The following is a 72,089-nucleotide window of genomic DNA, read 5'->3' as shown; positions in this document are numbered from 1 at the left end:
TGTAGACCTCTTCAACTTCATTTCCAACTTCTCCCAAAATGTATTCTAAAATGCACTGATAAATATCATGTCCTCATCTAAAAAAAATGCTCCTTTGTATCTGAAAGTGCACCCAAACCTTTCTAAATAACAAGTATTTTTACAAGGAATTAAAATACACATCTTGTTGAACTTATCAACTACCATGAATATGCAATCATGTCTCTTCCTCGTTGTTGGTAAATGTCCCACAAAGTTTATGGAAATGCTTTCCTAGGGATGAATGAGTATAGGTAAGGTATGATATAGACCATGTTTGTTGTCACTAGGCTTACTGGTATAACAAAGCATGCATCCTCTTATGAACCTAGCTACTTGTTCTTACATCTTAGGTCAATACACATACCTTTGCAAGTTGGAAATTATATTCCCTACACCAAAGTTCCCTGCAACCATGGAGGTGTGAGCCTCTCTATTTGAGTACAATTTCTCAACTTTAGGAAAAAATAACTTATCCATCCTATAGAGTAAATCATCATGGATATGGTAGTCAACTCTGATGTCACCATTTTGCACATGATTCTGGATTTGCAACTATTGGTACACCTCCTTGAAGTCCTCATCCTCAAAATATGCCTCTTTGTATGCATCATGGGTGAATGGCTTCATGTGCATTAGAGTTCCCAAAGTTGCGATCTTTGATGTCAGTGGCCTTGAAAGCATGTTATCCAATTTTCTTTTACTTCCCTTTTTATAATTGATTACTAAACGAAACTACTATAAAAACCCTATCAACTTGTAATTCTTTGTATGGTGTAGCTTACTTTGGGCCTACAGTTACTGTAGTTGTTAGTTATCTATGTCAATTACTATCTCCTTTCCCATCCAATAGTGTTTCCACTTCTTCACATGTTGCACAAGGGCATAGATATCCTTGTCGTAGGTAGCGTTTTTAGGAACTTCCCCATGAAATACTTCGAAATGGTGGCATACAAAATTCCTCCCAGCATCAGGATCTCTCCCGTAGCATATCAATTGGCATATGCCTCCACTTAAAAGGGTTGTTGCAAGTTTGATAGTGTTAGTCTAACCAGTGCTTGACATATATTCTTCTTTAGCTCATCAAAGGCCCTATGTTGACACTTACCCCACTAGAAACTCTTTCCACTTGGTGTTATGGCATGGAGCGGTGCTACTACTACTAAAAATGATGCTATGAATTTTCTCAATTATTGTGTTTCCCCAAAAAAACTTCTAAACTCACAAACATTAGTAGGCATTGGTCATTTCATGATGGCTTCCATCTTCGAAATATCTATCTTTAGGTCCCCTCCACCTATCACATACCCCAAATACACCAAATACTATTGTGCAAACACACACTTCTTGATATTTTATAGTAGTTGGTGTTTCATTAATGTATTTAGCGCCTACATCAAATTTTAGATGTGCTCCTCCTAGGTAGAATTGTCAACCAATATATCATCTAAATAGACAACAAAAATGAATCCATAAAAGGGTGTACTATATCATTCATTAATCCCATAAATGTAGATGCCACATTTCATAAGCCAAATGGCATGGCTAACCACTCACAGAAACCTTGCCTAGATTTTGAAGCTGGTATTTGAGGTTTCTTCCTCTTTGACTCAAGCCTGGAGATATTCAAACTTTAAGTCCATCTTGGTGAAGTATTTCACTTGTTACAAATGATCCAATAGATCATCTATTATGGGCAAGGGATACCTATTATTAAGTGTAATCTTATTCAACACACTATAATTTATACATTCTCCAAGTTCCATCCTTGTTTGGCACAATGCTAATGTGTGACCCACATGGTGTTGTACTCAATGAAATGACACCCTATTCCAGTAGTTGTTTCAATTGTTTCTTCACCTCAATTACTTCTATTACAAGCTACCTGTAAAATCCAATGTTTGGTAATGGGGATTTTGTCAATAACTGGATCTTGTGCTCTAATTCTCTCTTGGGTTGTAAACCTTTATGCTCCTATAACACATCCCTATATGCCTGTAACAATTCTTCAAGTTGATGTTTATGTTTGTTAGTACACTCCTTTAGGGATGCATTTTCTCTTACTAAATCTTACATAAACTAATTCTCTCTCACAAAAAATATAACAAACTTTTTATCTGCACTAATAAGTGTCTTGGCTTGGTTGACACTTACGAGTGAAATTTTTTACTTTCCTTTGTGTGCATTCATGGTGAACAATTTTCCATCCTTGATGAGTGAGTACTAGTTTCTTCTCTACATGAATAGTGCATCACACATGTACATGTAGGGACTTCTAAATACCACTGCACATACATCAATGAGAACTACATCTAGTTCTACTTCATTAATAAAATCAACACTAATAGAAAATATAATTTTTCATTGTTTTATTACCTTTAACTCTTCATCCTTATTTACCCATCCAAATGGATATGGACTTAGATGATCACCAACTTCCAATCACAATTTGTTGGCCATCTCTACTACAATGATATTTTTATATGATCATGAGTCAAACAAAGCATCAATATGTGTCTTCTTGACCTATATCTTTATGTGGAACAATTTGGTCATTTATTGTTCTTCTTGTTATTGAATCTTACTCAGATTCACCTCCTTCTACACTATTTATAGACAATCTTCTCATCCATGTTTGAGCTACTTTCAACCTAGTTACTCGAATCAATGGCCATGAGATTATTCATCTTATTATCTTTCTTTTTTTTTAGGTTAAGCTTTGGATGCAACTTCTGACACTTCTTCATTGTATGTCCATCAATTTTAAGATCATTGCACTTATTGTTAGGATCCTTGCACTAGTGTGTTGTGGCTTTCAACATTTTATCTTTACCCCCTTTCCACTTCTTCTTCCCCTCCTCAGAAGCATCATGTTGCTCCTTCTACTTCGATCCACTTGTTTGCCATTTCTACTGCCCCATGTTTAATAGGTATTATTCTTGTACACAAGCCTTGTCCATCGATCTGGGCTTGAACAACGTCACTTAATTCCATAGATGGTTGTGTAGAACCCTTATATACTTCAGGATTACATTTGGATTCTTTGGGGAGATACCTAACATTATGGCCATCTTTATGAACTTTGTGATGTACTATACACTCTGCCCCTACTTCTTCCTAAATAAGTGCAATCAGATTCATTGGTCCTCTACATACCTAATAGGGTAAAATTGTGAATTTATGAGGGATTTAAAGTCTTCCGACTTAGTCACTAGAGGATCAACCTCCAACCTCAAGGTCTCCATGTTTCTTTCCCGCCAGGGCAGTGCATGGCCGTCTAATTTGAATCACACAAATGAAATCTTTTATTCTTCCTCAATATAATGAACACTAAAATAAACTTATAATTGCTTCAACTTGTGATTTAGCTTCAAAGTGTTGATTTCACCTTGGTAAGACTTAATATTGACATTTTCTACTGATTTGAGCATGAACTATGAATGGTTCATGAAACTCAAACTAGGTTAATATTTTTCGGGTCCTTGATCTCCCCTTTAATAAAACCTCTGAGTTAGAACCCCCATATTCTTTGAATGACTTGAGCTTATTAGTTAAGGACGCCATGAGGAGATTCATGTGATATCCCCACCTATGGTTCTCCCATAAAAATGCATTGTAAATATTTTTATTGTTATAAAATTTTTAAAAATGGGACTAAGCTAAGAGAAACAGATTCCAGAGTTAAGGACGATGATTTCTTTCTTGGTATGTTGAGGGGGGTTTTCTTGTGCATAAATATGAACTCTTGCGATAACCATTAAAGTCTAGTTTCTACATGATTTTAAGGTACTGGTTCTTAAATTAAATGGGTTGTGAAACAAAGGTACAGGGTTGTATTACTTAAAAATACTAACAAGAAAATATGACAATAGATGGAGTATAGACTGCACATTTTAAGCAACAAGGACAAGTTAGTAAACACAAGCCATGATGAAGAAACCCTACATAAAAAGGAAAGGAATGGGAGAGGCCATTCGAACTCATGTTGGGTGGCAGGAGAGGGGTAATGAAAAGAGCACCCAACTGAAACTATTTAGCAAAGGGAGCATATTGGAACTCAAGTGAAGAGAAGGGGATTGGTCCTTAGGTTCCTTGGAGGTTTTGGGTTGAGATAGGATCCTTGAAGCTCTATGACATCTTGTGTCCTTGGAGGCTATGGGTTGAGAAAAAGTCTCTAGATCACTGTAACATCTTGGGTCCCTGGAGGTTATGGTTCGTATGAAATATTTGGAGCCATCTAATAGCTTGGGTCCCATATAGGTTGTGGGTTGAGATAGCACAATATAGAGCCTTGAACAATTTTGGAAGAGGCTAATCCTAATGCAACATCAAAGGAATACTTGATTGAATACCTTTGGTTACTACATTAATGTTACAGTGGATTTTTGACTCCCTAAAAGGGGGTGAATCATTGTGTATTCACTTGGGGTGAGTCAAGAACATCTGCATTCCCTGTGTTGAAGAATATTGAAGCAGTAAGTTGGTGGGATTGAGGAAGGAGGTCCCATGGATTCCATATTTTTGTTGGAAGCTGGTGTTTTTAATCCCACAAGAAAGACCCTCAGTCTCTGAAATCTGGCTCAGGGGTGGTAGCTGCAAGGGAGCTTGGTTACAATTGCCAATGGTTGGATGGAGAGTCCTCGTCTCAAAATTTGTTTCCCTGCAAATTTAAAAGATAAGTAATCTGCTTAATTGTTTTATTTTTGATTAATTCTTAATGCATTCTTATTGAAATGGAAAATCATCTCTTGATGAAAATGGAAGTTAATAATGCATGAACTAGTGGTCACATCTCTGTGTGGAGATGGATTTTATGGTTATGACCAGTATATAGAGATATATGTATGTTTTGCATTTCTAAAAATATTGTTGTTATTAAATGAATTCCTCAAGTGTGCACCTATGGACTAGAAAGAAAGGTTCTATGAAGTGTTTTCTAGTGTCGTCATAAACTATAATATGTGATAGAATGTAAATTGATATACTTGACAAAAAATATTATGCCACACCTCTACACTGTAATTTTGTTCAATGTGAAATACATAACAATGATGCTAATAGTATATATGTGAATTACTTAAGGACATCATGACATGCTACAAGTAGTGATGGATCCACATGTATCTGGAATAAAAACTTGGAAACCTTGGGCATAGGGACCCCTTTTATTATTACCAAATGATTACATGAGATATTGCCTTCTTCGCAGGGTCTATGGTTGCATACATATAATTATTCATTTAGCTACAAGCCTATTATTTTACAAAGGAGGTCTTTGCTTAAACAGTAGAATATTTATTCTATATTTAGGTAAAAGGATGGTTAAATCCCTTGCATTAAGGCTTTGTCAGTCTTGTATCATTAGCATTCTGGATGTCTTTTGCTAGCTTCCTAGTGTCACTAGTTATGTACTAGACAGTTCTAAATAGTGCCATAGAGTCGACAGTAGGTTGACCTTAGAGTTTGGAACCCTTGGACTGTGGACATAGAAGTGAAGCCCTTCATAAGGTCATTATGGGCCCACAAAAGAGTGTGGATGCAAGAGTGCCTAAGCCAACACGTAGTGAAATCCCCTTCTTTGATACAAGGAATATCAGATGTCTAGAAATGCGTTGGAGAGGCCTTTACCCAAGCTCAAGAGGGGTAGCATCATGGGGTACGTTAGAAAACCACTTTGATCATCATCACTACTGAGTGACAATGTCGTCCACGATGCTTACCTAACCCTTGCGGTAGAGCCCTAATTGGAATAACCAATGAGAAGAGATCGATGATGAGTTGAAGTGAGTTATCGTTATCCCGTTCGAAATCTAGATTAGGATCATAGCTCAAAGGTTGATAAGGTTTCCCTAGTTAGGCCATGACAAAGTTCCAGTGCAAGCTTGTTGCAGGGCGAGAGGGAGTAAACCTTGAAATTACAAGTTCAACTCAAAAAAACTTAACTCTTAACTAAGAGGAACCCTGGTTGTGGAGACTCTTAATTGGCGCGGCCTGATTTTTCATTTAACGTGATTAGATGAATAAGTGATGATGTGGACGAAGGAAGAAACTTGGAAGTTATTCCCCAAAGGATTGTATTATGCATCGATGGTATCAACGAGGATGAAATTAGTGAGGGTGAACTCACATATATCTATACTTTTATGTGTGTAAGCATGTAGAGTGAAAGCTCTAGTTTTGAGGCTCCAATGATGAGACGAAAAGTCTAAGTAAAGCTCATTGGATATAAAAAAAAAGAATTTTTCACCATTCCTCTAATATTATTTTAGGAGTTGCGTATGTTATAGGTGGTACCAAAGCTTCTAGTTTCAACACTTGGACTGGATGGGCACTATCACGAACAAGTGATTATTGTTATAATTATCTAAACAGATTGTTTAGGTGTTAAAAGTCTATTTAAATGAACTAATGGCAGGCCCAAACTAGCATAATGATTCCATAATTACCCTAGCAATTGAAGAAAATGACATATTCTATTGTCATGCATCAATCACCACAGTGTTCAAAAGCTAAATGGTTGTGGACTTTGTATACCTATATTATGTGTTTAATAATTTTTTGCTTTGGTTGTAATCATGTGCTAAGGAAGGTGGCTTGTTGCAAATAACCCATCTCAACATTTATGCAAGAGGAGGAACGTGGGAATAATGGTTACCAATTTATTAATTATGAGTTAGTAATGGATGTTTTTTGACAATGATTGATGTATATGAAGTATTGGTTATCATGTGCACACTAACATGGTTGTTTTGTCATAGTAGAGATCTCCATGGAATTTCCATGAATGCAAGTTCATTGCCATAGTTTTGTGTTTAATTATTTATTATGAAATGTATAACAATGGGTGTGATTGACAACACATCGAAAGCAACCGAAGATAGAGATAAGATAGTAATGAGGACCAAAATGGTTGAGTACAACGTGATCAATCACAACATGGAAGTGAATGGGTTAGAGCTAATGAATAAGAAAGGTCAATGGACCAAGGGGGAGGGAATCACTCTCTAAATTGGATGGATACCTCGAGAAGCCTAAGCGCTGAAGTCAGAAGTTTCATAGCAGATAATGAGAGGTTGGTAATAGTTGAGGAAAACCAATATGAAATCAATGTAGTGATTCTGCAAAGCCTCTCGAATTTGTAGAGACAAAGTAGTATGAGATGAGGGCTAGTTAGATAGACCAAAAGGGACTTTGTGAATCTAAGGAGAAGATGAATGGAGGAAATGGTAGTGAGTCTGTGAAGATGCATAGACCTAAAAGTGAGTATATTATGAAGGGTGATGCATCGACGGTCACAATAAGAGGAGCAAATAATACCCATGCACATGAAACTGGGATACTGTCAAGCTCTACCACCTGAAGGCCTCACCATCACTCTCATCATCACCACCACCACCATTATGGAAGTAAGGGAAAAGAATACATGCTTGAATAATTTAAGAAAGTTAAGCCACCCACATTTTATGGGGAAGTGAAGAATTTTAGAAATGCAAAAGCTTGGTTGTTGTTTACGAAGAAGCTTTTCAGAATCCACGATTATTCTGAAAATATGAAATCCAGGATTTCCACCTACAAATTAAAAGGAAACATTGATATATGGTGGGAGGATTTGAAAAGTGTCAAGAACATTGTTGAACATAGATTGACTTGGGATGAGTTCAAGAAGCTCTTGAGGGATCAATACCTATCCAAACATTATTATGATAGTAAAGAAAAATATTTCTATGAATTCAAGATGGGGAAGCTATCAGGATGAGTATGTCACCAAGTTCTTAGAACCACTAAGGTATGTGCCATATCTGAAGGATGAAAAATTCAAAATTCAAATATTCAATAGCAGATTGTTAAATGGAATTCTAAGATAAAATTGAATTGTTGGAGCCTCAAACTCTGAAATATTCCATCAAGATGCTAAAGCACTGCAATGAGAAAGAAAAAATTAGGCTAAATATCAAGAGTAATTGGAAAGACAAGAATAGTGTTGAACAATAAGAAAAGTTGGCCCAAGAAAATCTCAAAAAGGAGAGAAGGTAAACAACTAACTCATGTAATAGAGCCTGAGCAAAATCCCAATGTGGTTTTTAAGAGAGATATCCAATATACAGTAGCATGGCAACACAAGTATGAAGGCTAAGAGCTAATTGAATGTTGGACTTGTGGTGAAAACCACAAAAGAAGGGGTTTCCCACATCAACAAAATGTTGGACCAAATATTTATAATTATCAAGAGGCATGCACCATGATTGAGGTGGCTCAAAGTACACCAAGAATCTATGGAGTAGTGGAAAACTATCAAGAAGATCATCACGAATCCATCATTGAGACGGAAGGTAAGTTATATGACCAAACAATTTATATTTTAATTGATCTAGGTTCAAACTATAGCTATATGTCAATCTAGAGATGGTTGAGAAATGAAAATTATCCCAGAAATTGCATGAAGAACCTTGGTTGGTTCAGTTGGAAACTTATACAAAAAATAAAATAAGCCAGTGGATAAGGTCTTGCTTATTTGAGCTTAGCAGCATACCCATGAAATCCCACCTGAACATATTTCCATTGGATGTGTACGCCTTACTACTAATCATGGATTAGTTTTATTTACATAGAACCAATGTAGATTGTTATGAAAAGCAATTGAATGCTTAGATGAGAAAGGAGTAAGAAGGGTGTTGTGGGGTAGGAAAAATTCCATTCTAGTAAGGTTGATCACTATTATGCAAGCCAAAAAAAATTGTAGAAAATGATGCACGTTGTTTGCATTGTAAGTTTGTAAGGATCAGAAAGTCAATAGTGGAAGGGAAGACAAGGAAGTTGAGCTACTAAAGAAGTACCTTTTTTTGCAACAATTCACAAATGCCTTCAGAGTGGAGGTTCTTATATTACCTCCTCACAGAGATATATATTTCTCTATATAGATGGTACCTGGAGCAGCACCGACATCCAAGGAACCATATAGGATGAGCACCCTGAAGTTGGTCAAGATGAAATTGTAACATAATAAATGCTTGCAAAGGCTACATAAGGCCAAGTGTGTCCCCATGGGGAGCACCTATATTGTTTGTGAAGAAAAAATATGGAACCCTTAGATTGTGCATTGATTACATAAAATTGAATAAGGTGACCATCAAGAATAGGTTCCCCTTGCCAAGGATTGATAACCTCTTTGATCACCGAAAGGGAGGAGCAATTTTCTCTAATATTGACTTGAGGTCAGGATATCATCAAGTAAGAATCAAGGACGAGGAAATTCATAAAGTTTCTGTCGAGACAAGATACAAGCGATATGATTACGTAGTGGTATATTTCGGGATTACTACTTCCCTAGTTGTATTCATGTGCCAAATGAACAGTGTGTTTCATCCTTATTTGGATAAATTTTTAATTTTGTTTGTTGATGACATATTGGTGTACTCCAAGAGATCTAGTAAGAGCATGTGAAGCTTTTTACTGCAATGCTACAACTGTTGAAGGAGCACAAGCTCTATGAAAAGATTAGCAAGTGTGATTTATTCCAAGCACAAATACATTATTTGGGGCATATTGTTTCCAACGAAGGGATATCACTAGATCCTGGAAAGATAAAATCCATAATGAAGTGACCAACTCCAAAGAATTTGGATGAGTTCAGATATTTCATGGGATTAGCAGGATATTATAGAAGATATATAATGAATTTCTCCAAGATAGGCCATCCCATCACAAATTTTTAGAGAAAAGGAAAGAGATTTGAGTGAAGACCTCAATGTGTAGAAATATTTGAGTCATTAAAATAGTTTCTCACCAATGCACGAGTGTTGAGAACCGTAGATCCTGATAAGGATTTTGTGGTGTGCATAGATGCCTGTAAGGAAAGGCTCAGTGGAGTCTTGTTGTAGCGGCTACAATACCCTCCAAAATTTTGGCCTGCATCCAAATTTTGGAGCCTTCCTCGGCCTTTCCGCTTGATGGTTGCAAACATTCACGGTCATCCCATGAGCTCTTGTCGAATCTTCACACCCTTTTTATTAATTGACCACTAGTCGTCTCTTGGCATGTTGATTTCTTTGTCTTCCTTATGAGGTTGTTATCGTGATTTTGAAGGTTTGTCTCTATGTGCATGAATTTTTTCACTTTGTCAACATCGATCGAACTCACACACAAAGGTGTAAACATTTTCGTGCAAATGTCGTCATGGTCGTTCAAAGACATATCTTAATTGTTGCACTTATCACTCTTAATCTTTAATTCAATCTCACCGAGCACATGTTTGTATTATTTTTTTGAGGTGTCTTGTCATCGATTCATGATAAGTGTGTGATCACATTGTCATGTATGCACAAGTACACTTGCTATCGCATTTAGTCATTTTCTTGAAAATCCGTCAATTGGAAAACCCTCCTTCAACCAAACCCTGATCTCAGCTACCTTGCACTGTTGCCGAGAACTGTGTAGAGCTTGAGGTTGTCCTCCGGGGAGCCTTCATTATGAAATTTTGGAAATGAGCCATCTAACTGTCTCCAAGAAATACGCAGAAGTTTTCCGTGAACCCGATCCAGTCTATGCTTCTCACAAGGTCTCCCATTAATCCTCCCACTAATCAATTAGAAAAAATGACTTGAGCTGTAACCCAAGTCTGCATTAATCTCCAAAACTATGCAGAACTTGTCCAGCCTGGATTCCCTGCACTGCTTGTAGAAACTGCACATACATGTGGGACAAGCCTTTGTTGCCTATCACTGCATTATCATGGGAAATTATGCAGATCTAACACGCACGCTTCACTACTGGCCTGCTTTGTTCTCCCTCAAAAAATTATGTAGATTTGTTCACCTGCCCTTCTACCATGCTCCCTAGTTAGCCCATAAATTATGCAGTTATGTCTCGGCTCGAACTGTCTCCAAAAATTGCACAGTGTTGATTAGTAGCTCCTACAGCCCGATCCTTTCCTCCTATGGAAAACTACGCAAACTTTTCAGCTAGTGCCTCATGCTGCCCGCTTTGTCTTCCCTAGAGAAACTACACAAATCCTAGCTAGATGACCAGCCAAGTCCTCCCCTTGAAAATTATGTAGATTGGCCTAGTAGTTCCCTCACACCCTGCCTGGTCTTCCTCCGAGAAACTCTGTAATTCTACCTCCTAGCTAGGATTTTCCCTGTAGTTGTCAATGTTGTCCTAGATTGGGAAAATCTTCCTCCCAGTGACATCTGTGCAGTTTTCCCTAATAGTGCTCCAGAGCCTCGCATCCTAGCCTGAGATGTGCTTTACGCAGTTCTAGTGCCTTGTCCCTCTCCTAGTCACATGCACTGAAACGAAAAATAATGCATCATGTTAGACTAAGAGATCTTTAGATTTCATGTCATCTCGTCATGAGTGATTGTAGGAACAAGTACATCAATGAAACACGATGTGACAACAAATGAGATGGGGAAGAGGCACATGCTAGAAGAATTTCTCACAATCAAACAAACACACGAAGCACAGCAATGAGAGAAAGGGACACATACACATTCACCATCAAGCAAAGACCAAGACCATTGAAGACCCTATCCACTTTTCCACGTGGTCGTAAAGACATAATAAATCGAGAGAATACCCTCACTCAACAACACAAAAGCTTGACATAGACACCACAGTCATCGAGTACATGTCAATACTGTCTTGTCGAGTTATGTCATGAGTTGTCTCAGCCACATCACTAATATGGGCCATACTTGTTGTAATTAATGTAATGTAAATTGAAAGTCCAAGAGACCCACATATGAAGTTGAAGAGTCGTGTAAAGTCAAAAATTCATAGGAAGTCAAATAGTCATGAGGGAAGTTGAAGAGTCACAAGGGTCATTTATCCCCCCTTGGCTATATATACCCCCTCGTTGTATGATCAAAGGAATTTTCACCTTGGTTCCTCCCACATAGCCTTGAGAGTTTGTAGTATGTTCTTTGATGAGTGAGCAGTGGCTCCAACGTTCGACTACTAGGACTAGTGATGTATGGTTTATGGATGTGTCTTGGATCTTTTTCTTAATTCAGAAGCATTTCTCAGGCCAACACGTTTTCATGCATGTTTTGTATCCATTTGTAAGACTATTCTTTAAACATTTGTAATACATGTTTTCTTAACCTGTACTAAGATAGTTGAACTCCTTCAGTTATTTTAGTACTCATATTGTTGAAGATGTTTTTTATTGCTTATCATTGTTGTCACATTTGTGTGGACTACTTCGTTAGACATTAGATAGTCCATCTTTGCATTTTCTTGGTTTCAACAACTGTCAACCCCATATAGACTATTCTATTGGATGGTGTATATGTTTTCACTTGAACTTTGGTTTTCACAACTACCACACCCATTGTGGACTATTCCGCTGGATGTTGGACAAAACCTTGTTGTTGTTTCCATTTGTTTCTTCCTAGGTTGGGACTATTCCCTCTCAACAAGAGGCTCACTTCACCTTCACCATTTTGATAGTAAGACAACCGAGACAAAGAGTTACATTAAGCACTCACCTTTCTTTCTTGAAGTTACAAGCATAACACTCGCATGTGTTGAAGAATAAGAGCTAAAGAAAATCTCTAAGATAATGAAACCGGGCCATCCTACTGGATGGGACTCCTACACCAAACTATGTGAGCTCTAGTTGGGACTCATACTCGGGAGATCCCTTTAATGTTGGTGGGTCTAGCATTGTCAACATTTCTAGCGCTAGAAGGAGGGTCATGAGTAGCTTATGGTTAAATGTCCTCTCAATCCCATGTATCCGTCATTTGGTCAAGGTAGTAACACAAACTCCCTCTATCCCACGTGCAACTCTGAATTTAGTTACTCCTCACCTCCCACACCCAAACAAGAAATTTCATATCATCACCTTTGCATTGTCCATTTGATCACCCATCAGTTTTCAAAAGTTATTGGAATGATTCCAGAGTACACATCTTGCCTCTTCGCAGAGGAAGCAAAAGACCACACCCACAAGATTGGTAGTCTCATCTATTAGAAATTAATCCTCCCCACTCTTGAAGAGCTGGAAGAAGATGTTGAGAACGAATAGGAACCTCATGTTTTCCTATAAGGAGAAGAAGTTAACAACACACTCTTGGGCTTAGGTTTCAGTAGTAGAGGCAGCAGAGGGGAAGACAGGAGGAGGCGAAAGCAGAGACGAACCAACAAATTTAGAGGTTGAACCGTTGATTGAGAAGAAGAGGAGTACAGAGAACAAGACAATATGGCTGATCAAAATCTGGAATGGCTTGTCAGAGAAGTTGTTAAAGAAGTATGACCCTGACGAACCAATGAAGGTAGAAGATCATCTAGATGTGTTCTAGATACATCTGCACACACTCGAGGTACGTTATGACGATGTTGCATGTAGACTATTTCCATGTACCTTGAATGGCATAGCCACTGTATGGTACAATAGCCTTCCTCTCAACTCCATTGAGAACTGGGAGATGTTCAAGAGAATTTTCCTCGAGAAATTTGCTAATGATAAAACCCCCACCATGTTGTTGAAATAACTGGGTATTCTTAAGATGAAGAAGAAAGAGAAAGTGAAAGATTTTAACCAAAGATTTAACCGTATCCTTAACAAGTTCACTGCAGACACTAAACCTCATGACTCCATCACACTCAACTACTACATGTCTACACTGCTCACCAGCATTGCATAGTTTGTCAAGCAAGCTGCTAAACCAACACTTTCCAAAAATTGCCAAGAATCAATTGATGTGGAGAAAGACCTGTGCACCATTGGAGTCATTGTAGATGATGAACCAATGAACCACTCCAAATACATGACAAGGACATCTCAGATTGTTGAGAGTAAGGTAAAGGAAAAGGAAACAAGTGAAATTGAGACCCTTACTGGATAATTAAATAAATATAAAATTTCTTGAAAATTTGAATGAAAATATATGTTAGGTGGTAATTAAACTAATCAGAAAACTATAATGCTAATACAGCTATATAAATTAAATGACTAATAAATATTCATAATCATCAAAATAACTATGTGCAATTTGTAAAACCTAAATTTTTTATACTGAAACAAAAAAATCAAATTACTAAAAATATAGAAATTTTTAATACTAAGAACAAAAGAGAATTCAAGTAACTAAAAGAATATATGGAACTAATGCAAGAGTGGAGATCAGAAACCAAAAAAAACATTTTAGAAACGCTGAATTATATATATTACCAAAAAATTCTTACATTATTAAACCTATACCATCCATATTCTTATTATTTTTTTTTAATATTGAAAATTCTGTAACTTCTATTCGAAAATTTCCTTTACGTGGTTTGGTTTGATGATACAGGAGCAGGTGATAGAGCCGGCTGTGAATGGAACCAGGAATGTTATGGAGGTATGTGCAGAAATGGGAGTGAAGCGTGTTGTGTTACATCTTCTATTGGCGCGGTTTACATGGACCCTCACAGAGATCCACTCGCCATAGTCGATGATGACTGCTGGAGCGATTTGGATTACTGCATGCAAACTAAGGTATTAGGTCATTTTCTAAGAAAACAGCGGCAGGAGTACTGTGAATTTTAGGTATAATATTGTCGAAATCGTATGAATACTTTCATGTACTAATTTTATCGTTGGTCTGGTTCATGCATTACAGAATTGGTATTGTTATGCAAAAACCTTGGCAGAAAAATTAGCATGGGAGATTGCCGAGAAAAGGAATTTAGAGATGGCAGTGATGAATCCGAGTCTGGTTTTGGGTCCACTGTTGCAGCCCGCCATGAACGCAAGCACTGCCCATATTATGAAATACTTGACAAGTGGGGAATATCTAGTAGTTAGTTGGTCTATAGAGTTAGTTGCTTTTTGCTGTATGTAGTTAGTGGAATAGTGATTTAACCGCTACATGAATGGACGTTGTGATGATGAAAATCAGGATCAGCGAAGACGTATGCAAACTTAACTCAGGCATATGTGGATGTGAGGGACATGGCAGAGGCTCACATTTTAGTGTATGAAACGCCTTCTGCCTGTGGGCATAGATACTCTGTGCAGAATCCAATCTCCACAGAGGAGACCTTGTCCAAATGTTGGCTGAACTGTGCCCGCACAATCCACTGCCTATGAAGTATGGAATCACCATATATACACACGTTAGTTTAAGTAGCAGAAAAACATACCTTGCTTCTAGTATTTTTTTTTCTCATTAATATTATTAATTTTGTTTTCAATGAAAAAATTCTAAAAAGTATAAGTTTTTAGCTTATAAATTTAAGTTATTTAATTGGCTAAAACCTTATATATCTGCTAAATCTATTTAGTATATAGATATTAAACTATAAGAAATCCAAAAAAATATTTCATCTATTAATCAGATTAAACCCCTATATATTATTGAATAATGAATTAAGTAGTGGGCAATGACATTGAATGATGAATTAAGTAGTGGACAATGACGTTGGCCATGTATGAATGTTGCAGGTGTTCAGATGAGAAAAACTGTCTGATACAGTGGCCAGCTTACGTGACAAGGGCTTTCTCCACTAGATTTTAGGAGATTGAAGACTTCAGGAGAATAAAACTTCGGTGGTGGAATAGTAATTGAACGTATATTACTGGTCATTATGGTGTCACACTTTGTCAGACTTATTAGACTTTGTATAAACTTCACTTTTGTAATAATTGTGACACCCAAATAATTTATAAAACATTATAAGTTAAACCGCTTTTGTCAAGGCTTTGAATGATAGTTTTGTGATGTGGATGGACGCTCCTTGACTTCTGCTGATCGTTGGCCTCCATGAATTAAGTGATCTCTCACGTGATGGCCTTCTTTGCTTCTGGTTGGTGGAATCTTTAAAAAGTGATCTTTGACTGGATGCCTTCTTTGACAACAATGGGCGTTTTCATAGATGAGAAAATCTGCATGACATTTACATTAATGTTTACTTTTACTCCAAGTTTGGACATTAAATGCTTTAATCAAGCATTTTCATATTAATTGAGTTTCAAGGAAAATGAAGAGAATCCCATGATGGTAAAAGGAATATGGCCATGGTTCTTCTTCATTTCTAAGTGAACATAAAATATGCAATAGATTGGATTGTGGGTTTCAGAAAGGACAGAGCCATTGCAACATTTAAATTTTTGTAAAATAGAGGTTATTATATTAAATTTTAGTAATATTAATAAAAAATGGTTAAAAAAGTTTGAGTTTAATTTTTTTATTTTTAGTTTTTCTAAGTATATTTGTTTAGTTAATTTTAAGTATATTTGTTTAGATAATTTCAAAGATTTTTTAGAATTATAAATTATGTAGTTTATATAATCTATTGCGTCATAAAATTTTCAATGATTTGAATCTATTTTTGAAATCAAAAACATATTTTAAATAACAAAACAAACAAAAATACAAATATAATCTTGTCCAAAATTATCATCAGATTTTTACAAAAAAAAATTAAAAATTAAAAAACACTATTAAAAAAGTAATCAAACTTGTAGAAAATATTAAACTAACTATTCATTTTTATTAAGAATTTGCTGACATAATCTTATTTTTTAAAATTTAAAATTAAGATTATTAACCAAAATGTAAACAACTAAGTTAAAACAATTTAATGGAATATTTACATTAATTTTGGTATTGCCCAGACTTCATGTCGAAAAGAAGCTAAACCTCTTATATTTATTTTAAATGTATTATATATTTAAGGGTAAGGTTTCAATATAGTAATGAATTGAAGGGTAAAGGTACATTACAGTAGTAAAATTAATTATTATATGATATTAGAATTAAGAGGAGGAATGATATTTAAAATGATTTTAAAATAATCTTTAAATTGTAAATAGAATTTTTCATGGTTAATAATTTTTTTTAATTTTTTTCATTATTAATTTATGTGAACATTTGGATAAAGAGTATATTTTCTTAATTAATTTGGGTGAACTTTTTAATAAAGAGTTTATTACTCATGTTTTCATAATTAATTTATGTGGGAGCAATATCAATAAGAATTGAATTTAGTTGAAAATTAGGATAAAGAATTTTTTAGTAATATCTTCATAATTATTTTATATGAACAATGTGATAAAGATTTTATTAGCCACATTTTCAATATTAATTTGTATGGAAGCAATGAAAATTGGATGAGTTCCTTGGAAAATATAGATTTTTCTCACAAAAATATGGGAAGTTTTCTTGAATCCTTTATATGTGACTCATCTTTTATGCTACCAACGAAACTCCATGTCAATATGAAGAGAAGAATGTTATGAACTAAATGCCTTGAAAATAATAAAAAATCAATGAATAGAATGCACTTTCAAGGAGAAGCCTCCCTTTATAGTGAATCAATGAACAAGGCAAGATGAGGTGATTCTAGAACTAGGTCTCCTATATATATATATATATATATATATATATATATATATATATATATATATAGAAAGAGAGAGAGAGAGAGAGAGAGAGAGAGTACACTTATGATTAAAGGGTCTCGCGTATCACACTAATATAACAATCAAAATACAACTCATTATCTAAGGCTTTGCATGGGACTTTATCTTTAATATGGAGCTTTGTCTATGACTTAACAAAGAAGGAAAAAATGGACTATTCAAACATTACTTTAAGTAAACACATTTTATTGAAATTTCTCTCATATTAATATACACAAAATTTTCTGAGAACATGCAAACTAATTGCAAATAGCCACTAAAACCTTTTACACAAGTTTTATCTAGTAAATAGAAACTTTTATAGAGGTTTGGCTCACAATGCACCTCTTAAAAAAGGTGCACAAATTCTGATCCATAAACTATTGTGAATATTCCACTTTGACAGCTTGTCACAACATATATGATAAAATTATACTTGAAAATATGAAATCTACACTACAAGGGTTTATTTTTGTTTACATTTCTGGATATATATATTATTGTTTATTACATATGTATGGAAATAAAATTTATGAAGAAAATAGAGAACAACAAGGTATAAACTCATAAACCACATTTGGCACAAGATATATCGAAGCAAACCCTTTCCAGAGAAAACCTAGTGGAAGGTGAGGCTACTCACTTTCTCAAGATAGAAAATGGTTTATGAGTACAAAGAAGTAAGGCTTATGGTGGTGGGATACTACAATGCACAAATCCTCTTTGTGTGCTCCCTCTCTATCCTTATGGACTACTCTACATATCTATGGAACAAGTGCATTTGAAAACAATGGAACCATTTTCCTCCTAGTGGTCTAGTTATAACACAACTGAATAACCTACTAGTGGTTATGTTTAACTCCCTCAACTCTTAACTAAAATTACAATACAAAATCTTCTAGAGTCCCCTTCATCGTGATCACAAGGTTAGCCCCTTTTCCATAAATAATTGGGGTTGACGTGGCATTCTCTCGGATTATGGTGGCCAAAATAGGAAGGTCAACTTTCAGGTGCCATAACTCTTGCATACTTCCTCTGAGGTGATTATTGTGTAGTTGGAAAGGTTTCTATGTGTAGAATAGGAAAATAAGTTGCAACAATAACATGACAAAGTTTTAGCCCTGAAAATTTCATTTAATGCCTCTAAATTATTATGAAAGCTTTCAAACCCTAATTTTCCAAATTGGATCTCATTAGTAAAAATGGTCGTGTGAGTTGTTTCCTCCACTTTTTCTAGTCCAAAATCATCAAAATGGATGGAAAACAATATAATGATCCAATATGGATCACACCTCCACATTTTGGGAGGATTTTAGTCCCCAAAATATTTTATTGAATGACGTGAGGAAATTCTTCCTCCACCTTCTCTTGGGTGTACCATTTAGATTTTCCTAGAATTTGTCCTTTCAACCCAATTTACTAAAGTTCATGTCATCCTTGTCTTGTTTTTTTGGACCTCTTCTATAAAATTGTATCTACTATCAACATTTCCTGAACATCTCGTGCCAAATCCTCTACATGAGGTAGGACTTACTCCTTTTCGTGATCGCATGGAAGGCTCATAAAGCTTCATATTTTCCACATCACAATTAAGTAAATGCAAATGTAAAGGGGTAGACTAAGTCTATAGGTGTTACCTTTCACCTTTTCTAGTATCTGAAAGGAACCATATAACAAAGCCTTAATTTTCTTACCAAGACTCTGTAGCCTTTTCTTGTTCAACTATGACCATCCTTTGTCTCCAACCTTAAAACAATTCTTTGTTCTATGTTGATCTTGCTTGGCCTTGTATTTTTCTTATGAATTTGAAAATCTCTCATGTACTTATATATGGATTTTCCTTATCTTTCCTACAATTTTTTCAACCCTTAACGTGTCTCATGTAATACCCTCCATCTCTCCTGCTTCTTGCAAATATCCAAACAAGTTTCAAATGGGGATGTACTAGTAGAAGTGTCGACTACTATGTTGTAGGAGTGTTGTATATATAAATTTTCATCCTAAATTTGTTGGATATTGGCTAAACCAATGCTCCCCAATTGTTTAGTGGTATGGACTAACAACATCTCATGGATCCTTATCTATGGTAATGTGATTGTTGAATAACGCCTGCGAGGTTTAGTCTAACGCAATCATGATTCCCAACAAATGGTATTAGAGCATAAGTCATGAGTTTAATACACACCCAACTCATGTTGCGGGGGGAGATTGTTGGACATTGGGTAAACCAACACTCCCCTTTCGTTTCGTGACATGGACTAATCGCCTCTTGTGGATCCTTATCTCTTGCGATGTGGTCGTTGATTAGCACATATGGGTTTTGGTCTAACGATAATCGTGATTCCTAACAAAACCTTTGGATGCTTTTGGTTGTAACCCCTAAAAAGCTGCACCAAAGTCCTCTTGGATACTTCTTTTTTCTCATCTATCTAAGGATAGAATTTTGTAGACCTCTTCAGCTTCTCCCAAAATGTAGTCCAAAATGCAATAATAAATCTCATGTCCTTGTCTAAAACAATGCTCCTTCGTATCTGAAATTGCACCCAAACCTTTCCAAAGATCGAGTTTGCTACTTCTTGATTGTTGATGGTGTTTTTACAAGGAATTAGAATACACATCTTGTTGAACTTATCAACTACCATGAATATGAAGTCATGTCTCTTCCTCGTAGTTGGTAAATGTCCCACAAAGTTTATGGAAATACTTTCCTAGCGATGAATGAGTATAGGTAAGGGATGATATACACCATGTTTATTGTCACTAGGCTTACTAGTATAACAAAGTATGCATCCTCTTATGAACCTAGTGTGGAGTAGGTAAATCTCCTCTACGGATAGAGGTGATCCCTCCAGCCCAAGAGTGGGTCTAGTTGCAAACAAAACAATCTAATGTAAACTTCCTTAGACTAGAATAAAAAAAGTGGGCCTGCCTCTTAGAACGCTAATATGCTTTATGGTGATCTCGCTTCTTTGCTCCAGATTCCTTTTGTTCTTTCCGTTCAAATACCTGAAACAAGCACACAAGAGACAACAACAAACGTGATAGCATACAATCAAATTCAATCTACTTTAAAGCTAAGGAATATTAAGCCATCAAATGTAATATGCCACTCAATGTAGGAAATAAACCATTAGTTGTATTAATAAAACTCAAAGAGAAATACAACATGAGCCTTGACATTGCAGGTTCTCTTTGGCATGTCTGGGTCCCAACACCACTAAAAGCATCTCATGATTCACTCTCAACACAATGGAAGTTCAAGGCCTCTTTCCTTATGCTCAAAACCAAACACAAGAAGCTTATTCTCCCTTCACACACAAACTAGAAAGCTAAGGATCTCAATATGGCTCTTAATATTTGTAGATTATTTCAGCCCTTTCACTAGCTAGCTGAGGGTGTGAAATGGGGAGTTTATATAGCTTTGATGGAGGGGAAACAGATACTCTTATGGTGGGAGAGGCCTTATCCCTTATGGTTTGTTCCATCTTAATAGGGGAAAGGAGACCAAACAGACTCTCTCGACTCTATCTTGCTCAACCATTTACCATACTTCCATTCACGAAGCTTCTAGAGCTGGAAACTTCGACTCCATTTTTTAAAACTTGCCAAAATAGGGTCAGCGCGAGTGATGAAAGGATCACATGCACCATTCAGTTCTTTTCCTAGTTTTAAACTTCGCAAATCGGCACAGGGGAAGAACTGAATACTAGCACTAGTCTTGAAAACTGAGCTTGAAGGAAGATTCTTAGGAAATTATGAAGGAGGGAAATGTTATGTAGATGAAAGAGGAATGTAGGGAATTGTTCCTCATGGCAGTGAAACATATGAGGGTCGCTATAGAGGTCCTCCAGGATCAAGGAATGGGGAGTATAGGGACAGTGACAAAATGTTGTGTAACATATGCCCCCTAAAGAGTGAGGGGTGAAATGTTTTATGAGTAGATGCATGGAACGAGAGGCCACAATCATAAAACCTGCAAGTAAGCATAGATACATATAAATGACTGAAATCTATGATACATGAATCGTGGTATGGATGTAGCCATCCAGAAGAAGATCATGTAAATGGATCCGGGGTATGGGTGCAACCATCCAATAAGAAGGATCATATCAAACCCAAGGTATGGTCATAGCCATCCAATAATGAGAATGATCACATATAATAAACTCATGGAATGGTTGCAACCATCCATCTAAAAGAGACATGTATGTAAGCATGATCATGTCACATCACCCTACAACTTGGACTTGTGTAATCTAAGGCCAGGGCCAGGGTCTTGTGCTCCAACACGACCCAATCAAAGTACAATTTCTAGCACATGAATAGATGTGTTGATGTCAAACATGCTAGAAAATCGCTTGATTACCAGTCAATGATGTGAACTTTTAACAAGCCTGAGAGAAACCACTAATAATGACAATGGCCCTCAAGGTACCAGTAGTAGAATTCATGGAATGTGAATAAGGAATTGAAGTTGAAAACTCATGAAGTCACCCGATCAAAGGCCAATTATGTAAACCTATCGTCGTATGTGAAGAAATTGCCATTAGGGCATTCAAGCTCTAAGGTAGTAGAAGGGAGTCTCTCGGCCAACTTCTCGGATAATGAGCTGAAGTCGACGGGAAGTGACCCTGTCAAAGGAGGGCCATGATGTATCCCACATCATCAACATGAGACAAGGGATGCAATGATTACGAATAATACAAAGAACCGCGAATGAATTTAGACTAGAGAAGGATTAACACTTTAACATATCAGTGACATGACTCTGAAGTTTGGAAACTTTGGGATCCATAGGATCAAAGGTCATGATGATGAGGTAGAGATTAAATGGAAAGGAAAAAATGGCAACCTAAATCTAGGAAGGTCAATGATGAAGTGGGGATATCCCAACCCAACAGGAAGCAGAAGAATGTCATGTTCAAGAGTGACTAGTTGCCGCCTCAACTAGTAAAATTTCCCATTTTCCCCCACCATTTATGGTAGGTACCCCAATTATTTTTTATCGCAATCTTGAAGGGGATAGCATGTGATTGCACTATAATTCTATCCTTCAGATGGATCTGACCTAGTAACATTAATGAGCCCTGGGAAGGAGAAGCTCATGTGTTTCATTGCAATGAATCTCATGTCGTTTAATCTTTTAACGAGTCCAACAAAGATGTAACTTGGTGTATTTTTTATATTTAGAGAGTTCGAAAAAGACACGAAAAAGAAAACTCCAAAAGGTCCCTTTTCGTAAAGTTGTATCTCTCGAGCCCGAAAAGGTAGAAAATAATACTTGAGAGAACCGTTTGACCATGTCGGCCAAGGAGTACCTTTTTCGTAAATAGTTTATCCAAACCCGGAAAAGGGGTAAACATATACTGGGTAAACAACGTTTTACAGACTTTAATGAGTTCAAAATGACAAGATATCGGCAATATTTTTGTGTTTTAAGGGTCGAAAAAGAGCTGGAAGCAAACCCCCCATTTTTATTCTCTTTAACGAGTCAAAAAGGGAAAAATACTTTGCGATCTTTTCTTTTGAGTTTTTTTATGAGTCGATAAAAGAGCTTAAACATGACTTCTAAGGTAAAATTAGGTGAAAAATGCTTGTAAAGCCCTAAAACACCATGAAAAAGTTATAAGAAGGGAAAAAGTAAATTATCTTTTACCATTTACCTCTTTTGGAACAATTTTTACCCATTTGTACCCTAGATCTTTAGGAGCAGATTGCGGCAGTTCTAGGAGGCCAATCAACAATATGTGAGCTACAGGTAAGAGATGAGACCCTAAGATTTATTTTCATACCTATTTTGCTTGCGTTCAACCATTTTTTCAAATTTTTGAGGGTATTTTTGTAAAACAAAATTGCCCTGGGTTGGCGCGAGATCCAGGCTTAGAATCACGTCGATCGAGGGTTATTAAAACAGGCACTTGTGCTGTTGGCACCACTATTTTTAAAATAGTTGCTCCCGCGGAGAGAGATATAAAATTTTCATTTTTTTCCCAATTTAAATGCTTTAAATCTGTAATTTCTTGGTCAAATATTGATGATGACTTGAATCTATGGTGTTTGCTTGCAAATTACAGTCAAAAGATGGTTGATTAGAAAGAACACAAGCATGAGGCAATTGATTCATTGTCATTGGCAAATAAAAACTATCTGGATGCTCTGAGGAACTGTAGGATCCTCAAATTCTTCCTTACACTGGGCCTTCTAGCTCAACCTCAATTGTTACAATACTTGATTAGTCTATGGCACATTGGATGGGAAGTCTTTGTGATCCGAGACCAAGAGCTAGCGATAGAAACTTCATACATCTACTTTATCACTGGACTGTCCCGAAGAGGGGAACCAATAAATTTGTATGGGTCCAGGCCCATTGGCGCAAGTGTGAACATTCTCCTCACAGAAAATTCCCCAGAAGCACTGAAATAAAAAAGTGGCAAGGTTGATATCATGAGTGTTAACGACCTTCTATTGAAAGTGTTTCTCTTAACCATAAACAGAGTTGCTGGTGCTCAAGCATTGAATGATTCCAAGAAGTCCAAATTCTAGTACACCATATACAGCACAACACCTACTATCTTCAACTGGGTGGAAGCCATGCAAGTGAATATGAAACACCAATTATCCAAATGCAAGGCGGGGAACTTGAAACAATTTGGATATGGTTCTACCCTAGTGATTATCTTTTTGGAACGGATCCCACTATTTCATTATTAGCTGGCAGAGGTAAAGCCCCCATTGCCATGAGATCCAGGGATGGTCCAATGGAGTGAACTGATGCCCAGAAATGGGGGACGCTAGCACATGTCATACAAGCGGGCTTCCTTTATGTGGCTGAGACATCAGTTGACTGTGGTAGAGGATTGGCAATATAGCGGTATTGACTTCCACAACGATCCTGACATGTCGCTCCTAGAAGGGGCGGATTTTGATGATGGAGGTAAGAAAACAATTTTGATTTATGATTTTTTATTGTTTTTGAAATATATGCATTCGTGACACTTTGATTTTGTAATTGCAGATGTGGGACCAAAGCGACCAACTAGGATGTCCTCGATCGTTAGATGCGTTGCTTGAAAATTTGAGATCTCTCCATATCAAGAAGGAGTTGATAATGAGGAAGAGATTGCACGAATCTTGATAACCTAACTAGAGGCATCCCATAGTATGCCCAAATTGTGGACATTCCACGCTAATATCAGCGGCATACAGTGGGAGTGTCAGATCGGATCTGTCGTTTACTGACTCGAGTAGTATGAGTAGTGACACACTATCATAAGCACCATGCCGAGTAGTCCATATTTTTAACATTTATAGTTTTGAGGCCTACGAGCCATCGATGTACTGAACAAATATATTATTTTTTGGGGTTTTGATATATGACACTCAAACATTATCAAGAGATATATATATGCTATATTTCCTATTTATTATGATACAATGTTTTGTTTTTCACATGTTGGGTAAATGTCTGTCTATCACATAATTAGCTAATGCATATGTTAATGTATTCATATGTCTAGGAATGTGATGATACGTAATATAATCAAAATTTATTTTTAATAGATGAATACGCAAATAAGTTCTCAAAATGTGAGGTTTTTGACAAAATATTACCGATTGAGCTAAAGAACAACAAGCTCTGAATCAAGGTTAACAACCATTTCCCAAATATCAAGAGCAATGGCTTCTGACAAGATCTCGATAACCGCGCTATATTCAACAATGTTATTAGTTTTTTGACCTAAACAAATACCCTGAAGATTAATCAACTCACCATTAGGGGCATAAATAGCCCATGTCGTGGAGGATAGATTCCAGGTACTTTGGCAAGAACCATCAGCAAAACTGACGTAAGGAGTCATAGACATATGCAAAGAAGGTGAAGACATAATAAGAAGGAAAGCTCCTTGAAAAAAACACCAAACCAAACTACACAAAAATGAATAACACACTTATGTACAAAAGTAACCATGCGAGATGACCTAGACATAGTACTTTTTTACGGAGTCCATTGCCGGATTCGGGTAATCAATCAACAACGGGGAAAACTCGAGTTTTAGTGTTGACATGGTGTAAGCATCAGCTCGACCAAATAATAGAGTAAAAATCATAAAAGGCTATGCCCCCATGACCCTAGCGCGAGTGAGGGTTACAGGCCATAAGAAGAAAGCCCCATCCCGATAATGGGTGAACGGTAGAAACTCGAGGAGATGAGGCAAACCTGAAATCATGATGGAAAAAAGGTGCCCTTAGTTGAAAGATCTTGACAATGTCAAGATAAACTGAAATTTCAATAGGCAGCGTGTGGGTAATATTACCCATGTTCCCTTCCAACCAAACTTCATGGGTCATGATAGGTGTCTCAAGTGGTTGGGTTGGGAAGCAAGAAGAGAACTTCGCAAGACAAGTAGAAATGACCATCGGACAATGCACGAAAGAGGAACGATGATGAGTATCATTCCATGGTGCTTCCTCTAGAGACATGATTTCCATGATATTTTTGTTAGAAGGAAAAGTCTCGGTAAGGGATTGAGAGAATCTAAAGAACCAAGCCACGGGGATTGAGAATACGCATCAAGATACATACTCAAAATAGTATGATTGGTAGTTACCGAAGCTGAAGCTAAAACAATATCCACATAATTGATCTCAGCGGAGCTTAATGGCATGACATCACCCCACCTATCAACAAGATCAAGAGACGGAATGACCCAAGGATTAGACTTAACCAACATCATGTTGACTGAGGCAACATGCAGAGGTGAGAGAGGAAAAATACCATCAAGGAAGGATCTTTAAAAATTCCACCCCCCACACTCTCAGAAGGAGCACTGGTATGCTTCACGTAAGGAACATTTCCATCCATGAAAGAAGAGGCAAAGAAATACAATTGGTTGATTGTGACAATTTTCCCTTGTTGGGGAAAATGCAGCATGTGGAATAGAAAGGAGGATACAGCATGCATAGCATGGGTCTAACTCCATCCGAGTAGAAGATTATAGTTAAGATTTGCATCCACAATTTCTACTTTGACATTGACTATCTTGCCTTCTAAGGTAATGGCAAGATTAGGAAGGACACCGAATGGTCAAGACTCACGCCCATCAAAACCTTCCAAAATCTTAAGTGATTGGTTCAGGGTAGGAGAACCAATTGCCTTCCAACAAGAGACAAACATGATACAGGTGGAAGCATCTTCATCAATGATGGTGCTGTGAATTGTCTTCTCATTAATGATCACCTGAATGAGAAAGGAAATTTGGTGAGGTAAGTGTGAAACATGGTTGTCCAGATCAAAGAAAATGAGATTGGAATCAGATGCATCAATACCTCCAATATCTGACAGCAAGGCTTTCTGCTAAGAAGGACAACTTTGAAGGACCTCGAGAGAAGACATAGCTAATGGCGCTTGAGCCAAATCCTCAATAATGTTATAATGTTAAGCGGCTCGAGCGTTTGGATTATACGAGGGCTTTCATAGCACACCCCGAGAGGGTGGTCAAATAGCGAAATTAGGATTAGGTTGCTCTATATGGAGAGGACTAGAGGTAGATGGGATAGAAGAAGAAGGGGTACCTTCTTTCTCTTTCCCTGCCGTCAAATTAGGTGTTTGATAATATTTTGATCTAGTAGCCACATTTATCAGCGTATGCATCATAAACACTTGGGAACTTGTGGAAGTGGAAGACTAAGGTTGTTCTACCATCTGGGTCTTCTACTACGGAAAGGGCTCTTTCAGTACAGCCAGTGTCATGTCCCTACCTTGGTGGTAGTCTTTCAACCACTCCTAGGAGGTGTGGCACGACCACCCGATTTATTTTCAACAATACTTTCAAGTGTGGACTACGCCTAATATTTCATACTTAGTTTATTTTTCTCTTTCTAAGTATTAACATTCATAACACAACGGAAACATTAAATTAATATTTCCTCATCATCATTATCCTTTTACACATATGCACAATGGATACAATTTAACGGGAGGGGAAACTCCCTAAATATGAGTCTGCCCACAATGATAACAATAACCTTTCATAAAATACAATTACAGTCTTTAAAGAGGAACCCCAACTTCCTTCTCACAACAACTACCAAAACAGGCAACTTGGTCTGCACCATGCAGCCTTGCCTGAACCTCCATTTAGGAACTCATTCACCTGGTTGTTCCAGAACTCATTCGGCCTATGCACTCAGTCGTTCAGTAATTTTTTCACCCAACCGTTCAGGAATTGGTTCACCCAGTCATTTAGGAACTCGTTTGGCCCGATCACCCAGTCGTTTAGGAATTCATTCACCCATTTGTTTACGAACTCATTTGGCCCATTCACTCGATCATTCAAGAATTTATTCACCCGATTGTGTAGAACGGTCATTCAACTTGTTCACCCAGTCATTCAGGAATTCGTTCACTTGGTCGTTCAGGACTATCGTTCGGCTCATTCACCTGATCATTCAGGAACTCGTTCACCCAGTTGTTCAGGACTGTCGTTTGGCCCATTCACCCGGTCGTTTAGGAATTCGTTCACCCTGTCGTGCAGAACAATCATTTGGCCCATTCACTAAGTTGTTCAGCAACACCCTGGGTGGTTCGCCTGGGCAGGGTCACCCACCGAACCCAAATTTTTGTGTTTCGTTTCTTCGGCTTGGTGCTTCATATTAGAGCCGCTTACACCTCACCTTTACCTTATTCATCCACCTTCTTTTATCTCGTCCTTCTCCTTGAACTCACACTCACTTGTGAACTTGAAAACTTAATGCCTTTCACCATCAAAATGTTTACCTATATATATGCTTTGTCATGGATAGTTCATGGGTCATCATCCCTAGGTTGACCTACCAATTCAATTAATTCGCCCACACTTCATGTTGGCTCGCTCATGCCACTGCCCTTCTGGGTCCACATGCAAAACTTCACACAGTATAAGCTTTTGATCACAAAGTTTCCATAATTAGCCATATTTCCAACCTTTCAGTTTTTCGACTCTTCGTTAGCTCATCACACTCATGCCTCAGGCGTGTTTAACCCACTGTCCTAGCTCGTCGCTCCTCCAACTTGTCCCATCATCACAACCAACTCGCCCTCTCATTGACTCGTCACACTCACTGACTCATCACTCGCCCAACTCATCACGTTTAACCGGGAGTGTGCCCACCCAAATCGTCACATGCCAACCGCCGACTTATGGACTAGACATACTGCCCCACTCTAAATGGTTTTCATCCTCGACAAATCCATCATAGGCTATCGCAAAGTGTCGCTAGCTCCAAGATCCAAAATGTCCATGCTTCCTACCTCTGCTCTACCATCGCAAAAATCGTAAAGGTTCATGTCTCCATGAATTGGAAAGTCTCCTCAATCCATGATCATCAACCACCTCCATCGCAATCTCCACATGCTACCCCACCATGGAAGGCTGGTCCCCCCCAACTGAACTACATGTTCAATACAACATATCTTGTCAACCCCATCATGTATCACCATCGTGTGAACTGCTGCCATGATACTTCAACTCAACTCTAACACATCTTGGTGCACTATCAACCCCCATGATTTGAACTAGTCGAGTGATCAGTCAAATTGTCACGCTCAAACCATAAGAAAGCACCTCCTTATGCCATAATCGGTTGTTTCTCCTAGCATCATGTCACAACATCAACTCAGTCAAGAATCCATCTCCATCTCTATAAAAATGTAAGTAATCCATGCCGAGTTCCATGAAGTAATCTCCATCTCATCCGCAACATGTTCTCCATGATGTTGGTGTCATTGTGCTACAATTCAGCTGCATATATCCCAACATCATCATCCATATATGTAAAATCCATCTCCTCAAAATGAAGAGATCCTCCCATCAACCGACTCTCGATGTCACGTCTAGGCCCATGAAACAACCTCCATCATATCTGTAATGTGCTATCCCTCAAGTTTGCCAAAGAAACAAGTATACACATGTCTCATCATCCATGTGCTACCCATGATCATAGACCAATCAGCTCCCATGTATCAAAAGTGGTCAAGTATTGGCTCAACCCATGCCCAAGCATTACCACCAAGGCATCATCATCGCTGCAACTCCAAAGTGTCTCATATCAATCCTCCACATCAAGTCACTCTCCCAAGCACACCCATAAATTTACCCAAAAGTATGCACCCCATACTGCATCAAAGTCACTGACCTCAGCTCCTTAATGTATCAGACCCTCCAATTCCACTATAATATGAAGTCCCCAATGGTTGCAACAATCTCATGTCATCATGAGCTCCATGAATCATCTCCAACCAACATCCTAGCCAGCATACATGTTTCGGCCCCAAAGGTCCCTGCAAGATGCCTCAACTCTCCATGTAGTGGAAATACTCCATCGTCTACTCACAAATCCAGCCAAGTCCATGGCCTTGTTGTACCCAAGTGCACAATATCCCCATCGGCTCATAAGTAAAAGACTCCATGTCACATCAGCAAATCCATCTGCACAACATCAATGCTTTAGCACTCCTGATTGGATGTCCATAAGTGACATCTCTACAAGAGCACCTGCATAATGTCTTGGCATAATATTTCCATGCTCCATCTATCCAACTCGATGTCCATGACTCAAGTTGCCCATGTTTCCCAACTATGTAGACCCATCACAACAACGGTCATCTTCATCGAAGTCTGCAATCTGGTCTAGTTCCCATAGTCACCCAAGCCACATATATCATCAATTCATATAGGTTCCTTCCACCATATCTCCCCCACTAAAGGTTCCACCAAGACTTCCTCTTGGTCTTGGCCATGAGAATTCCACCCAAGTATCATCAAACTCAAGTGTGTGCCCTTCTCCAATCAGTCCATGAGTCATGTCGGGCACTTAGCCAATTTCTCCATATGGCTAAAGCATGACCCATTCCTCCACAATGATCATCATGTTCCTCCCTTGTCACGGGAATTTTCACCTTCTGCCATAAGGTCACAAATAGCCCTAACAAGCTCTGCAATAGTCAATGGTCATTTCTTCTCTATACGAGGTCTCATCGTAGACATCCATGGTAATATCTTCCACCACATCGGAAAACTAACTTTGCCCTTCCCTACATATGGTCCATCCTCCAAAAGCTCTGAAACACAAGTAATAATAGGAATACTTACTTCATCATGAGGCTCCTCCATGTGAGTATCCTCATACATCAATGTCTATGAAATGCACGATCATGGCCCAACTTGGACAATTTCAAGTTTCTCCTCCATTGTTGTCACATCTGTAATGTCCTCATACATCATGACTTCCTCTTCTTCATCATCGCAATCTGCAACTACATACTGCTCCATTGCCCAACCAAGTCAAATAAGTTCGTCTTCAACATTCCTTTCCAAGACTTCAAGTTTATCTCGAATCTGTGGGTTCTCTTCTTTCATCTGCTTCAACCTGTATAAGGTGAGAAAGAGCCTCCCTTGGCACTCTTCCAAACCTGCCATGTCTTGTTGTCCAACTTGGCCCAAGCATAATGCTTCACCCCTGCTAAACCTATGACCAAGTGTAGCACTTCAATCTACAAATCTGAATCACCAAAGCCCAAAAAATCTGAACCTATGATAGCAACTATCACGCCCCTACCTTGGCAGTAGTCTTTCAAATGCTCATAGGAGGTTTGACACCACCACCCAATTTCTTTTCAACAATACTTTCAAGTGTGAACTATGCCTAACATTCCATACTTAGTTTATTTTTCACTTTCTAAGTATTAACATTCATAACATAGCAGAAACATTCAATTAATATTTCTTCATAATCATTATCATTTTACAAATATGCACATTGGATACAATTTAACGAGAGGGGCAACTCCCTGAATATGAGTCTACCCATAATGATAACAATAATATTTCATAAAATACAATTACAGTCTTTGAAGCGAACCCCAACTTCCTTCTCACAATATCTATCAAAATAGGCAACTAGATCTACACCGTGCAGCCTTTCCCGAACCTCCATTTAGGAACTTGTTCACCCAGTCATTCAGGAACTCATTTGGCCTGTTCACCCAGTCGTTTAGGAACTCCTTCAGCACATTCACCCAGTTGTTAAGGAACTCGTTCGACCCATTCACCCGGTCGTTCAGGAATTCGTTCACCCAGTCATTCAAGAACTCATTTGGCCTATTCACCCTATCGTTCAAGAATTCGTTCACCTGATCACGCAAAACTGTCGTTTGACCTGTTCACCCAGTCGTTCAGGAATTCGTTCACCTCGTTGTTTAGGACTGTCATTCAACCCGTTCACCCAATCATTCAGGAATTTTTTCACCCAGCCGTTCACGACTATCATTTGGCTCGTTCACCCGGTCGTTTAGGAATTCGTTCACCCGGTCATGCAAAACTGTCGTTCAGCCCATTCGCTCAGTTTTTCAATGACGCCATTGGTGGTTCACCCACCATAGCTCACTTGGGCAGGGTCGCTAGTCGAACCCAAATTTATGCATTCTATTTCTTCGGCTTGGTGCTTCAGTCTAGAGTTGCCTGCACCTTGCCTTTACGTTATTCGTCCACCTTCTTTTAGCTTGCCCTTCTCCTTGAGCTTGCACTCACTTGTGAACTTGAAAACTCGATGCCTTTCTCCATCCAAATTCCCTCCTATATATCTGCTTCGTCATGGATAGTTCATGGGTCATCCTGCTCAGGCCCACCTACGAATTCAGCCAATTCGCCCACACTTCACATCGGCTCACTAATGCTGCCACCCCACTGGGTCCACATGCCGAACTACGCACGTTGTAAACTTTCCATCGCAAAGTTGCCATACTTAGAAAAATTTCCAACCTTTAAGTTTTTCAACTCTTCATTGGCTCGTCGCACTCATGCCCTAGGTGCATTTAACCGATCACCCCATCTTGTCACTCCTCCAACTCGTCCCATCGTCACAATCTTTCATTGCAACCAACTCACCCTCTCACTGATTCATTGCACCCACTGACGCGTCACTCACCCGGCTCATAGCGTTTAACTGCCAATGTGTGGGCTTGACATCAATGTCCATTTGAGCAAGCAACTAGCTTAAGATTGTTAGGGACAATATTTAGTATAGTGATCCTCCTCACAGATGAGGCATGGATACTTGGGCTTTCTTTGTGAAGCATCGCCAGCAGACGACTTAGGAGGGTCCTGTTTTGGGGCATCCACTTTGGCCTTGCCTTTGCCCTTATATTTACCTTTAGAGGATTTGTTCGTTGTGATACACTTGACAGTGTGAACTTAAGAGGTTTTACGAGGACCAGGTGAATTTCAAGAGGGATCATTGGAACAAGCATTTGAGACAGCCTTCTGGTTCAAAGAATATTTCATGGGGGTGTGTGACACAGAACCAATCACTCCATCAACAGGTGGGGTAACCGGAGACTTCAATCCTATTAGATCTAATGATGGTCTTGGAGCATTGGGTAACATATCATATAACATGCCAGACTACAAGTAGATGAGGTCTAAATACTGGGCATGAGTGATGGCTTGCTCCTTAGTGACACACCCACCCATAGCTATGTCATAAACAATTTTACTGATGAACAATTTGGTGAACCATTATGTCAACAACTGATCAACAATTTCAAACTTGATCAAGTGACACCGACGCCTCCATTCATGGATGTGATCGGAGATATGGGTCGTAGTTTCTTGCTTAAGTGACATAAGCAGATGGGTGCCAGTTTCATAGTGAACTAGCAGCTGGAAATGTGTGAGGAAATCCATAGCAAGAGTGTTGAAGTCATTATAGGTACCTTGAGGTAATTTGATGTACCACTTGGCTATGGCATCTATGAGAGTTCGTTGAAAAAATCAAAGACGAATGGAATCATCAACGTATGAATTGGAGGAGCACCAGAGGTGATATGCCATCATGTGGGCTTGTGGATCCTCCTTCGTTTTTCCCTCAAACTTTGGACAATCGCTTGAAATCTTGGATGAAACTGGAGGCCAGTATGGTGAATGAAGGATGGGATCATTAGTAAATCTAGAAGCCTCTGGAAACTCTAATGTGGCCAAGAATAGCAATTTCATATTAAAAGGCATTTGAGGCCTCTAAGCAGGTCTGGACTATAGAACTCATCGTTGTTGATAAGGATTTTTCCCCCACGGTGGAGAATTTTGTCCATATGGCATCTGATTTTTCCCCCACTATAGGTTACCTTTTCCGTAGGGAGGATTCTGGCCTGGGTATCCTTGATATTTTCTAGCGACAGCCTGTTGATAAGAAACATATAGGTTAAAAGGTTGTTGAGCCTATTGATGTTGGACATAAGGATTTGTCACCTATTGCCCCTGGACATAAGGGTTTTGAACTTGCCGCCCTTGGACATAAGGATTTTTCGCGTGCTTCCCCTGGACATATGTATTCTAAGCCTGTTTCCCTTGAACTTAAGGATTTTGAGCCTGTCGCTATAGGATTTGACCTTGACTTGGCAAAGGTTGACCTTATTGATATGAATACAAGGGTTGTTACTACCCGAGGTGAGCTTGTTGTTGCAGGTGCTGGACTTGCTGCTATAAAGGTTGTCCCTGTAGTTGCAGAGGTTGACCTTGTGAGGACATAGATTTGGAGGACTGGTGAACAAACTGCATCTGTTTCTGCAAAGTTTTATGTGACTGTTGCAAGGGTTGCCCCTACAGTTGTTGTAGTTGTCTTTGCTGCTACACTACCTACCCTTGAAGTTGCAAGGATGGCCCTTGCCTCTACGAAGGTTTCCCCTACTGCGGCAAAGGTTTCCCTTACTACTGCAAGGGTACTTGGATAGTTCCTTGGGTGACACCCTGAGGGTACTAAATGTTCCTGAATTAGATCTAGCCATATCCACCAGGCATAGTGGATGGACCAAGCTGAACATAAGGCCCAGCTTGAGGGATGTAAGGCAGATTTACCATTTCTTGTGACCCATATGGAACACAAGGAGGTTGGAATGGAACCTGAGCCACATATGGATGTTGGTACTAGACATTACTTGACCTAGATGGACCAGCAGGGTTCAACTGTTGGTATTGGACATCACTCAATCTAGAAGGACCAGTAGGGTTTGTAATATCACCGTAAGAGGGTTGATTCATTCCAACCATGTGAGTTTGTGAGCGACTCACATTGGTTGTGCCAAACATCATAGGTATATTTGTATCTTGCCCCACAGGCGATGGTATAGCTTGTCCACTTACTGGAGGGGTCGAAGAACTTACAGAGACTTGACTTGAGTTGTTTCTTGAACCAAAATATTCAGTTGAAATGACGAAACAAGTGGGGTCAGAATGGTGGGTTGCACCAGAAATGAAGTGACTATAGTATGCACAATTGGTTTAGAGGTGGGAAAAATACCATCAAGGAAGGATCTTTAAAATTTCCACCCCCCACACTCTCAGAAGGAGCACTGGTATGCTTCACGTAAGGAACATTTCCATCCAAGAAAGAAGAGGCAAAGAAATACAATTGGTTGATTGTGACAATTTTCCCTTGTTGGGGAAAATGGAGCATGTGGAATAGAAAGGAGGATAAAGAATGCATAGCATGGGTCTAACTCCGTCCGAGTAGAATATTATAGTTAATATTTGCATCCACAATTTCTACTTTGACATTGACTATCTTGCCTTCTAAGGTAATGGCAAGATTAGAAAGGACACCGAATGGTCAAGACTCACGCCCATCAAAACCTTCCAAAATCTTAAGTGATTGGTTCAGGGTAGGAGAACCAATTGCCTTCCAACAAGAGACAAACATGATACAGGTGGAAGCATCTTCATCAATGATGGTGCTGTGAATTGTCTTCTCATTAATGATGACCTGAATGAGAAAGGAAATTTGGTGAGGTAAGCGTGAAACATGGTTGTCCAGATCAAAGCAAATGAGATTGGAATCAAAAGCATCAATACCTCCAATATCTGAAAACAAGGCTTTCTGCTAGGAAGGATAGCTTTGAAGGACCTCGAGAGAAGACATAGCTAATGGCGCTTGAGCCAAATCCTCAATAATGTTATAATGTTAAGCGGCTCGAGCGTTTGGATTATATGAGGGCTTTCGTAGCACACCCCGAGAGGGTGGTCAAATAGAGAAATTAGGATTAGGTTGCTCTATATGGAGAGGACTAGAGGTAGACGGGATAGAAGAAGAAGGGGTACCTTCTTTCTCTTTCCCTGCCGTCAAATTAAGTGTTTGATAATATTTTGATCTAGTAGCCACATTTATCAGCGTATGCATCATAAACACTTGGGAACTTGTGGAAGTGGAAGACTAAGGTTGTTCTACCATCTGGGACTTCTACTATGAAAAGGGCTCTTTCAGGACAGCCAGTGTCATGTCCCTACCTTGGCGGTAGTCTTTCAACCACTCATAGGAGGTGTGGCACAAGCACCCGATTTATTTTCAACAATACTTTCAAGTGTGGACTACGCCTAATATTTCATACTTAGTTTATTTTTCTCTTTCTAAGTATTAACATTCATAACACAGCGGAAACATTCAATTAATCTTTCCTCGTCATCATTATCATTTTACACATATGCACAATGGATACAATTTAACGGGAGGGGAAACTCCCTAAATATGAGTCTTCCCACAATGATAACAATAACCTTTCATAAAATACAATTACAGTCTTTGAAAAGGAACCCCAACTTCCTTCTCACAACAACTACCAAAACAAGCAACTTGGTCTGCACCATGCAGCCTTGCCTGAACCTCCATTTAGGAACTCATTCACCTGGTTGTTCCAGAACTCATTCGGCCTGTGCACTCAGTCGTTCAATAATGTTTTCACCCAGCCGTTCAGGAATTGGTTCACCCAGTCATTTAGGAACTCGTTTGGCCCGGTCACCCAGTCGTTTAGGAATTCATTCACCCATTCGTTTACGAACTCATTTGGCCCATTCACTCGATCATTCAAGAATTTATTCACCCGATCGTGTAGAATGGTCATTCAACCCATTCACCCAGTCATTCAGGAATTCGTTCACTTGGTCGTTCAGGACTATCGTTCGGCTCATTCACCTGATCATTCAGGAACTCGTTCACCCAATTGTTCAAGACTGTCGTTTGGCCCATTCACTCGGTCGTTTAGGAATTCGTTCACCCTGTCGTGCAGAACTATCATTTGGCCCATTCACTCAGTTATTCAGCAACACCCTGGGTGGTTCGCCTGGGCAGGGTCACCCACCGAACCCGAATTTTTTCGTTTTGTTTCTTGGGCTTGGTGCTTCATATTAGAGCTGCTTACACCTCACCTTTACCTTATTCATCCACCTTCTTTTATCTCGTCCTTCTCCTTGAACTCACACTCACTTGTGAACTTGAAAACTTAATGCCTTTCACCATCAAAATGTTTACCTATATATATGCTTTGTCATGTATAGTTCATGGGTCATCATCCCTAGGTTGACCTACCAATTCAATTAATTCGCCCACACTTCACGTTGACTCGCTCATGCCACTGCCCCTCTAGGTCCACATGCAAAACTTCACACAGTATAAGCTTTTGATCACAAAGTTTCCATAATTAGCCATATTTCCAACCTTTCAGTTTTTCGACACTTCGTTAGCTCATCACACTCATGCCTCAGGCGTGTTTAACCCACTGTCCTAGCTCGTCGCTCCTCCAACTTGTCCCATCTTCACAACCAACTCGCCCTCTCATTGACTCATCACACCCATTGACTCATCACTCGCCCAACTCATCACGTTTAACCAGGAGTGTGCCCACCCAACTCGTCACATGCTAATCGCCAACTCATGGGCTAGACATACTCCCCCACTCTAAATGGTTTTCATCCTCGACAACACCATCATACGCTATCGCAAAGTGTCGCTAGCTCCAACATCCAAAATGTCCATGCTTCCTACCTCTGCTCTACCATCGCACAAATCGTAAAGGTTCATGTCTCCATGAATTGGAAAGTCTCCTCAATCCATGATCATCAACCACCTCCGTCGCAATATCCACATGCTGCCCCACCGTTGAAGGCTAGGCCCCACCAACTCGAACTACATGTTCACTACAACATATCTTGTCAACCCCATCATGTATCGTCATCGTGTGAACTGCTGCCATGATACTTCAACTCAACTCTAACACATCTTGGTGCACTATCAACCCCCATGATTTGAACTAGTCGAGTGATCAGTCCAACTGTCACACTCAAACCATAAGAATGCACCTCCTTATGCCATGATCGGTTGTTTCTCCTAGCATCATGTCACAACATCAACTCAGTCAAGAATCCATCTCCATCTCCATAAAACTGTAAGTAATCCATGCCGAGTTCCATGAAGTAATCTCCATCTCATCCGCAACATGTTGTCCATGATGTTGGTGTCATTGTGCTACAATTCAGCTGCATATATCCCAACATCATCATCCATATATGTAAAATCCATCTCCTCAAAATGAAGAGATCCTCTCATCAACCGACTCTCGATGTGCCACATCTAGGCCCATGAAACAACCTCCATCATATCTCTAATGTGCTATCCCTCAAGGTTGCCAAAGAAACAAGTATATACATGTCTCATCATCCATGTGCTACCCATGATCATAGACCAATCAACTCCCATGTATCAAAAGTGGTCAAGTATCGGCTCAACCCATGCCCAAGCATTGCTACCAAGGCATCATCATCACTACAACTCCAAAGCGTCTCATATCAATCCTCCACATCAAGTCACTCTCCCAAGCACACCCATAAATTTACCCAAAAGTATGCACCCCATACTGCATCAAAGTCACTGACCTCAGCTCCTTAATGTATGAGACCCTCCAAGTCCACTATAATATGAAGTCCCCAATGGTTGCAACAATCTCATGTCATCATGAGCTCCATGAATCATCTCCAACCAACATCCTAGCAAGCATACACGTCTCGACCCCAAAGGTCCCTGCAAGATGCCTCAACTCTCCATGTAGTGGAAATACTCCATCATCTACTCACAAATCCAGCCAAGTCCATGGCCTTGTTGTACCCAAGTGCACAATATCCCCATCGGCTCATAAGTAAAAGACTCCATGTCACATCAGCAAATCCATCAGCACAACATCAATGCTTTAGCACTCCTAATTGGATGTGCATAAGTGACATCTCGACAAGAGCACCTGCATAATGTCTTGGCATAATATTTCCATGCTCCATCTATCCAACTCGATGTCCATGACTCAAGTTGCCCATGTTGCCCAACTATGTAGACCCATCACAACAACGGTCATCTTCATCGAAGTCTGCAATCTGGTCTAGTTCCCATAGTCACCCAAGCCACATATATCATCAATTCATAGAGGTTCCTTCCACCATATCTCCACCACTAAAGGTTCCACCAAGACTTCCTCTTGGTCTTGGCCATGAGAATTCCACCCAAGTATCATCAAACTCAAGTGTGTGCCCTTCTCCAATCAGTCCATGAGTCATGTCGGGCACTTAGCCAATTTCTCCATATGGCTAAAGCATGACCCATTCCTCCACAATGATCATCATGTTCATCCCTTGTCACGGGAATTTTCACCTTCTGCCATAAGGTCACAAATAGCCCTAACAAGCTCTACAATACTCAATGATCATTTCTTCTCTATACGAGGTCTCATCGTAGACATCCATGGTAAGATCTTCCACCACATCGGAAAACTAACTTTGCCCTTACCTGCATATCGCCCATCCTCCAAAAGCTCTGGAACACAAGTAATAATAGGAATACTTACTTCATCATGAGGCTCCTCCATGTGAGTATCCTCATACATCAATGTCTATGAAATGCACGATCCTGGCCCAACTTGGACAATTTCAAGTTTCTCCTCCATTGTTGTCACATCTGCAATGTCCTCATACATCATGACTTCCTCTTCTTCATCATCGCAATCTGCAACTACATACTACTCCATTGCCCAACCAAGTCAAAGAAGTTCGTCTTCAACATTCCTTTCCAAGACTTCAAGTTCATCTCGAATCTGTGGGTTCTCTTCTTTCATCTGCTTCAACCTGTATAACGTGAGCAAGAGCCTCCCTTGGCACTCTTCCAAACCTGCCATTTCTTGTTGACCAACTTGGCCCAAGCATAATGCTTCATCCCTGCTAAACCTATCACCAAGTGTAGCACTTCAATCTACAAATCTGAATCACCAAAGCCCAAAAAATCTGAACCTATGATACCAACTGTCACGCCCCTACTTTGGCAGTAGTCTTTCAAATGCTCACAGGAGGTCTGACACCACCACCTAATTTCTTTTCAACAATACTTTCAAGTGTGAACTACGCCTAACATTCCATACTTAGTTTATTTTTCACTTTCTAAGTATTAACATTCATAACATAGCATAAACATTCAATTAATATTTCTTCATAATCATTATCATTTTACAAATATGCACATCGGATACAATTTAACGGGAGGGGCAACTCCCTGAATATGAGTCTACCCATAATGATAACAATAATATTTCATAAAATACAATTACAGTCTTTGAAGCGGAACCCCAACTTCCTTCTCACAATATCTATCAAAATAGGCAACTAGATCTGCACCGTGCAACCTTTCCCAAACCTCCAATTAGGAACTTGTTCACCCAGTCATTCAGGAACTCATTTGGCCTGTTCACCCAGTCATTTAGGAACTCCTTCAGCACATTCACCCAGTTGTTAAGGAACTCGTTCGACTCGTTCACCCGGTCGTTCAGGAATTCGTTCACCCAGTCATTCAAGAACTCGTTTGGCCCGTTCACCCTATCGTTCAGAAATTCGTTCACCCGATCATGCAGAACTGTCGTTTGGCCTGTTCACCCAGTCATTCAGGAATTCGTTCACCTAGTTGTTCAAGACTGTCGTTCAACCTGTTCACCCAGTCATTCAGGAATTTTTTCACCCAGTCGTTCACGACTATCATTTGGCTCGTTCACCCGGTCATTTAGGAATTCATTCACCCGGTCATGCAAAACTGTCGTTCAACCCATTCGCTCAGTTGTTCAATGACGCCGTTGGTGGTTCACCCACCATAGCTCACTTGGGCAGGGTCGCTAGTCGAACCCAAATTTATGCATTCTATTTCTTCGGCTTGGTGCTTCAGTCTTGAGTTGCCTGCACCTTGCCTTTACCTTATTCGTCCACCTTCTTTTAGCTTGCCCTTCTCCTTGAGCTTGCACTCACTTGTGAAGTTGAAAACTCGATGCCTTTCTCCATCCAAATTCCCTCCTATATATATGCTTCGTCATGGATAGTTCATTGGTCGTCCTGCTCAGGCCCAGCTACGAATTCAGCCAATTCGCCCACACTTCACATCGGCTCACTAATGCTGCCACCCCACTGGGTCCACATGCTGAACTATGCACGTTGTAAACTTTCCATCGCAAAGTTTCCATACTTAGAAAAATTTCCAACCTTTAAGTTTTTCAACTCTTCATTGGCTCGTCGCACTCATGCCCTAGGTGCATTTAACCGATCACCCCAGCTTTTCACTCCTCCAACTCGTCCCATCGTCACAACCTTTCATTGCAACCAACTCACCCTCTCACCGATTCATTGCACCCACTGACTCGTCACTCACCCGACTCATAGCGTTTAACAGGGAGCACACCCACCCAGCTTGTCGCATGCAAATTGCCAATGTGTGGGCTTGACATCAATGTCCATTTGAGCAAGCAGCTAGCTTAAGACCGTTAGGGACAATATTTAGTATAGTGATCCTTCTCACAGATGAGGCATGGATACTTGGGCTTTCTTTGAGAAGCATCGCTAGCAGACGACTTAGGAGGGTCCTGTTTTGGGGCATCCGCTTTGGCCTTGCCTTTGCCATTATATTTACATTTAGAGGATGTGTTCGTTGCGATACACTTGACAGTGTGAACTTAAGAGGATTTACCAGGACCAGGTGAATTTCAAGAGGAATCATTGGAACAAGCATTTGAGACAGCCTTCTGGTTCGAAGAATATTTCATGGGGGTGTGTGACATAGAACCAATCACTCCATCAATGGGTGGGGTAGCCGGAGACTTCAATCCTATTAGATCTAATGATGGTCTTGGAGCATTGGGTAACATATCATATACCATGCCAGACTACATGTAGATGAGGTCTAAATACTGGGCATGAGTGATGGCTTGCTCCTTAGTGACACACCCACCCATAGCTATGTCCTAAACAATTTTACTGATGAACGATTTGGTGAACCATTATGTCAACAACTGATCAACAATTTCAAACTTGATCAGGTGACACCAATGCCTCCATTCATGAATGTGATCGGAGATATGGGTCCTAGTTTCTTGCTTAAGTGACTTAAGCGGATGGGTGCCAGTTTCATAGTGAACTAGCAGCTGGAAATGTGTGAGGAAATCCATAGCAAGAGTGTTGAAGTCATTATAGGTACCTTGAGGTAATTTGATGTACCACTTAGCTATGGCATCTATGAGAGTTCGTTGAAAAAATCAAAGTCGAATGGAATCATCAATGTATGAATTGGAGGAGCACCAGAGGTGATATGCCATCATGTGGGCTTGTGGATCCTCCTTCATTTTTCCCTCAAACTTTGGACAATCGATCGAAATCTTGGATGAAACTAGAGGCCAGTATGGTGAATGAAGGATGGGATCATTAGTAAGTCTAGAAACCTCTGGAAACTCTAATGTGGCCAAGAATGGAAATTTCATATTAAAAGGCATTTGAGGCCTCTAAGCAGGCCTGGACTGTAGAACGCATCCTTGTTGATAAGGATTTTTCCCCCACGGTGGAGAACTTTGTCCATATGGCATTTTATTTTTCCCCCACTATAGGTTACCTTGTCCGTAGGGAGGATTCTGGCCTGGGTAGCCTTGATATTGTCTAGCCACAGCCTGTTGATAAGAAACATACAGATTAAAAGGTTGTTGAGCCTGTTGAGGTTGGACATAAGGATTTGACACCTGTTGCCCCTGGACATAAGGGTTTTGAACTTACCGCCCTTGGACATAAGGATTTTTCACGTGCTTCCCCTAGACATATGTATTCTAAGCTTGTTTCCCTTGAACATAAGGATTTTGAGCTTGTCGATGTAGGATTTGACCTTGACTTGGCAAAGGTTGACCTTATTGAGATGAATACAAGGGTTGTTACTACCCGGGGTGACCTTGTTGTTGCAGGGGCTGGCCTTGCTGCTATAAAGGTTGTCCCTGTAGATGCAGAGGTTGACCTTGTGAGGACATAGATTTGGAGGACTGGTGAACAAACTGCATCTGTTTCTGCAAAGTTTTATGTGACTGTTGCAAGGGTTGCCCCTACAATTGTTGTAGTTGTCCTTGCTACTGCACTACCTACCCTTGCTGCTACAAGGATGGCCCTTGCCTCTACGAAGGTTTCCCCTACTGCGGCAAAGGTTTCCCTTACTACTGCAAGGGTACTTGGACATTTCTTTTGGTGACACCCTGAGGGTACTAAATGTTCATGAATTAGATCTAGCCATATCCACCAGGCATAGTGGATGGACCAAGCTGAACATAAGGCCTAGCTTGAGGGATGTAAGGCAGATTTACCATTGCTTGTGACCCATATGGAACACAAGGAGGTTGGAATGGAACCTGAGCCACATATGGATGTTGGTACTAGACATTACTTGACCCAGATGGACCAGCAAGGTTCAACTGTTGGTATTGGACATCACTCAATCTAGAAGGACCAGTAGGGTTCAGAATAGCACCATAAGAGGGTTGATTCATTCCAACCATGTGAGCTTGTGAGCGACTCACATTGGTTGTGCCAAACATCATATAGATATTTGGATATTGCCCCCCAGGCGATGGTATAGCTTGTCCACTTACTGGGGGGGTCGCAGAACTTACAGAGACTTGACTCGAGTTGTTTCTTGAACCAAAAGAGTGAGTTGAAATGATGAAACAAGTGGGGTCAGAATGGTGGGTTGCACCAGAATTGAAGTGACTATAATATGCACAATTGGTTGAGAGGTAGGGTTCTGAATGAATAGACCTGAGGTAGGCATAGCGCCAGATGACCAGATAGGGTTGTGATATAATGAAGAGGCACTAGGGGTGCCTGAAATCAACTGAGATAGAGACGTATAACCATGCGATAGTGAAGGCCTGTTATACTCGAGGTAAACGTTGGTTGAAATGCTTCCCGTGTAAGGGAAACCTTAAAGAGGGAATGGATATCCCTGTTCATCAACTACTTGAGGAGTGTGTGTAGAAGAAAACTCTGAGTGATTCAGAGAGGAGACTGGGATCTCACCTTCTGATTCCATGGGTGGAAACAATTGATAATGGAAAACTGAAGATGTTCGAGGGCATAATTACAAAGGAAAACCCAGTTGATCATATTGAAGTACAGATGCTACAATGATATCACAATAGGATGAAACAAAGATTTAGAGGGTAAACAACCAATCCTTGCTGACCTTTAGGAATCGATAGACTCTTAGGAGTCTAGATAGGATTATCCAGAGATTCTGAGCCAGATTTGTACGGTGACCCAGTATCTGATGGAGGAGGACGAGATGACAAAGGTTGAATACTTAGAACAATTCCAAGTTCAACATCTTGATCCTCGAGTGACTGCGGGGGTTTAGGGAGATGCTCCTCAGATGATCTTTCAGATGGAGTGGTGGAAGAGGAACTAGGAAAACCTGATGGTTCTACCATGATGAATTTGTCTCAAACAACAGGAGAAGAGAGATTAATTTTAGGGATTCTTCAAAATATATTAAAGGTATACTCACAATGTGGTCCAGAACAAGACTATCAAGAATGTGAAGTGATCATGGGCAAAAAAAGAATAATACATTGAAAGGAATTGATGCCTTTTCATGTTTTAAGAGTCGAGAAAAAGGAAAAGATGACTCTAGTCACTTTCGGTTTGAACAATATTGGAAGGAAAACTGCTCAATGATCTTTTAAATTTAAAGAGTCAAAAATACCAAAAATATTTCTCAAGATAATCTAGGCAAAAGTATTACCAGGTAGCCATGAACTGTAGTATAACTCCTGGAAAACCAAGAAATATGGGAAAGAAATCTCCCCGAATGTTGTGTTTGGTGTATCACGTTTACAAGGAGGTATACTCGGATTCCTATGGATAAAGGATTGCAAACCTAGTGGGGTATCCTTTTATATATGCGATGGTACGAGGATCACAAGTCCATACTAGCATTGTTTAGTGCCAAAGGAATGATAGCTGCTAGGTTTAAAGATGCCATAACACATATCTAGCCTAGACCTCTAAATGTGAGCATTAAGTTTCAAATGTGCCTTAGATTAATTGAATACATTTTAAAGTTTATCTTAAAATTATGTCTCAGTTTTCAGGCCCTATCGATGTGACTTGAAAAACTCCTATATGCAGCTATATGAGACAAAACCCTTTCAATTTGATGAATGTTTACACTAATTGAGAGTAGGGAAAAAAATCAATGCAACAAACAAGAAACTGAAAGCAAGATGACTCTTGACTACTTAACTTTTCAAAACAAAATAATGAAAATGCTTTCCACTTCCTATTCTTCCTATCAAATGTGCTTCAACTAGTTCTTTCAACAATAAAAGAATTTCCTTTCCTTTCAAATTGCTTATGATGATGCAATTCTAGTTTTGAATGATGCTACTTAATGCAACATATCAATTCAGGAAACTATAATGATGTATTTTTCAATGGAATGATAAAATGAATCTTTCAAATAAACACTTCAATGAAAAATTTTCAAACAACCAACGTCAATCATATACCAAGAAAGATAAGAAGAACTCCTCTCAAACCAAGCATGCAAAGACTCAATCGAAAAAAAGGCAATGTGATCTATGCTCGAAAAGCGACGTTCAATCAAAAGAAGAGAAAACGAAACTTTTACTTGTCTAATTGAAAAAAAGCAATCCAAGGACTAAACCACGAAATGCATAGGGAAGCTAACCAACAACTTGACTTGATGAGAAAACAAACAACTAAATGGACAATGACCTAGATTCCCTAGGGACACAAACCATCCAAAACTCAAAAAATCAAGTAAGGCAAACTCAAACCAATCAAGCAAACAAATCAAGCTAACAAAGCTTTCTAGCCAGTGATAATATAGGCAAACAAGCCAAGAGACAGAGCTTATGAGGGCAGGACACACTGGTAATGATTCAAGAGAAACCCTGATCTTAATCTACAAGAATCAAAGTGAGTGCTTAACTGACAATGAGCGCCACAAGGGGGTAAAACGTGATTGTTTTAAAGCAAATCGTGTTTATTAGTGCAACTGTCAAAAAATAAACAACGCTAATCGAGGATTTCAAGGAAAAAATAAAATTTTCAAAAAGAAAAAGCAGACCTGTCACTCTAAATTCAAGACTCTAGGCAGCAAATAGTGTAAAGCACAAAAAACAAAAAATAAACAGTGCTACGACAAAAGTCAACACAAATCATGAAATGAAAATAATCCAAAGAGAGGGATTGCTCCCCAGTGGAGTCGCCAATTTGTGGAGTAGGTACATCTCCTCTACGGACATAAGTGATCCCTCTAGCCCAAGAGTGGGTCTAGCCACAAACAGAACAATCTAATGTAAACTTGATTTGACTAGAATCGAATAAGAGGGCCTACCTCTTAGAATTCTAATCTGCTTGATGGTGATCTTGCTTCTTTGCTCCAGCTTCCTTTCTTTCTTTCCATTCAAATTCTTGAAACAAGCACACAAGAGACAAAAGAAAACATGATAGCATACAATCACATTCAATATACTTAAAATGTCAAGGAATCTTAAGCCATCAAATGTAATATGACACTCAATGTAGGAAATAAACCATTAGTTGTATTAATAAAACTCAAAGAGAAATACAACTTGTGCCTTGACATTGTAGGTTCCCTTTGGCATGTCTAGGTCCTAGCACCACTAGAAGCATCTCATGATTCACCCTCAACACAATGGAAGTTCAAGTCCTCTTTCCTTATGCTCCAAACTAAACACAACAAGCTTATTCTCCCTTCACACACAAACTAGAAGGCTAAGGATCTCAATATGGCTCTTAAGATTTGCAGATTATTTCAGCCCTTTCATTAGCTAGCTGAGAGTGTGAAATGGGGATTTTATATAGCTTTGATGGAGGGGATATGGATCCTCATATGGTTGGAGAGGCCTTATCCCTTATGGTTTGTTCCATCTTAATAGGGGAAAGGAGCCCAAACAAACTCTCTCAACTCTATCTTGCTCAACCATTTACCAAACTTCCATTCACAAAGCTTCTAGAGCTGGAAGCTTCAACTCCATTTTTAAAAACTTGCCAAAACAGGGTCGGCACGAGTGATGAAAGGCTGCACCGTTCAGTGCTAGTCCTAGTTTTAAACTCTGCAAATCGGCACAAGGGAAGAACTGAGCACTACTGTTGGCCTTGAAAACTAAGCTTGAAGGAAGATTCTTGGGAAATGATGAAGGATGGAAATGTTCTACAGATGAAGAGGAATGTAGGGACATTTTCTTCATGGAAGGGAAACATATGAGCGTCACTGTGGAGGTCCTCTAGGATTGTGGAATGGGGAGTACAGGGACAGTGACAAAATGTTGTGTAACACCTAGCTACTTGTTCTTACATCTTAGGTCAATACACATACCTCTGTATGTTGGCCCTTATATTCCCTACACCAAAGTTCCTTCCAACCATGGAGCTGTAAGCCTCTCTAATCAATTACAATTGCTCAACTTGAGGAACAAATAGCTTATCCATCATATATAGCAACATGTCCTAGAGATGGTGGTCAACTATGATGTCACCATTGTTGTTATCGGGAAAACTAGTGTATATGCAGAGCTGCTAGTCCCAATAAGGCTGGTAGCTACCTTAGAAACAAACAAACTAAAACTACTTTCATTTTCCTTTATGAGAAATAGATAAGAGGGGAATAAATGAGACCAACCTCTATCTTGCGCTTGGTTCCTTGATTGATTCCTCTCCCTTCTGATAGATCTTTGCCACTCGCTTCCTTGGATACCCAGCTTCATAGAGCACCTGTAGAATCAAAGTAGCATAAAACTATCCAAGAACATAGATCTATTATCATAAACAACATAGGACCAGAAATATATTGACCACACAAATGCATATATCATCAATCATACAAGAATGTGGAGGAAAACTTGAATAGCTTTATTAATAATCAAGAAAAGCAAAGAGGATCACAACCAATTGTTCTTACCCAGCGTCATCCTCCTAGCAAGAGAGCCCTTCTTCACCTCGTGAAAAGCTTAGATCACCCAACGCTATGATATTGCACCAAGAAACTAACAGCACTTCCTTACAAGATCCAAAATTCCAGCCTCTGGATCTCTGGGATGAGGGATCCATATATAGATGTTTGGAAGGGGGGTGAGTCAACTTTTGAGATTTGATTAGTGTCCTCTCTCTGATAGTTCTTGAATCCACTTGGATATTGATGATCTCTTACTCATCCCTGGGCGAATGCAGAGAGGCAAGTGTCACAGGAGAAGTTTCTGGAAGATTCCATGATTCTCCACCTTGTAGATTGACCTTTCCATTTGTCCACTCTTTCCCATCGCACCCCATAGAAGGGATTTTCAAGATGCATCGTGCCTCCCGAGTGTATTTAGGTGGGATGCTGTTAGAATCTCTCATAAAACAATAATAAATCCAAAAATAAATTAATTAATTAAATATTCCAAGTTAGGAATTTGTGCCTAACTCTTGGGTTGTTCCTCTAAGATAGGAGTTAGTTTAGGAAACTCCTATATTGGTGTGTCTGGTGAGAAATTATCTCAACCAAAGGAGAAATTATCTGAACCAAAGATGTCCAAGATAGCACGCACTATCTTGAGACCAATATCTCTCATCTATTTATTTGTAACACTATTTCAATTATTTTGAGGTAAGAATGAGAGTGAGAGAGAATACATGAGGCTTCAGCCTTTTTCCCGTCAATATTGTGTCTCTAGTTTTTATATGTGTTTTTCTGTAATTTGTGTGAGTTAATCTCTTTTTTATCATGTGGTATCAGAGCAAATGATTGTTGGGAGCCTGTGACAAAGCTTGAGTGTTAAACATTCTGCGTGCAAGGAAGGAGAACCTGGCGAGGAATTGATGGCTTGATTGAAGCGGCCATGATATTGTTCTGTACCTGAGCGTGGGAACTGATATTCAATGTCCGAGATCATAGAGCAGCGTCGAAGAGCTGCTTTTGCAAGAGCAATTCAGGAGGAGGCCAAGTATCATCAGTGTGAGGGCCGAGAGTTTGTTGACTTTTAGAGGCTGAAATAGACCTGTGTTGGGATGCCCAAGACTCGTCTTTGCAATCCGATCTGTGCACAAAAAGACCGTGAATTTCCTTGCAGAGAGATAATGTGGTTTCATCAATTTAAGGTATGAAGATATTTCTAGTCTGCGCATTTCGAAAAGTTTATGATTTGTGTTTATGATCTCGTTAAGACCAGCGATTTCATCCTCTGAGAGACTGTCAGCTATAACACAATGAGCCATTTTTTAAAATCTTGTTCATTGCTAAGAATTGCTTCAACCGAGAAAGCAGAGTAGAAATGCAAAACGCGGAAGCGTGCAGCTGTATTGGGTGCCATACTTACGAGGGGAGGCAGAATCAAACAGAAGCTCATGTATTTGTTCAACAGTGCATTGTGGAAACGAGGTGCACTATTCTTGCATTGCGTATCCATATCTGTTGTTCATCTTTGAAAAATATATCAATAATCTTTGCAAATTTAATCTTTGATTTGTGAGTTGCACATGGACCCAACCCCCCTGTGGCAATGTTTTTTCGTTCCCCAAGTCATATAATATCAGAGAAGTTTGGCTTCAGATAAAATCGATTGTCACGAATGGTAACTGTATTTTCAGAAGGGTGATTGATAAGCCTGTTCGATGTGACCAGTAACCAATACCATGAAATCTTGTTCCCGTTACATTGATAATCTCAAAAGAACCTGTGGCTTCTAAAACTCTCACAGAAGATATAATTCCGATCACAGCAAAGTCAAGCCTTCCATAGGAATCGATATAACATTCAATCTTGATGTCCTGGGCACGTTTATAGAGCTTTTCAATTACATTGCCAGCTGTTCCTATCTTTGACAGAATTGAGTATTGGAAGTCCCGATCCGCTATTAGTTTGTCTGTAGAGTAATCAATCAAGCGCTTCTCCTCTTGGTCCATAGGTACACTGTCATAAAGCCCTGCGCCTGCATAGCCTTCCCAGTCTTCACCATTTGAGTCTGACCGGAATATTATTGACTGTTTTATGAAGAGCCCCACCTTGTTACTTGGATAACCAAGTATCTTGGGAGACTGTAAGATGGACTTATTTGTAACAAAACTCATTGCTCGACCAGGGTAAGCACCCATCAGTGTTTCTCCTAAACCTTTCACAATCTCAGCATAACTCTCTGATGTGTTTCCTGACAATGGATTGGTTGTATGAATGACCAATGCATAATCTGCATTGATTATTTCTTGAACCAGCACAGCCATACAAAGGTCATTGTGTTCTACTTTTACTTTCCGAGCACTAAAGTATGCCCTTTCATTCCACTTCGAAGCCCAGACCTGACTGCATATGCATCGACTCTCTGATGACCGCTACAATCGTCGAAATAGGCCTTCATTTTTAGAAATTTATATGGTATCGTAAACCAAATCAAACTGATGAGCGTCAACAAATTGAGGATGCTGGAGGATTTGTTATGTGGGCTGGTACATGGCGTGTTGGGGGCGTTCTTGCTGTTTCGCGTGCTTTTGGTGACAGACTTTTAAAGCAGTATGTTGTAGCTGAGCCAGAGATTCAGGAAGAGGTCGCTGATGAAAATGTTGAAATTCTTATTCTTGCAAGTGATGGATTGTGGGATGTTGTTTCTAACCGGGATGCAGTTGCAATGATTCAGTCTACTGAGGATCCAGAATTAGCTGCAAAACAAAAAAAAAAAAAAGCTTACAGAAGAAGCATATCGAAAAGGCAGTGCAGATAATATTACTTGTGTTGTAGTGCGATTTAACCATGGTTAACAGAGGCAATTAAAAATTTTAACCGATGCAAAATCCACATTGCAAGAGCCTTGTATGCTACCAACCTTTTGTTGCTTGAAGTGATTTTATGGAGCAATAAGGTGAATTTTTTTTTTTTTTGTAATATTTTGGAGTCATCAGTGTTTCGTAATTTTGGAGAGATAAGGAGTATATTTTGAAATTTTTGGAGTAATAAGGTGCATAGTATTTGGTGTGATTTGTAACTCAAAGTCTTGTCTTACTTTGAGAAAGATTGTGTCACTCTCCATTCAGATTTTGACGGCGAATTGTTTCAAATGGTTGTCAACTTGGCATTATCATTGCTTCAAATGTACTCCAGTGATTAATAAAGATATCATTTTTGTGTTGATGTGTCCTAGATCCGCCCGAAATTGAATAAGGGGATCTTAGGTACACGAAGAGTGAGTTGATGATGGTGCATGCTTCATGTTTTTTTTTGCTTATGATTTGTGTCTAGTTGTGACACATAAATGATCGCATTTACCACACACATAAATTTCAATGCAAGCAAGCACAACACTTGTAAAAGAATAGCGTCAAGGAAGGACAATTGAACTCGACACTTGCATCTGTGCAAATACAACTCATAATCATAGATTGTCAACATCAACATTCTACATCAACAAGCAACTTCACTTAATCAAGTTAAAGCATTTCAAAGCAAAGTCTACATCAACATTCTTGCAAACAAATTTTAAGAACTTGTAATCAAACTCAAATCACATTGAATTGTAAGGGTGCATTCTCGGTTGAAACCGACACCCGCGTTTTGATTTGATCAGAAGTCAAGCACTTAGTCAAATTAAGAGAAGTGAATTCCTTGTTTTATGTGAGTCATTAAAACCATTGTAAGCTTTTTTGGGTGCATTTTCGACAGTGTTCGACACCCTTCCTTTAAAGCACAATCAAGTGAGTCCCTGAGTTTTAACTCCTTGAAACAACCATCACAGCAACCACAACAAGTTCAACTCTAACACCAATCAAGCAAGTTGAGATCAACAAATCAAGCGAGCGTGCCATTCAAATCCCATAGCAAGCGAGCCTGTCATTCAAGTAAAGTGAAACAGTTCAAAGCACGACATCTACGACAAGGGAGCCTGACTTCAAGTGAGCAAGTTCAGATGGCGCAGCATATTCAGTTATTAAACATTCTTCACAGCTTGATCAACTCCAGTGATGAAGACATGGTGCACGTCAGCAAAGAAACTCTTGCTGATATTTCACGGCATCTGCAGCAAACGCATGAAACCATTGAGTTTCTTCAGCTTGAGTCGCAACTACAAAGAGATGAGCTGCAACAAAAGAGTGCTTCTTCCCAGTCATTCAACCATACAGATGACGATAAAAATGTTGATTCCAAGTCATTCATCCCAACAACTTCAAGTGTCGAAGTTGTTCATGAGCAAATTTCTTCCAAACCCATCATCAAGCCCTGGGAAGAAATTCAAAATAACAAGAATAGACGTGGCTTAGGATATGTCCCTGATGACACCAACTTACAAATCCCAGATTATTCCAAACCAGTTAAGTTTGTGAGTGCAGGATTTCTTGAACCACTCACCTCAGCAGGATCTAAGAAAGTTGCCAACAAACAGAATTTCCCGCAACCTGAAGTTGAAGTTCAACCAAAGTGTTCTCATTGTCAAAGAACTGGTCATTTGGAAGATCAGTGTTTTGATCTCCATCCGTGTTGCCATTGTGGCAAGCACAATCATTCCTCAGAAAAATTTCACAACCAACAAAAATCAGGCAGATTGAAGATACATTATCAATGGATCGACCCTTGGGAATGGTCATCCACAGTCAAACGATTGTCTCAGTTCTACAACCGACTACAATCACACATAGTGCAGCCAGCAGTGAATTGATGATGGTACTCTCCTGCAGTTGAACGAGGGAGTACAACAATGAAACTCTCCTACACCTGAAGGGGGGGGGTTCAAATATATTTTGGAGAAGATTATCTCTCCTTTCAGCTGACAAAGGGGGGAAAATGTCAATGAAATTGACAAGTGGTTGTCAGACTGAAAGTCTCGACAACATCAGCGAAGCAGCCAGTGGGCATCTTCATCAGCCAGTGGGCATCTTCATCAACAGTGAGCATCAGCAAATTCGCCAGTGGGCGATCGACAGCCAAAGCAGCAGTGAGCAGCTTTCATCATAGCAAAAGCAACATTGAGTTGTTTTTCGACATCTTCAGGGAGTGGGCAATCATCATCAAATTGTGTCAGTGGACACCGGGTGCTGTTTTCAAGCAAAGGACAGTTGGATCCTTTTACAGCTTGGCACATGATGGAGTTGTCAAGCGTCCTTCAGAGATGAATCAAGCATGCAGCTGATTCATGTTCTCTTTAGATTTGAGTTTTTTCCAGCATCCAGTTTTGGCGGTTTTTTTCAGGCAATGTTTTTGAGGATCAACATGAGAACTTGGAAGATGGTTCTCGTTTTTGGATTTATCATTGAGGGGGGGAATGTTAGAATCTCTCATAAAACAATAATAAATCCAAAAATAAATTAATTAATTAAATATTCCAAGTTAGGAATTTGTGCCTAACTCTTGGGTTGTTCCTCTAAGATAGGAGTTAGTTTAGGAAACTCCTATATTGGTGTGTCTGGTGAGAAATTATCTCAACCAAAGGAGAAATTATCTCAACCAAAGATGTCCAAGATAGCACGCACTATCTTGAGACCAATATCTCTCATCTATTTATTTGTAACACTATTTCAATTATTTTGAGGTAAGAATGAGAGTGAGAGAGAATACATGAGGCTTCAGCCTTTTTCCCGTCAATATTGTGTCTCTAGTTTTTATATGTGTTTTTCTGTAATTTGTGTGAGTTAATCTCTTTTTTATCAGATGCAGCACACTTTGACCATGGAGCAGGTGAGATGGTCCAGTTTTGACCAGTTCTGAGCAGTTTTTCATGGAGAACTTCTGGCAGAAGATGTAATTAGTTGACCTTGTTCTTTTAGAGGTTGGAACAACACTTTTAGGGACTTAAGAGCCCTTGTTTTATGGAAATTTATGATTGGGGTTGCAGTTCCCAAAAATGTCTATAACAGTTGCCCCCTAAAGCATGAGGTCGTTAATCTGTTTTGATGTCAGGTGAAATGCTTTATCATGAGGATCTGAAGTTTTTTCGAGCTGGAAGAAGACCTGTAATAAGATACAATACAATACATTATCTTCATAATATTTTCATGATCTAGCTAAGGCGGCCATTCCCATGCTCAACTTTATAAATTCATTTTCATGTACATAAGACAGACAATCGTCTGAGTGTAGATTGATGATTCTGGTAGAGCCATCATCGGTTGGATGATTATCTGTGCAGTAATGATGTACATTTGATGTCTTTATTTTCGTGAATATATATATATCGCAGCCTAGATGGATGAAACTAGATCTGGGGTCTTCAATCTCGTTCGATTTTCACTCAAAGTACAAGTCGATCCATGTGAGAGATGTTCTGGAGTCGAACATGGAAAGACATCGCCTAATTACCAGCCAATGATGTAAGCTGTTAACAGGCGCGAGAGGAATCACCGATAATGATGATGACCCTCAAGGTACTATAGTACAATTCACGTGGTGTGAATAAGGGAATTCACGTCGAACACCACGCAATATCTTTCGGTCGAAGGCCATTGATGTAAACCTGTCGTCGGAAGTGAGAAACTTTCCATTGAGGCATGCAAGCTTCAAAGTACTGAAAGGATTGTTCCTAGATCGACTTCTTGGATACTGAGCTGATTTTGACAAGAAGCGATCCGTCATAGGAGGCCCTTAGTGAATCCCACATCAATGACATGGAACGGAGCAAATAATTAAATGGAGGTGAAAACGATCTGGTGATATATGGTTCAGGGTGGCGGTCATGAAAGAATGGAGCGTAAATGTATTGCAGTGGGTGAGACACAGGTGAATTCTCTGAGCAACTTCTCTTGAACATATCGGTGACACTGACATGATGGATCGGTAGCATTAACCCCAAATATGGATGGTGTGATGGAACCATGGTGATGTGACCAGTGAATGGAACAACCCAACATGACTTGGATGCGGAGTGAAAGTGTCATGTTCAAGAGCGACTTGCTACCAATAAAGTTTCTTCAAGTTTTCTTCCCAATTTTTCCCCAGTAATTGCTGACCAGTACCTCTTTATTTTTGTCAAGCTTGAGGAGGATAACATATGCTTGTTCTATAGTTTGCCCTTTGATCAAACCCATTGCTATGTTTTAACGAGCCTAGCAATAGTGAAACTCGTTCTTGTATGTATGGACAAGTTTGTCACTATTCGGTTTTAACAAGTTTAACAACAAGGATAACTCGATCCTTTTCAATTTTAGAGAGCCTGAAAAAGGGACGTAAAGAAAACTCTAATAATCCTTTTTCGTCATATAATCCCTTGAGTCCGAAAAAGTATAAAAGAATACAAAAGAGATGAATTTTCGGTACTTTTAACAAGCCGAACAAAGCAAGCGCTCGATCTTTTTGTGTAATAATCCCTCAAGTCCAAAAGGATTAAAATTTAAACGAGGGATAGCACTTCCGGTCACTTTAACAAGCTGGAGAGGCCAATGGCTCAGCAATCTTTTCATATTTTACAAGTCAGTTGAAAAGAGCTTAAAGGAAACTTGTTTTTTAAGGAACGAGTGATAAATTCGGGTAGCAGCTCATTCCAAGTAAGGTATGGAATTTTCCAATCACGGCAGTGTGACAAGGATGGCTAGAAGGATCACTCTTCGCAGTTGTTCCTCAAAAGGGGTAAAAATCAAATGGAGGCGAATGATCGGCCAAAACAAAATGGAGGTGATGATGAGAACACGACCAAGGCTTCAAAGGCTGATGGTAATACATTCACAATGGTTATTTACTGGAAAATGGTTCATTTTTTAATGAGCTTAAACTCTGGGGGAACATTTTCTCATTTCTTATCTTTATTTTTTAATGAGCTTGAATTCCACGTTAAAACAGCTCAATAATCAAGTCGTATAATAAGGATGTCTCATGTAAAAATGACATCTTTTCAAAGCTTTGCCCCGCATCCTTTCTTTATGCAAGTTAGGAAATGACCAATCCTACAAGTTTAAAGGGTTATAGGACCTATAAATTTAAAAAAATAAAAGGTTGCTCTTTGCTTGCACGCCAAAAGGTTTGCATGCCCCCACGTAGTGAAGTAGAGTTTCCAGGTTACCCCTCAATTTGCAGACAAAACATTTCGTCTATTGGGAAAGGCCTACCTTAACAGAGATATCTTATTCCGGTCTAATCCCATTTTCCAAAATGGACGGGTGTGTCAGCTAATCATATATCCTCTATAGAAACCTACCCTATACCCAAGGTTTTCCTGTCGCAACAGGCCAGGGTGCATGCCTCTTGGGTTTCAGTCATATCCCCCGAATCACTCATGCTCATCAGGAGGACGAACTGGGGATTGATGAGACATTCCTTGCGTGAAAAGACCATTCAGGGTTGGTATATGACTATTTACTATGTGTGAATCGGGGAATGAAAGCTGGTCTATGAGCTTGACCACTCTTCCTTCATGCGGAAAACACATTACTATAAAGAGTGAGGAGACAATGGCTCCCATCCAATAAATATAGTCTCGTCCAAGGAGTAGATTGTAATCCAGGGGTCCTTGGACTACCATTACGTTCATGTGAATGGTTTTCCCTCTCAATGTTATCGGCACATTGGGAAGGATCCCTAACGGTCGACTGGTTCCTTTGTCAAAGCCTGTTAGATTTCTCATCTCAGGCAAAAGCGATGGTGAACCAAGAACTTTCTAAGCAGTTGAGGAAAGGATACTCACAGAAGCCCCTTCATCTATGATGGTACTGGCCATGACCATTCTATATATTTGAGCAATGATTTGAAATGGTACACTGGCCAGTAAGTGGGGTCTGCGTAGTAGATTCTAATCGAAGGAAACAACTAGGTTGTGTAGAGGTGGGACCAAATAGACGGCCAGATATGACTCTGACAAACTTCCTTCCTGCGGTAAAGGAACGGGTAGACTACCCGCATGTTCATCAGAGTCTGTGCTTACAAAGAGAATTTGAATGGTGTCATTCTTATTCTCTTCGGTGACTGTATCATCTGAAGATGGATCCTCTGAAGGCAAGACCAGGTCAACTGCCACCTCAACCTTTTGACTTTCGTTTGGTGTGGATTCAGATGGTTTATCTTCAATGATAGACTCTTTGGCCGACCACAAGGGCGTGTCAGCCAAATTTTCAACTAGGGACGGACTTGGAAAGAGCTTCTTATATCCAGGAGGAAGACGCAACGGTGAAACCGGATGGTCGTCCAAAACTCTTTTAGCCTCGTCTAAGAATGGACAACGGTGGATGGCGTGATCGCCTTCACACAGTTTACAAGGAAATTTACATTTTCCCTTTTGTCCAGGGACTTCACTTTCACTAGTTGACAGTGTACTTTCAACATGATCATCAGAGGTTGACGACACCAGATTGTGCAAACGAGGAGACCAGTCCCTTAAGATCTAAGGGATGCAAGGACAATCTCGATGATAGTGGTCTCCTTTGCAAATGACACATGACGATTTAGGCATGGACGGTGCAGTGTGTGGATTTTTTCTAGATGATGCTTGGTTGCCCTTTTTGCCTTTGGCTCCTTCTTCTTCTTCTCGTTCTTCTTCTCGATTACTTTATTTTTGGCTTTACCAGCTTCATCAAGCGAAGAGGAAGGAGGAGAGGAAGAGTTGGACGAAGTAGAAGGTTGGTGGTTAACTCTAGTATCGTTTAGTTTCTGACTTGATTGTTCAGGAATCACGGTGTTTTTAACGACGGAGGTTGAGAAGGGCCAGACGGGCAAGCCGATTATCAATCCTGGAAGCAACAATGTGGCCATATGGGGTGCGCCAACATCTCCCCAAGAGGAGAAGGGACTAGGATTTCCCCCAAGGGGAACTCCTTGGTTGGGGGACTCCATTTTTCTCAACCTAAGACCAACGCACGAAAGGTGATATTTATTCTGATTAAAATAAATTTTAGACGCTTTGACACAACTTGTTTTTTCAATTTTTAAGAGTCGAGAAAAAACAAAAGATGACTCTAGTCGCCTTAAATTTTAAATGAGCTGAAGTGACAAGTGCTCAGATGGACCTTTTCCTTTAAGGAGTCTGAAAAGGAATGAAAGAGACTGCTCTGGAAATATAGACAGAGGGATTACCAAACCAATTGCAAAACTGGAGAATACTTTTTACGGTACGACAGTCAATCTTCCTAAATGTTGTGTTCAGTGCATTGCGATCGATAGGGCGGCAGACACAGCTTCCTATGGGTAAAGAATAAAGACTATTGTGGTCTCCCAATATATATTCGATGGTATGTGGGAGCACAAGTCCGTACTAGCACTTATTGTCTCAAAGTGGAGGAATCGCCTAACCAACAATGAAAATAATAGTTACCATGCTTTACGACGCCAGAATACGTCTCTAGCCTAGACTTCTAAATGTTGTGCGTTAGGTTCCAAAGCGTTTTTAGATTCATTAAATTTATTTTACAGTTGATCTTGCTTAAGAAATTTTCCTTTCAGGTTCACCATGTGATGTAGATGTACAATTCCTAAAATGAAATCTAAGATGATAAACAATCATTTAATCTTCCTTTTGCAATGAAAATCCTAGCTACTAAGGAAAGAGAGATGATGTTCTTTCAACATAGAGCAGAGAGCACACACTATATGCACTGTCCTAAATTAAACCAACAAATAGTCTAAATGAAAATGCACGTGCATGTATTTGTTTTCAGGCTTCTTAATGTGCAAATGATAAAAAGAAAGCTAAGCGCAAATCTGAATTAATTTTCAAAGTGACATTACTAACAAGTTTCTTTTCAAGACAAAATGAAGACAACGACGACACTTTGCGATTTGTAATTGAAAACTTGCTTTCGACACTTGAAAAACTACTAATTCAAATCAAATACAAGTGTAACAGTGTAATCGACTATCAAGAACAATCAGATTCTCTTCTATTACTGAAAATGACACTTGCGACACTTTCAAATGAAGAAACAACAGTACAATTACGCTACTTCTTTGTAAAAGAGAACTGAAAATGGATCAAAATACATAAAAACATTTACAGTTCTTTGCACAATGGAGGCGGAATAATGGCAAGGAAGGGGGTTTCAACATAGGTGCACTAACTACAGGCAACAAAACTCTTGAATAGAGCTGGAAAGAGTGAACACAGAAACCAAAATATAAGAGCAAGAAAAGCCTTGTCTGATCAGCGCACCTGTAACACAGTGAAAAAGAGATGCAGCGCACCTACTACACTCGGCAAGTGTGATGCATATGGAATTCACAGAAGAGACAGTGCGCTGGACCAGGGACGAGACTTTAACTGGGTTCCGGGTCACCGTTTGCAGCTTAGTTCAGGGATTTAGGCCGAGCAAGTGGTAATCAGTAAATCAATCAAAGGGGTAGATCTAAAGAGGTTACAAGAGCCACCAAAAGGGCAATTAGAGAGCTTGTAAATTAATTTTTCAGTTCATAAACAAAACTCAGAGATAGTCTGAAGTAGCATTGATCTACTTTGCACTTGCATAGCAAATGCAGTTCGAAGGCTAGCTGGCTTAACTTCAGGCTCTGTGTGTAAGTTTATAAAGTAAAAAAATGTAGATAAACAAACAATCTATTCGCTCCCCAGTGGAGTTGCCATTGTTGTTATCGGGAAAACTAGTGTCTATGCAGAGTTGCTAGTCCCAAAAAGGCTCGTAGCTACCTTAGAAACAAACAAACTAAAACTACTTTCCTTTTCCTTTATGAGAAATAGATAAGAGGGGAATAAAGGAGACCAACCTCTGTCTTGCGCTTGGTTCCTTGCTTGATTCCGCTCCCTTCTGATAGATCCTTGCCACTCACTTCCTCGTATACCCAGCTTCACAGAGTACCTGTAGAATCAAAGCAGCATAACACTATCCAAGAACATAGATCTATTATCGTAAACAATATAGGACCAGAAATATATTGACCACACAAATGCATATATCATCAATCATACAAGAATGTGGAGGAAAACTTGAATAGCTTTATTAATAATCAAGAAAAGCAAAGAGGATTACAACCAATTGTTCTGACCCAGCGTCATCCTCCCAGCAAGAGAGCCCTTCTTCACCTCATGAAAAGCTTAGATCACCCAACACTATGATATTGCACCAAGAAACCAATAGCACTTCCTTACAAGATCCAAAATTCCAGCCTCTGGATCTCTGGGATGTGTTGTAGGGAAAAGTATCCGACTCGGATGACCCTATCCCACTCTAAGGGTGATAGTACCTTAGCAACAACTGTAAAACAAACTACTTAAGGTTTACTTCTTTATGAAAGCAAAAGAGAATGGAGAAATGCACTAACCGTTGCCTTGCGCTTAATGTCGAATCCAAACTCTTCTCTTCGGCCGCTTGCCCCTAGCTCCTTGCTCTTTTTCTTGCCCAGCTACAATGAGATCCTGCAAAATAACAAAGAAGGAAACTACAAGAGGCATGCAATCATAACTGGTTCATGGATTAGTGTAAACCAAACATGCAATTATCACAATATATTATTGAAACAAGAGCATATAGAAGAACCTCAATAGCTTTTATTAATGAAGAAGTAAAGGTTCTGAGAGTATTACAACCATTGAAGGCTCCAACCCAGCAACACCTCCCAGCAGAAAGAATTTCTCCTCTTCACCTCTCTCAAACAATCACCCAATAGCTCAATAGTGAAACCAACAGCATATCATTACTTTGCACAAAATTCCAGCCTCCTGAGCTCATAGGAGAGAGCTCAATATATAGATGAATTGAGAAAGGATGAGTCAGCTTGCAACTGATGTGTAGCTGCCTTGTGTCCTCTCTCTCTTCAGTTAATCTTTAGTTAATCTCCAGTTCTTGAGTCCACTTGGAGAACCTTGCTTCCACTTGGAGAAACAGAGCCTCTGACTCATCACAAGGCGAAATCCCTGATCCAAGTGTCATTTTTGGAAGATTCCAAAGCAATGACTCATTGTGCCACTTGTCCCATCCCGCTCAGCGCAGGTGGCCTTTGTTCCACTTGCTTTGCAACACAGGTACACCATGGAGCAACTGAGTTTCAGCGCAGAAACCTAGTGGAGCACCTACTTTGATTTCAGGATTGCTTGTTTTTGAGTGTTTTCAGGTGGAGAACTGATTTGAGAGCTGTTGGTTTGCTGACCTTGTTCCTCTAGGGGTAGGAACATCATGTTTAGGGAACTTTGGATCCCTTGGATTATTGACAATTCATGCTTGTTGCTGTAAGGCACAAAATTGTCTATAACAGATGCCCCCTAAAGTATGAGGTCGTTTATCGGGTGAAATGCTTTATTGAGAGGATCCGAAGTTCATTCAATCTGCTGAGAAGTGTCCTGTAATAAGATACAATACAATACATTATTTTTCATACATTTTCATGATCTAGCTGAGGCGGGCATTCCCATGCTCAGCTTTTTAAATACATTTTGGTACATAGAACAGACGATCGTCTGATTGTAGACTGATAATTCTCTGCTGAAATTATCATCCTTTGAGAAGGATGATCATCTACTGTAATGATGTACATATCAAATGTCTTTATGTCCTGAATGTATATCGCAGCCCGGATGGATGAAACTAGATCCGGGGTCTTCAATCTCTTCCGATCTTCACTCGATGTACAAGTCGATCCATGTGAGAATTTCTTGAAGTCGAACATGGAAAGACGTCGCTTGATTACCGGTCAATGATGTAAACCGTTAACAAGCGCGAGAGGAATCATCGATAAGGATGATGACCCTCAAGGTACGGCAGTACAATTCACATGGTGGGAATAAAGGACTTGGCGTCGACCACCATGCAAAATCTTCTGGTCGAAGGTCATTGATGTCTACCTGTCGCCGGAAGTGAGAAACTTTCCATTGAGCCATGCAAGATTCAAAGTACTGAAGGGGGTGTTCCTAGATCAACTCCTTGGATAATGAGCTGATGTCGACAAGGAGCGATCCGTCAAAGGAGGGCCTTAATGAATCCCACATCAGTGACACGGAACGGAGCTAGTGATTGTGATGAGGTGAAAACAAACTGTGATGTATGATTCAGGGTGGAGGTCATGAAGCGGATGAAGGATAATGTATGGCAGTGGATGGAACATGGTTGACTCTTTGCAGAACCACATCTCTTGAACATATAACGACACTGATGTGATGGATTGGTAGCATTACTTCAATTGTGGATGGTGTGGCGAGGACCATGGTTATGAGACCGGTGAATGAAACAACCCAACCCGATGTGATACGGAGGACAAAGTGTCATGTTCAAGAGCGACTTGCTACCATTAATGCTGTGAGGTTCTCCCAATTTTTCCCCAGTCATTGCTGACCAGTACCTCTTTATTTTTGTCAAGCTTGAGGAGGATAACATATGCTTGTTCTATAACCTGCCCTTCGGGCAAGCCCATCGCTATGTTTTAACGAGCCTAGCGATAGGGAAACTCGTTCTCGTCTAAAGACAAGTTTGTCGCTATTTAATCATTTTAACGAGTCTAACGACAAGGAAAACTCGGTCCTTTTCATTTTTAGAGAGTCTGAAAAGGTACGAAAAGTTAACTCCAAAATTCCTTTTTCGTCTTCTAATCCCTTAAGTCGGAAAAAGTATAAAACCATACAGAAGGGATGAATTCTCGATTTCTTTAACGAGCCGAACAAAACAAGTGCTCGATCTTTTTGTGCAATAATCCCTCAGGTCCAAAAAGATTAAAATCTAGAGGAGGGATAGCTCTTCCCATCCTTTTAACGAGCTGGAAGGCCAAAACTCGGCAAACTTTTCATATTTTACGAGTCAGTGAAAAGAGCTCAAAGAAGACTCGTCTTTTGAGGAACGAGTGATGAACAGGGATAGCAGCAGATTCCAGGTACAGGTTGGAATTCTCCAATCACGGCAGTGTCACAAGGATGGCTAAGTGAAATCACTCTTCGCAGCTGTTCCTCAAAATGGGTAAACACACATGGAGGTGAACGATTGGCCAAATGAATGGATGGAGGTGAGACTGCAAGAACACGACCAAGGGCTTTAATATGGCTTTCAAAGGTTACATTTCTCCAGGTTATTTACCGGTTCATTTTTTCTGGATGAGCTTGAACTGTAGGGAAAGATTGCTCACAATTTATGTTTATTTTTTAATGAGCATGAACTCTGTATAAAAACTGCTCGATTCTTGTGTTTATTTTTTAACGAGCATGAACATTGCTAAAACTACTCGATTATACCAGTCTTAATACAAGGAATGCTTTAGGTGAGGTAATCTTATTTAAGGAGCGATACCTCACTAATTACTCCAATTTGGCAGGTTTTAACTTTTGCCTTTCATCCTTTCTTTATGCAAGCTGGAAACGGCTAATCCTACGAGTTTAACGGGTTAGACCTACAGGTTTAAAGGGAGGACCTAAAAATTTAAAAAAATAAATAGTGGTCCCGTGCTTGCACTCCAAAAGGTTTGCATGCCCCCAGGTATAAAGTATAATTTCGAGATTCTGTCCTCTTACTTATTATCCGAAAAATGGCTTTGTTTGCTGCCGCAAACTAAACTCTCTTTTCGGCGATGTCTATCATTAGGTTGCTAAGGATGGTGACTACTTGTTGCAGCAATTTCCTCTCTTTCTTTGAAGACTGCCCCTACTCTCTTTCAAAACATATTGTTTTAATGGGTGAGGCTTGACATTCAAAGATGGTGCCTTCTTGCTGCCACAAATAGATCTCCTCCTTAGGAGAGCCTACTTTTTTAGACAAAGGGAGCGATTCTTCCGCTTCACATAACTTTGACAAAAGAATTTTATCCTAGAACAACCCTCTCTTCCTTTTTCGGACGGGGTACGGACTAGTCCATTCTTCTGCGGAAATTAACTTTATACCCAAGGTTTCCTCTGCCCAAGGCAGGCCAGGGTGCATGCCCCCTGGGTCCCAGTTCTTTTCTTTCCGAATTACTCGCATTCATCAGGAAGTAGAACCGGGGGTGGTGGCATTCCTTGAGTGAATAAACCGTTAAGGGATGGTATTTGACTATTTGCAATGCGTGATCCTGGAAATGAAAGTTGGTCTACGAGCTTGACCATTCTTCCTTCGTGCGGAAAACACATAACTCTGAAGAGGGAGGACACTATCGCCTCCATGCAATATATATAGTCTCGTCCAAGGAGTAAGTTATAAACCAAGGGTCCCTGGACGACCATGATGTTCATATGAACTGTCTTCCCTTTCAATGTAACTGGAACATTGGGGAGAATCCCTAACGGGTGACTGGTTCCTTTATCAAAACCTGATAGATTTCTCGTCTCAGGTAAAAGCGCCGGGCAACCCAGTGCTTTCCAAGCAATAGAGGAAAGGATACTCACAGGTGCCCCTTCATCAATGATAGTTCCAACCATCACCATTCTGTAGATTTGGACTACGATTCTGAATGGGATACTGGCTGGTAACCAGGGTCTGCCTAGTTGGTTCCAATCAAAGGATACAACTAGGTTGCTTGGTGGTGGGACCGAATATACGGCCGGATACGACTCTGACGATGTTCCTTCCTGCGATAAAGGAATGGGCGCATTGCCCTGATGCTCATCAGAGTCTGTGTTGATGAAAAGGATATGGACGGTGTCATCTTTATCCTCTTCAGTGAGGGTGTCATTTGAAGATGGGTCTTCAATGACGGAGTCATTGGAGGATGAAACCTCTGAAGGAAGAACCGGGTCAACTACCATTTCGACCTTTAGACTTTCGTCTGGTCCGGATTCAGTAGGTTCATTTTCAATGACCGACATTTCAGCCGACCACTTGAGCGGGTCAGCTGGATTTTCAACTATCGAGGGATTAGGCGCGAGTTTTTGGTATCCAGGAGGAAGTCGTAACAGTGAAACCGGACGATCTTCCAAAACTCTCTTTGTCACATCTAAGAATGGACATCGGTGGATGGCATGATCGCCTTCACACAACATACAGGGTGATCTTGGTCTCCCTCTTCGTCCTTCACTCTCGCTAGTTGACGGACTGCAATCAACATGACTACCAGAGGTTGATGCTACCAGATTGTGCAACCTTGGGGACCAGTCCCTTAGTATCCAGGGAATACAAGGACAATCACGATGGAAGTGGGTCCCTTTGCAAATGACACATGGTGATTTAGGCCCGGTCGGTGCAGTGTGTGGGTTTTTGTCAGCTGTCTTTTGCTTGCCCCCAGTCGCCTTCGCCATAGGCCCCTTCTGCTTCTTTTCTCTCTTCTTCTTTTCCTTCTTCTCCATGGGAGGCTGACTTTTGTCGGCTCTACCTTGTGAAGATGAAGGATCAGAGGAAGAATTGTAAGAAGTGGAAGGCTGGTGGGTAGCTCTAGACTGTTCTGACTGTTGATTCGACTGCTCAGGATTAGTGGTGATCTGGACTACATTAGTTGAAAAGAGCCATACAGGTAGGCCAATTGTCAATCCTGGAAGTGACAATGTCGCCATATGGGGCGCACCAACATCTCCCCAAGAGGAGAAGGGATTTGGACTTCCTCCAAGGTTATTTCCTTGGTTGGTGGGCTCCATACTTTTCAACTGAAAGATCAACGTGGGAATAACAGGTGATTATGTTCCGCTTAAAATAAATTTTATTAACGACGCTTTTAGACACAAACTTGCTTTTTCATGTTTTAAGAGTCGAGAAAAAGCTAAAGATGACTCTAGTCGCCTTCGATGTTTTAACGAGCCCAAAGTGACAAATGCTCGGATGGACCTTTTCGGTTATAGAGTTTGAAAAAGGCCAAAAGAAACTTCTCTGGAGTTCTAGGCAGAGGGTGTGCCAAACTTTTCGCGAAACCACAGAATACGTTTTACGGTACGGGTGGTCGATCTTCGTGAATGCTGTGTTCACTGCATCGCGATCAGTAGGGCGGCCGACACGGCTTCCTATGTATAAAGGATAATTGCCTATAGGGGTCTCCCAATATATACGCGACGGTACGTGGGAGCACAAGTCCGTATTAGTGCCACCGACTCTCAAGAGGAATCACCCACCTTCGTAGAGATCGACAGTCACTATGTTTAACGACGCCGGAACACGTCTCTACCTAGACCTCTATGTGTTTGCGTTATGTTACAAAGCATTGTTATGTAAATTGGATTTATTTTAATGTTGATCTTGCTTAGCAGTTTTCCTTTAAGGATCACCACGAGATGTATATGACAAATTCCTGAATGCAGTCTAAGATGAGAAGCAAACTTTTCAATCTTTCAACTTTGAAAACCTTAACTACTGAGGAAAAAGAAAGGCAAATCTTTTCACACAGATCATAGAGCACACACTAAAATGCAAATTTTTTCTAAATCGTCAAGCACACAGTCAAATGCAAAATGCACAATGCATGTATTTTCTTTTCCCTTTCTTAATGTGGATGGATTACAAAAAGAAAGTCGTTATATAACTTTGATTTCGATTTAAAGCGAAAGTAAACAAGCTTGTCCAAAATCAAAAGACACCTTAAGATTTACTTGCTTAATCACTGGAAATGCATGAAATCAAACCATAATGACGAAAGTAAAATGACTAATCAGCTATGGACAGCAAACAAGCTAACTCTTTAGACCAGCAAAATGCCTAACACAGGTTCAGATCTAAGAGGCCAAAAGCAAGACTAGTTTACACTTCGTTATGGGAAATTGTAAATGAGTAAGAAATACAAAGAACAAGTACAATTTCGTTATATAACAGAGGCAGAATGATGGCAAGTAATATTGGTTTCAGAACAGGTACAAGACTGACACTTAGCAGCAAAATCTAAGTGAAAACAGGCAAGAGAAAGGGAGGAAACCCCAAATGCACTAGGCAAATTTGGGCCAACGCAGGTGCTGCACAGCCAATCTGGCTCTCAGCGCAGGTAGCCCCTTCGGGACCTGCGTTGCAAAGCAGGTAGCCTGTGTACTACCTACTTTGGAAAACGAGAATTGCGTTTTCACAGCTTCCGGGTCATAATTTTCTCAAAAATGCACGGTTTTTGTTCAAATCAGAAACAATCAGTCAAGCACACTCAAAGGGATGATTAGGAAGGTGAAAAGCTATCACTAAGAGCTTACAAGGATCCTTGTAGATCAGCTCTTCAAATCATGAACTTGCTCAGAAATGAGCCAGAGTAGCTGCCCTCTACTTCGCTTTTGATATAGTCAAAAGCTTTTCGATTTGGTACTCTTTTGTTCAGGAAATGAATAGCAAAATACTACAAACACAATCAAACGGATACGATCCCCAGCGGAGTCGCCAGTTTGTTGTAGGGAAAAGTATCCGACTCGGATGACCCTATCCCACTCTAAGGGTGATAGTACCTTAGCAACAACTGTAAAACAAACTACTTAAGGTTTACTTCTTTATGAAAGCAAAAGAGAATGGAGAAATGCACTAACCGTTGCCTTGCGCTTAATGTCGAATCCAAACTCTTCTCTTCGGCCGCTTGCCCCTAGCTCCTTGCTCTTTTGCTTGCCCAGCTACAATGAGATCCTGCAAAATAACAAAGAAGGAAACTACAAGAGGCATGCAATCATAAATGGTTCATGGATTAGTGTAAACCAAACATGCAATTATCACAATATATTATTGAAACAAGAGCATATAGAAGAACCTCAATAGCTTTTATTAATGAAGAAGTAAAGGTTCTGAGAGTATTACAACCATTGAAGGCTCCAACCCAGCAACACCTCCCAGCAGAAAGAATTTCTCCTCTTCACCTCTCTCAAACAATCACCCAATAGCTCAATAGTGAAACCAACAGCATATCATTACTTTGCACAAAATTCCAGCCTCCTGAGCTCATAGGAGAGAGCTCAATATATAGATGAATTGAGAAAGGATGAGTCAGCTTGCAACTGATGTGTAGTTGCCTTGTGTCCTCTCTCTCTTCAGTTAATCTTTAGTTGATCTTCAGTTCTTGAGTCCACTTGGAGAACCTTGCTTCCACTTGGAGAAACAGAGCCTCTGACTCATCACAAGGTGAAATCCCTGATCCAAGTGTCATTTTTGGAAGATTCCAAAGCAATGACTCATTGTGCCACTTGTCCCATCCCGCTCAGCGCAGGTGGCCTTTGTTCCACTTGCTTTGCAACACAGGTACACCATGCGGCAACTGAGTTTCAGCGCAGAAACCTAGTGGAGCACCTGCTTTGATTTCAGGATTGCTTGTTTTTGAGTGTTTTCAGGTGGAGAACTGATCTGAGAGCTGTTGGTTTGCTGACCTTGTTCCTCTAGGTGTAGGAACATCATGTTTAGGGAACTTTGGATCCCTTGGATTATTGACAATTCATGCTTGTTGCTGTAAGGCACAAAATTGTCTATAACAGGATGATGGATCCATATATAGATGTTTGCAAGGGGGGTGAGTTTGCTTTTGAGATTTGATTAGTGTCCCCTCTCTGATAGTTCTTGAATCCACTTGGATATTGATGATCTCTTACTCATCACTGGGCGAATGCAGAGAGGCAAGTGTCACAGGAGAAGTTTCTGGAAGATTCCATGATTCTCCACCTTGCACACTGACCTTGCCATTTGTCCACTCTCTCCCATCACACACCATAGAAGGGCTTTTCAAGATGCATCGCACCTCCCGAGTGTATTTAGGTGGGATGCAGCGCACTTTGACCATGGATCGGGTGAGATGGTCCAGTTTTTGACCAGTTCTGAGCAGTTTTTCATGGAGAACTTCTGGGAGAAGATGTAATCAGTTGACCTTGTTCTTTTATAGGTTGGAAAAACACTTTTAGGGACTTAAGAGCCCTTGTTTTATGGACATTTATGATTGGGGTTGCAGTGCCCAAAACTGTCTATAACAATTGTGCACATGACTCTGACTTTGCAACTATTGATACACCTCCTTGAAGTCCTCATCCTCAAAATATGCCTCTTTGTATGCATCATGGGTGAAGGGCTCCATGTGCATTAGAGTTCCCAAAGTGTGATCTTTGATGTGGGTGGCCTTGAAAACATGTTATTTAGCTTGTTTTTGTTTCCCTTCTTATACTTGATTACTAAATTAAACTACTATAAAAACCCATCCACTTGTAATGCTTTGTATGTTGTAGGTTACTTTGGGCATACAGGTACTATAGTTGTTGGTTATCTATGTGAATTACTATCTCCTTTCCCATCAAATATGGATTCCACTTCTTCATAGCTTGCACGAGGGCATATATCTCCTTGTCAGGTAGGATTTTTAAGAAATTCCCCATGAAATACTTCAAAATGGTGGCATACAACATTCCTCCCAACATCAAGATCACTCCCATAGCATATCCATTGGAATATGCCTCCACTTAAAAGAGTTGTTGCAATTTTGATAGTTTTAGAATCAGTGCTTGACTCATCTTCTTCTTTAGCTCATCAAAGGCCCTATGTTAACCATTTCCCCACTAGAAACTCTTTCCAGTTGGTGTTATGGCATGGAGCGGTGCTACTACTATTAAAAATCGCGCTATAAAGTTTCTCAAGTATTGTGTTGCCCCAAAAAATCTTCTAAACTCACAAACATTAGTAGGCACGGGTCATTTCATGATGGCTTCCATCTTAGAAATATCTATCTTCAAGTCCCATCCACCTATCACATGCCCCAAATACACCAAAGACTATTGTTCAAACTCACACTTCTTGAGATTTTCTAGTATTTGGTGCTTCATTAATGTCTTTAACACCTACATCAAATATTAGATGTGCTCCTCCCAAGTAGCATTGTCAACCAATCTATCATCCAAATAGACAATAAAAATGAATCTATAAAAGGGTGCAATATATAATTCATTAATCCCATAAACGTAGATGGCACATTTCACAAGCCAAATGGCATGACTAACGACTCATAAAAACCTTGCCTAGGTTTTGAAGATGGTATTTTAGATATCTTCTTCTCTGACTCAAGCATGGCGATATCCAAACATTAAGTCCATCTTGGTGAAGTATTTAACTTGTTACAAATTATCCAATATATCATCTATTATGGGCAAAGGATACATATTATTACGTGTAATATTATTCAACACCCTATAATTTATATGTTCTCCAAGTCCCATCCTTGTTTGGAACAATGATGATGTGTGACCCACATGGTGATGTACTCAGTTGAATGACACCCTATGCCAGTAACTACTGCAATTTTTTCTTCACCTCAATTTCTTCTATTACAAACTACCTGTAAAATCCAATGTTTGGCAATGGAGATTTTGTCAATAACTCGATCTTGGCTCTAATTATCTCTTGGGTGGTAACCCTTTAGGCTCCCAAAACACATCCCTATATGTCTGTAAAAACTCTTTAATTTCATGTTTATGTTTCTTAGTACACTCCTTCAAGGATGCATTTTCTCTTACTAACTCTTCCATAAACTAATTCTCTCTCAAACACAATATAGCAAACTTTTCTCTAGCACTGATAAGTGTCTTGGCTTAGTTGACACTTACCAACAAAATTTTTGACTTGCCTTTGTGCGCATTGATGGTAAACAATTTTCCATCCTTGACGATTCAGTAATAGTTGGTTCTCTACATGAATATTTCATACCACATGTACATGTAGGGACTTCTAAACATCACTACACATACATAAATGGGAACTACATCTAGTTCTACTTCATTAATAAAATCAACATGAATAGAAAATCTAATTTTTCATTGTTTTGTTACCTTTAACTCTTCATCCTTATTTACCCATCCAAATGGATATGGACTTGGATGATCACTAACTTCCAATCACAATTTGTTGACCATCTCTGGTACAGTGATATTTTTACGATCCTGAGTCAAACAGAGCATCAATATGTGTCTTCTTGACCTATATCTTTCTGTAGAACAATTTGGTCATTTATTGTTCTTCTTGTTATTGAAACTTACTCAGATTCACCTCCTTCTACACTGATTTATAGACAATCTTCTCATCCATGTTTGAGCTACATTCAACCTGGTTACTCGAATCAATGGCCATGAGATTCTTCACCTTATCATATTTCTTTTTGTTCTTTAGGTCAATATTTGGATGAAACTTGTTGAGTCTAAAATGTGGATGAAAATTAGAGTTTCATTTACTATCAATCCGGGTAAGTAAAATTCGAGGATCATCCAATATATATGGACTTAGAGACAAACTAAACAAAAATAGCTGAAGAAATTCCAAAGCTTTCTTACAAGAGGTCTTTCATTGGGATCTCCAACACCTATTTAGTCATTTAATCAAAATGAAATCTAAAGACATTGTGACAAGTGTAAGAAATATTAAAGCTCCTTACAGGAGACTCTTCAATAATATTTCTAATCATCTTAATCAACAAACTATTTAAACTAATGAAATTAAAGCACTTAAACCTAATTCTGATTGATTGCATGAAATATTAAAGCTCTCTTACAGGAGACTTTCATTTATATCTCAAGCATATGAATCAGAAACTTAAACTAATGAAATCAAACATTAAATAACAAATCAGATTCATCGAAAGAAACATTAATACTTTCTTATGAAAGGTCATTTGATAATATTTCAAAAATAAGAACCAATAATTTAATCTAATGAAATTCACAAAAAAAACATAAAACAAAATTTTACCAAAACAAAATGAGCATGCAAGTGAGGCAATGGGGGCCCTCCATAGCTCCACAAGCACACCTAGAAAGAAGTCAAATGTAGAAGAAAACCCAATCCACTTTATTTATCATGAATTGCAAATTGAAATTACAAGCTCCAAGTTCTACATTCCAAGAGGTCCTAAACTCTACATTACAATGATTATAAAATCTAAAATGACAAGTGAAGGACTAAGTTTCTAAATTATAAAAATTAAGATTACAAATGAAGGAGATAACACTCCTATTTATACAACAAGATGAGATAACAAACTCATAATGATGATCCACTATTCCCTCTTCAAATCCACATATCTCTCAACCAATGGTGACACATAACCCTATCCTCCATGATCTTCTCCATGAGGTCCATGATCTCCTCAAATTTAAATTTGAACATAGAGTGCCACATAAGGGTGCCTTAGAAGCTTCTTTTGTACCTACACATGTCAACAAACTCATTCTAATTGTTAGATATAAGTATATGGATATTATTTTCTAAAGTTTAAACAAAAATTCACTTAAAAATACTATGAATTAATAATGTTTTGGAAAACACAATGGTAACCCATTTTATGATGAAAGTGAAGCTCGTGTGGTGACATGGTGGTGGAATAGAGGTGAGAAAATGTGTGAATGGAGTGAAAGTGGATGTATTTTAAGGATAATTCTTAGGCCCAACATACCCCCAAACTGAAGGTATTGCATGTCCTCATGCAATCTATTACATTACTTTCTGATGCTTGAGCTTTGGCTTAAACTTTGCATGATATCATTTACTTAACTTTTGCAAAGTGTTTTTGATGAATTGCAACTTGGTTGGTTCTTGTGTGTCAACCATATTATTTTTGTTGCATTCAATTTTAATGTATGATCTTTTCATCATCATAATTTTATTTTTATTGCAAATTATTTTGTTGGAATGCATCATGGTTGGTTCTTGTGTAACAACCATGATTGTGTTGCATCCAATTAGCTTTTAATTACTTTTTTACAAAGTCATTTATATGCTCATGTAATAGTGAATATATTTTGAAAGTATGTGGGTTTTAGAATGTGATTTATGAATATAGAAAAATATGA

The 72,089-nt window shown here is 39.5% G+C and overlaps 1 pseudogene; it reads right to left on the bottom strand.

Annotated features, from left to right (window-relative positions):
- Positions 1–49,158: 49,158 nt before the first annotated feature.
- On the bottom strand, positions 49,159–49,901 carry LOC149161883 (alpha-glucan water dikinase 1, chloroplastic pseudogene; annotated as a pseudogene).
- Between the last annotated feature and the right edge of the window lie 22,188 nt (positions 49,902–72,089).

This window comes from Pinus tabuliformis, chromosome 5_2, assembly GCF_031772625.1.
Source record: "Pinus tabuliformis cultivar Carrire ecotype Pingquan chromosome 5_2, CPIR1, whole genome shotgun sequence".
Classification (NCBI taxonomy): Eukaryota; Viridiplantae; Streptophyta; class Pinopsida; order Pinales; family Pinaceae; genus Pinus; species Pinus tabuliformis.
This window is presented reverse-complemented; position numbering and strand designations above follow the sequence as displayed.